Below are 67,236 nucleotides of genomic sequence, written 5' to 3' on the forward strand. Positions count from 1 at the left end.
CAGCGCTGCACAGCCGCCTCCTCTCAGCATGTAAAGGGTAGTTAGAAAGACTGAGGCTGCCTTGCACTCATGAGACCTGGCCCAAACCCCAGGAAGCCCCTGCCTCCACAGGAGTCACAGAGCACTTGCCAGCATGAGCCCTTCCAGTAGTGGGCGATATGACCCTCAGTGCGGAAGTCCACCCCTATGCCAGTCTCAGCCTGACCAGAGGTCACCCCAACATCCTTAGCTGCCTGGTTCTCTCTTCTGCAGCTCTCTATTTTTGCTTACAGAAAGGAAAATGCATCTTTAGTGAGATACATGAAGATTTCCTTGATAATCTAAAACCCCCACATTCTTCTCTCCACTATGGGCTTCAGTGACTTCCTCATCTCGTCCTTTCCCCACCTCTACTACCCTCAACTTACAGTCATGAACTTTTGCTCAGATGGTCTCTGCTACTGGCAGCCTTTCTTCTCTGAGGCGATAGCCCTACAAGGTCCTAAAATATTTGCCCTCCACCTGTCTCTTCACCATCATCTTGCACAAGTCCCGCTGGCTCTCTCTGCTCCAGCTGCACTCATCTACATTTGGTTAGTTCCTCGTATGTGCCGTGTTCTTTCCACCCTAGGGGTCTGTTTTATAGGCTATTTCTTCTGCAGTGAACATACGCCCCTCCCTCTTATTTCTAGATCTCTACTTCATTCCTTACATGAAAATATATTTCAGGTATACTTATTCTTAATTGTGAAAAGTAAAACTTAAATTTTACTAAAAGAACTTAAGAAAAATATTTTTAGGCATTCATTTGAGGAAGGATTTTGTTTTTTTTCATGAGGAAAATTAGCCCTGAGCTAACATCTACTGCCAATCCTCCTCTTTTTGCTGAGGAAGATTGGTCCTGGGCTAACATCTGTGCCCATCTTCCTCTACTTTATATGTGGGACGCCTGCCACAGCATGGCTTGATGAGCGGTGCCTAGGACCACACCTGGGATCTGAAACTACGAACCCCAGGCCAATGAAGCGGAGCGCTCAAGCCTAACCACTATGCCACCGGGCCAGCCCCTGAGGAAGGATTTTTTTTTTTTAGTGGAGACTCTAACACAAACCACAAAGAAAAAAACATTTAAAATTTCAGTTGCATTAAATTAAACTCTTGTACATCAAAACACACCAAAAAAAATGAAAAGGTAAGTCCTGGACTGGGAAAACAGTCTGATGAATGCAGACTAATGATAAAGAATCAGCGTGACAGAGACCATTTGTGCTCACCAAATCCCCATGGCTCCTCTGAGATTCCCAGACTCACTTACAGTTGGAGGGCTGGGAACCCATGACCAGGGCCTGACAATGGGATGTGGGTGAAAATTATGTAAGCCAGTTCCACGTCTTGGCTTTAAAAATACCCTGTGAGGGCTGGCCCCGTGGCTTAGTGGTTAGGTGCGTGCGCTCTGCTACTGGCGGCCCGGTTTCGGATCTGGACGCGCACCGTCGCACCACTTCTCTAGCCATGCTGAGGCCGCATCCCACATATGGCAACTAGAAGGTTGTGCAACTATGACATACAACTATCTACTGGGGCTTTGGGGGAAAAAAAGGAGGAGGATTGGCAATAGATGTTAGCTCAGAGCCAGTCTTTCTCAGCAAAAAGAGGAGGATTAGCATGGATGTTAGCTCAGGGCTGATCTTCCTCACACACACACACAAAAAAAACTTAAAAAAAAAATACCCTGTGACATGGTGTTGGGGGCCCTTGTTATCCTCCCACGTTTGGAGATGTTCTAGAAGGACTCCTGGGATATGGCATATAGTTGTAGTCATGGTTAAGATTTATTAGTGACACAGTAAATATTCATGGCAGATCATAAGGGAAAAAGACACAGTTGGAGTCTGGAGGAATCCACATACAGGTTTCCTTATGCTCTTTTCCCCCTAGGAGGGTCACACGGAGCTAACACTTCCCCTAGCAACAGAAATGCAGCAGCACGGGTGCAATGTTTCTGCCATGGGAGCCATTAGGGTCTTGGTGCCTATGTTTTTATTAGGAGCTGATCACACAGACACACACTGCCCACCACCTATTAAAAATCTAGGCTCCTGGAAGGAAAGTCAGGTTCAGCATAAACCATGTGGTTTGCACTTTTGATAGTGAACTATTAGTAACTGGTGAACTCCCAGACAGAAATATTTTACTCTATGTGATAGTAAGCAAAATTGGCCAGGCCCTCTCTCTTGAAAAAAGTTAATGAGGAGGACTCTCAAGGGGAAATAAATTAGATCATGTACACACAACATAATTATTTTAAAGGCTTAGAGGACAAGTAACAGAACTCTTGTGCCTAAAACGCTATGTCACAGGGAATTTAAATTTGCTAAGAGAATGGATGAGACATTATAGTGGTTTGAAGTTATTCTTCCTTCTTACCATTAGGATAGGAGCAAAGGAAGAATATTTACTGTAGAAAGTTCTTATATGGTTCTTACTACGTATTGGGCATTCCACTAAAAGCTGAAAACATTCAATTAGTACCCCATTTTATACACAAGGAAATTGAAGAAGACAAAATTTATGTAATTTTCCAAAAGTCATATACCTAATAAATGGTGGAAAGGGGATTTAAATACAAGAAATTTGGGACCAGATTCTTTTTAACCATTTACAAACCATTGCAAACAAAGTTAAAAATACTAGCTCACTAAACTGGAGGAAGAAAGAGATTTCCTTAGGAGAAGAGCTAAAGTCTTAAAAGACTTAGTATTCTCATGAGAAAGGAAATGGAGGGCCTCAAGGCCAGGAAAGACAGATTTAAAGGGAAGAGGAAATACATTTGGGTTCAATTGATCTCAACAAAGTTACTACAAGAGAGATGTATTCTTAGTTGTTACTAAGGAAGAGAAGATAAATGGGCCCAAAGAAGCCTCATAGAGAAAAAAAATGCAGGATCTCAGAGGGCACATTGGAAGGACACCCCAGAGGAAGATGGAATGGCTCTCAAAGTCACAGCTGTGTGAAAGGTCTCATACAATCTGGACAGTTTTGACAGGGATGCCTGGAAAGATCAGGTGAACATATTCAAATATTACATGTGCTGCAGCTATAGCCCGTGCCTTAAAGGAGCATGACTATTAAATATATAAATATATTTTAAATACATCGATAAAGTTATGATTCTTAGGAAGGCTTAGGAAAAATGGAGCTATTAAAGTAGAAGCAGGAGAAACAATGAGAATATCTTGTAGATGAGATTGCTCAGAAGACGAAATTGAAGATATGCAGTATTTGTTTTAAAAGTGCTTGTTTCAGAAGACCCAGATGTTGTTAATTTCACATCTCTCACTAGGGAAGATCACAGAGAGGAAATATGGAAGCATATATTAGATTAGTGACTTGGGCCAGGATGCAAACATAAGAATGAATAAGGTATTCAAGTCTAGTGATTATTGCTAGCACTACTTGTGATTGAGGATGAATGGGATGAATTGTAAAAGCATTATAAACATCTGGAATTTCAACTTAATCTTTCTCAAAGGGTTAGGTAATAGAAGAGGGAAATGAAATGATTAAATTTTTTATCATTCTTGTAGAAATAAAAAGCTGTAATGGAAATAAATACTATTCAAAGCCTGGAATATCCTCGATTTGACAAAAGAGAGTGAAATGGTGAAAAAACAATGATGACAGATTGGACTCTCCTAGGAACTTACTAGTAATTTTATAAGGGAAGTGGTACATACTCAAATTTGGGGCATCGCTGGGTGTCGGCATTTTACTATATTATTGGTAGTTCATTATGATGTCATTTAATTATGTCATTGATCCTCTATTTTGTCATAATGGGAAATATGATGGACAGATTAGGGAGAAAAAGGAGAATGGAAAGCTTATTCTAAGTTTTTCAGCCAGCGTGGCCTTGGAGTTATTTAATGACTATACTATTTAATGTTCTCTGAGGTCCAAATTAACCGCCCAGCTGTGGTACCAGGAGTGCATCCAAAGGAGCAGTAATTGACACTGAGGGAGAGCCTCAAGGTGAGAGCAGCACTGTGCTAACAGACAGCTTCTCTCTTGCTGATCACAGGTACAATAGCTGAGCTCACAGTGTTAAAAGAACACAAATCCTGAGAATCTTAGGAAAAACATTTATTGCCACTCTCCTTTGTGGGAGCTTCTCTGGAGCAACGTTCCTGCCCAGTCTCCCTTCCCCTCAGTCTTCTCTGTGGTCGGAGAACTGAGCTATCTGATTCGTGATTTTTGAAAGGCGCAGTTGGGCATGCTCAGATCAGACTCTCCCACTTCTATCTTTCTATTTGTCGGCCTGTGGAGAAGATGCTGTCTGTTCTCCTGCCTCAGAATTATAGTAAAATTAGTGAGAAGACTCTATTCTGTAGGGAAGTCTGGCTGCTAGGGAAAAGGGTAGTCAGGGGGATTGCACATTCAATTCAGGGAATGCCAGCTAGCCCACGTAGCTGCAGCTTTTAGTTCCGCCATTAGCAGCACTGAAGCTGCCATTTGGATTTCAGTTTGTCTAACTTCAATATCTCTCTCTCAAGTGTTTTCAATCTTGGAAAGAGGGGTTGTTATTTTTGAACCCCTAAAACATCAACAACTATAATCCTCCCATTGACCCTGTACAGATGTAATGCAGCACATTTCACTTTGGGTCTTAACACAGAACTCATTTCTAGTGACCTGCCCCATTGGCGACCAGGGGACACTGTGGTTCCACCACCGCTCAGTGCCTCAGGGAGTAGCTGAGAGAGCTACCGGGCAGTGGGGCTTAGTGAGAAGATCTGGCTTGGTAGCTGAATCATGAACCTGATTTGCAGACACTGAGCAAGTGTTGGAGAAAGAAGGGTAGCGCACAAAGACTTCTATTCTTGGGCAAATGGGTTAAGACTAATAGTGAGCATGGGATTTTGGGGAAGCCTGGGATGGTTGCCATGCAAAGGGGCCACTAATACACACAATAATGGAACCGCACAGTCCCAATTAAAGTAGTTTTTGTGTGTGCTGTGGGAAAAACATACAAGTGGAAAGGCAAAGAGCACACATGATTCCCATTCCCCTCCATCATCCAACCCAAGTCTCAGTAACCCACAGAGATGTGTGTTTGGTCGGTCATAGGTAGACTGAAAGATCATGGCAATATTCTAATAGAATGGGACCCTGACCCATAATGTTCTACGTATTCAGTGGGACAGGAGGGCAGGGCAGGGTCCATCTCTGTGCCTACGTAATAATGGAAGCCCCTTCCTGGTGGAAGGTAGAAAAGAATATCTTGTTGTTCTCTAAGTTAATGCAGATCATTGTGTCAGTTCTCTGCTAAGTTACCGAAAAGATTTAGGAAATGAGCCTCCAAGGCCATCTGTCTAGGCTCTGTGGGCACCTTGAAGTCTGCACAGAAGCGGGGAGAGGGAGCTGGTTGGGTTGAACTGTGTGTCCTGATATTTGGCTTCTCAGTTTCTTCACCTGCTCACCTCCAGTCATCATTTCCTCTAACCCATCTCAGATACTCGCTTCCACTCTCATATTCTAGACCTGTAATTATAAATAATTTGACCAACTCCAAAATCACTCTCTCAAACATCCTATTCTCTCCCACAAACTTCTCTCTTTCTGTTTCTGGTACTACCTGCCCCAATCCTGCAACCCCATTAGGAACCCTAACATTTTATACTTTACTTTTCACCTTCTATCATAATAATTCTTTTCCTACTTGGGAAAAAAAAGTGTCTACTCTCTGCGTCTTTGAGTGGTACAGAGAACCTAAAAGGTTCCTTACTCTTATCAAGCAGTATTATAACCACAGAGAACGTCTTGAGGTCTATAAGGCCATCTGAGTTGGAAGGAAGTTGGATGCTTTTCTTTTATTAAAAGAATTTGTTATTTTTTAATTGAGTTTGTTGGTTTCATCCATGAATCATGATTAACCTTTAGATGACTACAAAAGCACTAACAAAAGTATAAACCTAGGATGTATGATCTGATTTCATTTATGTTTATTATGGTTCACTTCACAGGCATAGAGAAGTAAAAAAAAGCCAGACAGGTATATTTGTTTATCCATTCATGGGGATGACCAAGATAAACTGTCAAAGGGGAAACAATTTGCAGGATAATGCCTAGTGTATAAGATTGTTTAAGAAAAACTAAATGAATAGAAGTCCCTATTTAAGTTCATATACACTTTTATATGTTTATGTAAGGAAGGAGAAAGTAGTAAAATTTATCGTTGGTTATTTGTGAAGAAGGAGGGGATAGAGGCAGGGCAGAAAGAAGAGGATTACTCTCATCTTAGTCTGTTTTCCTTTTTAAATTTGAAACACCCCCACCTCCAAAATTTAAAGAAAAAGCACAATATATAGGTAATCTACAAAAATAAAAAGAAATTCACCAATTAGAAGAAAAAAAGAGAGCTTGTAGGCAGACTGTTATGGGAAAACTAAAGCCATAATGACCTATAAGGCTATAGGCCTTTCAGGGAAAGCTGAGGTTTTAATGTCCATGTGAGAGAGATGACCAAGAGCTATAATTACATCTCCTGTGTTAATCCTGGAACCTCAAAATGTTCACAGACTTCATAGACTAAAAGTATTACAACCCAGAGACTCAGAATGCAGTTAGGAAACTATAGGTTTGGTCAGGCCTTTGGGTGATAGATAAGAGGGAAAAGTGAGCAGAGAGAAATTGAAATTCCAGGCTGTGTCTCGTACGTGTGTGGAATGAAATTATACACCCCTCGTGTGGAATGGAAGCCATGTGCTTAGAAACTGACAAAAAGGTTTATAACCATTGAAATCCTTGGATACCCCAACATTAAGAAATTCAGAATGGCTCTGGAGTGGATGTCTGCTTCCAACCAAGATAGATTAACAGGAATATGCAACATCAGTTGTTGAGCCATTAAAAATCAAGCAAGAAATGATGGTGACCCCTGAGAGATGGGATACAACCAGGCTGAGCACTATGACTATCCTACCTCACCACCTGGAGGGAGTTTCCAGGGTGTGGCCCAGCAGGGCAACCCCAGCAGAGCCTGGTGAGCTCACTGAGTTCAGAGTCAGAGTTGGGAATACAAGGAGGTGAAAGCAGCTAGGTTCACAGGGCAGAGAACTGGAGAGGAGATTGCCACACACAGAGAGTTCTGGAGCTCTGCACAGGGTTTCCCGTGACTCTGCAGTTGAGTTCTAATCCGCACACATGTGAGGAAACTACCTGAAGTTGGAGAAAGATCCACTCAAAAAGATTAGAGGAAACAATGCCCAGAGCTCACAAAGGGCTGGGAGTAATGCTGTTTCTTCCAGGCAGAACGGAAAACAATAATTCTTGGAGCAATCAGTAGAGTTTTCAGACACTTTTAGTGTCAATATTAAAGCAAAACCGGCCCTAAGCTAAATGTTCTGAGCCCATCTGGCACAGCTTAAAAGCAACACCCCCAAAGACCAAACTGGTTCTAAGTAATTTAATTGAATCCCAGAGCAAAGCTCAAGAATATTTATAGGATACAAGAATATCCCTTTGGAGATACTAGTATGAAGTCATGTTTATTTTAATACATAGATAAATAGATACAGACATAAATACATGTATGTGTGTATCACGAGTTGGGATACATGCATATATTTCCCAGCTCTGTCCACTGAGAGGACCTAGGAGCAGTGACACCTCAGTAGTAACTAGCACACCAGGTCTTAGTTTCCAAATATATTGTCCAATTAAAGGAACGATAGCTAATTTTAGGACTCTGGCAGGGAAAATACAAAGTAAGCATGGAGCAAGAAGTGCTTAAAAAAAAGTAAAAAAAATTAAAAGGACACAGCAACCAATGTGAAAGAGCTCTCATTTGGGATAATTTGAACAACAAAATAAATAATGATAATACTGGTTAATAATTCAAAGAATAAAGAAAATCAATAGGTTCATGCTGATAATTAAATGGTTAAATAGATAAAGAAGATAGAAGGACCAAGTCTCTCTTACTGAAAAATTCCAAATAATATATGCAGAAGGAATGGAGGGAAATAGAAAAATCACCATCAGAACACCACTGTACTATTTGCTGCAGGCAAAACCCACTGAAGTGAGTGAAGAAATGGAATATTTTCATAGCCATCAAGTATCATCCCAAAATATGAATTCATGTCATGTTTTATCTTATGTCTACGCATTCTTTGATATCCCTCCCTTCAGGAAGTGGAACTTAATTCTCCTCCACTTGAGTATAGGCTGGACTTAGAGGCTTGCCTCTAATGAGTGCAGTAGAGAAATGAAAACAGTAACCAAGTGATTAAGGTTAATTAACACTAAGGGGAGAATCTGTTTCTTGCCTCTTCCGGCCTCTGGTAGCTGCCAGGACTCCTAGGCTTACGGCTGCATCACTTCAATGTCTGCCTCCAAGGTCACACTCCTTTTTCCACTTCTGTCTGTGTCAGTTTCCCTCTGCCTCCCTCTTATAAGGGTACATGTAATTGCATTAGGGCCCACCTGGATAATCTGGAATAATCTCCCCATCTCAAGGTCCTTAATAACATCTGTAAAGCGCATTTTTTCAAATAGTGCACCATTCACAGTTTCCAGGGGTGGGGACATGGATATCTCTGTGTGAGGCATGGGGGTCGTTATTCAGCCTACCACACCATGCAAAATATTTTGCTGATCAGTTTAGAAATTTTCATAGGTATCACTTTCCTGTAACACTGATGAATCAACTTTAGTCCTTTGTATGTAAATCTGTAACTGGCATTCTTTTCAGTGTTAAGCTTCCATGTCTGTCCCCTCACAGAAACTAGCTATGGTGGAGTCTGTGTGACCCCAGTGTGCTTGGGGGCTCTGTGCAAAGAAGACTGAAGAGGGAGCCTCTGCCTCACAGAAGCATGAGAGAAGCTCTGGTGGTGGACTTCTGCACTACGGGCTTCTGCTCAGCCTACCTTGCCCCACCTGCTCTTTAGGAAGCAGTGGAGTGGAAGAAGGAGAAGGAGAAGGAGAAGGGGAAAGGGGAGGGGAAGGAGAAGGAGAAGAAGAGGAAGAGGAAGAGGAAGAAGAAGGAGAAGGGGAAGGAGAAGGAGAAGAAGAGGAAGAGGAAGAAGAAGGAGAAGGGGAAGAAGAAGGAGCAGCGGCTGAGTCTCAGTCTATCAGAGTGCTTCAAGCCTGGGGAACAGGCACAACTAACAGCAGCACCACAAATTGGCTTAGTAGGGACCTGGTGACCTAAAGCTGGAGAATCTCTGTCCCACGAGCTGTAAAGAGAGTACAGAGTTCCTCTCTACCCTTCACGCAACTTTCCAAACTATTACCATCATGCATAACCAGGAGAGGTTGGTCAAAACTAAGAATTTAACATTGGTGCTTCTAAACACAAGCTATCCTCAGAGTTCCCTAGTTTTTCTACTGAGGTCCCTTTTCTGTTCCAGGATCTATTCTAGGGTACCACATAGCATTTAGATGTCACGTCTTCTTAGTCTCCTGCAATCCATGACGGTTCTTCAGTCTTCCCTTGTTTTTAATGATTTTGACACTTTTGAAGATTACTGATCAAGTATTTAGTATAAGATTCTTCAAATTGGGTTTATCTGATGCTTTCTAATGATTAGAATGGGGTTATCAATTTTTGGAAAGAATACCACAGAGGTGCAATAGCATCATAACAGCAAAACATTGCAATATTCCATCATGACAGGGAGCACATGAGGTTAACATGGCGTTATTAATCAGAGAAATATACTTTCCTTAGTGTGATTTATACTGGTAGTTTACATTTCCATGATTTTGTGTAGAAACTCCTTATCTACTATCAGAAACTCCCTAAGACACACGAGCTGCTGTTATAAAAGGTTTTAATGAGTTATGGATAAGCAAAATTCATAAAAAGTATTCAGTTACAAAACATCGCCATCTGGACTTGAGATAATTTCATCTGGTTTATATCCATGGAGATTCACTCAGGGTGGAATTTTCCTCTCTGAGGGCATCTTCTAAGAGGTGCTGGTCACTGACCAGAGCTCATTGGCACAACGAGAGCCGGTCAATGTCAAATGCAGCCAGATCAGGGATCCCTTCTCAGAGGTACTTGATGGGGCTGTTGCCTTTGGATTCGAAAGTCAAGAAATAGATTACATTAGAATATCTATATTCGCTCTATATAGTGCACTATTTGAAATTGAATAACAATTAAGTCAAATGTAAACATTTAAAGAAATTTGGATTGGAAGTAAACTAAGTCAGAAGAAGCAAATGGAAGATGCTGGTTCTGGAACTGAGTCCTTCTCAGATTCTATTTTTCCAAGTCCTTCTGCTTATTTTGTTATCATACATTAATCCAGACTGGCCTCTCCTTCCTGGCATCCTAAGTGTAGAGGGTTAGAAATTTTTATTTCCTACTTGGTCATCAAAGAAAAACTTAGTGAAATATAGTCATTTATCTACACATACATTTATTCATAGATGGGAAAATGGGCATTATATTATTATCAATGAACAGAGGCAAAAATAGTATTTCTAAAAGAGAGATGATAGAAGAGAAAGAAACAAACTCTCCAGCAGTCTGGGAACAGTGAGCATTATTTTCTTTATTTTGGAGTAAGCTCATCAGGGGGCGCCTTGCAGAGCCCTGTCTGAATGGTCTGCCTTGCAAGCTGTCTTGGGTCATCAAACAAAAAAAACTTCAATTAGTTGTGAATAATCTAATAATCTCGGGAGTCCGTATGCAGGAAGAAAGACAGGCTGTCTCTGTGTAACCTCTGCAGGGTTCCCACCTCACCTGGGCCAGGTTTGCACCATTTCCTTCATCATTAGAATCTGCTCAAAGGCAAAATATTTCCTTTATGACGACCTTTTTTTCTTTCTTACACTGCAAAATCCCAAATCAGCTAGGGTTGGGGTTGTGTGTGTGTTTTGTCCCTCTGGTAAATAAAAGAAAACAAAACAAAACAAAAACAGTGCAACAGGCACTGGTGCAATAGTTCCTGATTTAAACACATCTCAGGACTTGTGCATCATGGCAGAGACAAAATCTTGGTTACCACAGAGTAGGCCACACGGGGGCGCTGTGGAACTGCCGAGCTGCAAAAGTTTCTGGGGCAAAGCTACGGCTCTGGGAAGAGGAGGGTTAAGAAACAGCCTTGCTGGTGCTTTGATCCCTGAGAAGGCTTGCTAGTAGAGGCACTAATTTGCAGCTGTGCTGTCCCAGCCTGGAGCCATGAACTCCAGCTATGCAGTGGTGAGGGAGTCTCTCTGAGCTTGCAAAGGAAAGTGAAGTGTGTGGGGCTGGGAGGAGGCAGCCTGCATGCCCCGGGCAGGGACAGGTAGAGGGACACATGCCCCAAAGGAAAGCAAAGGAACTGTGGGGATGGGCATGCTGGCTAAATCCAGCCTAGCCTAGACCAGCCCAGTTCAGCCCCAGGCATCATGGGAGAAGCTTTGCAGCACAACGTAGGGTTACTGGATCAGCTAAGCCAAGGACCTGGCAAGGGAAGGCGGGCTCATGGGAACAAGCAGAGACAATGACATCAGAGCCGTGACATCACTGCCTAATCTCCAATCAGAGAAGGGACGCCGAGAACTTCATCTCTTAGGGGACCAGAACTCTGAGCACGGAGACTCCTGCCCAGTTCTGCTCCACCTGCCATGGGATCCCGGCTCCTGTGCTGTGCAGCCCTTTGTCTCCTGGGAGCCGGTGAGTCTGAACACAGTTGAAACCTCTGCTATGAGATTGCAATGCCTGAAATACGTGCCTGCCGGTGATGGCTGCAGCACGAGGCTTCCCTTGTGCTCTGCCACTAGCTTCTTTCTGTCTCCTCCCCAACAGGACCTATGGATTCTGGAGTCATTCAAATACCAAGACAACTGACTAAAGCAAGAGGACAGCAAGCGACACTGAGTTGTTCCCCTAGCTCTGAGCACGACACTGTATCTTGGTACAAACAGGCCCTGGGCCAGGGCCCCCAGTTCCTCGTTCAGTATTACAATGAGGAGGAGAGACAGAAAGGAGACATCTCAGGTCGATTCTTAGGGCGACAGTTCCCTGACCGAAGCTCTGAGTTGAACGTGAGCGTCTTGGAGCTGACAGACTCGGCCCTGTATCTCTGTGCCAGCAGCTTGGCACAGCCCTGTGTGATCAGCAGCCTTCAGCACAAAAACATTCTTGCCCCAGCTCAGGAAGTGACAGCGAGGGTGGCGGCTGCCAGTCAGACAGGCTCAGGCCCTCATGTATCAGACAGGCCTTTCCCAGACACTCTTCCTGCTGCTTCTGTATGCGATGTGTTTTATGCTCACAGAAATCATGAAAAATAAGTACTATTTTACCTGGTTACATTTGTGAGGGGAAGTAACTTTCCTGGGTCTCACATTTCATAACTGGCTGAGCAAAGAATCAAACTCAAGTCTGTTTCTCAACTCCTGTGGTCCCCCACCCCTAGAACTGTCCCTTCATCTGGCTTCCCTTTTCTAGGTGTTGATTAGCAGGACTGGGAAGGTCATGCATCATATGTGATTATCGTGACCTCTTTCCTGATAGCTTCAAGGAACATGTGACTTCAAGGCAAAGAATATCTATTGTTCCTTCATTGTGACAAAAAAGAAGGGCACACTTTTCTGCATTGTAGCTGCAACACGGACCTCGGTCGTGTGTTATCTTTCGTGGAGGCTGTGTGAGTAGGGAGGTTTCCAGATCTGCCTTCCCCGCTGCAGAGTAAAGGGATTGGGATATTTGCAAGGAAAAGTACATCTTCCGGTAAGTGATACAATTTCCATGAGGGAAAAGAACACAAATAATCGTTATTTCTTCCTTAGTTTCTTTTATTCAACAAAAATTTTTTGTCCTTACATTTTACAAGGTATTGTGTCACATAAAAAAGAAAATAAAAATGTGTTTCTAGCCTTTGAGAGTTTTAAGGTCTGCATTATTAAATGTATAATATTTACCTTAAACATTTGACTGTTTCTGTGGAAACGACCTGTCACATGAGTACAGGTCAATTACAGAAGTGCAAGCGCTGAGAACATTAATGCACAAACAGAGTTCAGTTCTGCTCCAGATAGAAGACTCACAAGAAAATCATGCTATCATTTATTGATGATTTACTATGTGCCAAATAACAGTCCTTCATTTTAAAAATTTATATTTGATTGGAGAAAAACCTAAGGGGCAAATGCATTTACTGTTCTCATTTTACAGATGAGGGAATGTGCCGTTGAGTGAAATAACTTGACCAAATCAAATAGCTATCAGGATGCAGAAGTGGGACTCAAACCCTGTCTGTCTCACTCTTCAGTCCCATGTTTGTAACTCGATGCGAGAATGCATTTTCATAAAGAGAGACGCCTACCTTCAAACCAGGCTGCTGTCCCCTATGTCCCTTTCAGACCTGCTGGGTCTAATGAAATCACTGCCAGGGATCAGTTTCCCCAGGAGAGAGTGGTGTAGAGAAAGAGCCCTGACAGGATGCCGTGTACACCTGGCTCTGATGCCAATTCCAACACTCGCTGCCAGCCAGGACCTGAGGCCAGTTTCTTGACCTGTGAGGCTAGATTTTTTCAGATGATTGGGTAAGGCCCGCCTACATGATGGAAGGTTATATACTTTAATCTACTGATTAAAATGTTAATCTAATGTTAAAATCTACCTATTTAAATGTTAATCTCATCCAAAAATGTCCTCTCAAGAACAACTAGAATGATGTTTAACCAAATATCTGTGCACCCTGTGGCCCGTTCAAGATGACACGTTAAATTAGCCATCATGCCATCTTTCAGGGTTGTACAAAAGTTTAATAAGTATAAAACACCCAGCACATAATAGGAATCTGTATAGATTCCTTTTGCTTATCTCTGACAGCCTCTTCCACCTTTTCTTATGTGCAAAGGTATATATGGGCAAATTTTGCATGAAAACCCTATAGTCAAGACTTCAGATGTCACAGAATTGGAAATATTTATGCCTGATGATTCATTACATGAAATTAACTAGAGCAGGTAACATACACCTCTCCTCAGGCCTTTTTAAATCCATTTTATTGACTTATGAATTATATACAATAAACATTACACACTTTAAATGAACAGATCAATTATTTTTGAGCAATATATATTCATATACTCATGTAACACCACTCCATGAAGATATAGAACATTTCCATCACCAAGAAAGTTCTCTCATGCCTCTTTGCAACGGCTGTCTCCATTGCTGACAACCAATGATATGATTTCTATAGCTGTAGATTAGTTTTGCTCAGGCATCTTTTTAATGGAAACTTAAAACTTCTACTCGTTCAAATACTTCCTCTTTAGTAGACAGCTAACCATTTAAGAGAGTTAGGTGCTTCTGGAAAGTGTTATGGTTAAAGAAGTCTTGGGAACCATGCCAGATATCTGATCCACATTAGGGCAATTCTATCCGGAGATAGACGGTGTGATAAAATGACCATCCAAAGGTCTTTCTAGCTGTTTGAAGCTGCTTTTATAAAATTTACTTACTCATTTTTATTCATTTCTTTTCTCATGCACCCATACATTCAAATTATTTTATAACGATATTTTGACAAATATTCGTCATCTCCAAGGAAATCATTTTGAGTTCCTGTCAGACACCCACATACAGCTAAGCTTCATGATCAAACAGTGTGTGCTGGGGCTGAGCAGACCACGGGCAATGGTGACTTCATTGAGAGATCATTCCACCTTGGGAGAAGGGTTTCCTTTGCCTTGACCACAAATGTCCATCCCACAAAGCACAAGCCTTGAGCTCAAAAATCCTCCGTTCTGCTCTGGCCTTGCCTGAGCACCAGTGTCCTGTCCTGTGTGTCCTTCTGTCTCCTGGACCAGACAAGTCCCATACACAACCGTGGAACCCACTCATGGGCTTGCCAGGCCCAACTTCAGGCTTGTTGCTGTGGTTACAACATCAGGCTCCTCCTTTGGTTCTGACTTTAGTTTCTGTGTCCTTCTCTCCAAGGCCTCCAAGATGCTGAGTCACCCACACTCCAGACATCTGGTTCTGCTGAAGGGAGACCAGCACACTGGGAGGTGACCACAGGTCCAGAACCATGTACTCAGGACCAGCTACATAATTTGCAGGGCCATTGGTTCAAATACTATTAAGAATATGAAGATCATGACAGCAGAGCATTGAACCAAGTACAGGGTCCTTCTAAGTGTGGGACTGTGTGTGACAAGATACAGTTTTTGAGCTCCGTGATATTTATTACTTAATTAATGGCAGCCATTCTTCACAAGGAGATGACCCCCAGAGAATGGATGTCTCAAATAAAGAACTGAGCATTGTTCGCTTACCCTGAAGTCTGCCACGTCTCCCCAAGTCCCTCACACATCTGTATTCCTTGGTGCCAGTAGGTCATCCACAGCGCTGAGCAGCGATCATCTTGTCACAGGGAAAGGTCAGTCACAGGTGTGAGGTTGTTCTGCTTGCTGCTGTCTCACCCCAAACCCAGGAACAAGTGTGCTGGGGAATATGAAGGGGCTGTAGCTGCATTTGGCAGGTCTCCCACGTGTCAGTGAATTGATAAGAAACAGAGCAGAACTTCTCCTCAAATGTTGGTGAGCCTGCCCCTGAGGTCTGGCAACTAGATACCAGGAGAATCACTGCAGGTGGAAGGACCTTAACAGGATGGCGGTCAATAAGCAAAGTAGAAACGGATACTTGAAGGAGCATTTGGGACTCATGAGTCAGAAAAGACATCAAAAAGCCACAAGGATTTTCAGTAAAATTCAATACTACAGACATACTTAGATGCATAAAACAAATGTGTTAGTGAAAAATTGTGTCACAGGAAAAATATACATAAAGTTACGAACTTTTTTGCAAAATGTTAACAACAACCTCTAACACTTGTGTCAATCCAGACAAATGCGTTCTTCCCATTCTAAGCTGTTCACTTGTCCCTTTTGCTTTGACCCTCTGGGGGAAGGGGCGTGGCCCCTTGTGACAGGTTGGCCCTGGGGCCCAGGCAGGGAGAGTGACATCTCAGAATGACTCCCAGGAGAGCCCCGTTCCCCTACCATCAGCACATAGACACAGAAGACCCCTCCATCCGTCCTGCTCCTGCCATGAGCAGTGGCATCCTCTGCTCAGTGGCCTTCTGTCTCCTGCAGGCAGGTGAGTCCTGGGCAGGGATTTTTTATGAGAGAAAATTTCCAGGTCTCAGTGCTGAGCCTTTCCCTGTGTCTGCAGCATCAGCTTCATCTCCTTCTCCACAGGTCCAGTGAATGCTGGCGTCACTCAAACCCCTAAATTCCAGGTCCTGGGAAAAGGACAGAACACGACACTGAGATGTGCCCAGGATATGAGCCATGACTCTATGTACTGGTATCGACTAGACCTGGGACATGGGCTGAGGCTGATCCATTACTCAGCTCGTGCTGGTTCCAATGCAAAGGGAGATGTTCTTGAGGGGTACGGTGTCTCTAGACCAAATACAGAGAACTTCCTCCTCATGCTGAAGTCCACTACCCCCTCCCAGACATCTCTGTACTTCTGTGCCAGCAGTTACTCCACAGCGCTGCACAGCTGACTCCTCTCTGCACAAAAAGGCAGGGCGAGGCCAGGCACCCCGGGACTCAGCCGAGCGCTTAGTCGACTCTTAGCCCCGGAGTCGGCCCGTGAGTGCAGTAGAACCCAGAGTGTGCTGAGGTCCGTCTCCAGGGCAGTCTCAGCCAGGCCTGGCCCTGACCTCAGGCGCCCGGGGAGACATTTCTCCACCGTTTCTCTCAGCCTTTCCTCTGCAGCTGTGTCATTTGTTGGGAAGGTGTTTCCGCAGCTCGGATTTTCTAGTCATGTGCCTAAGTCTGATGCCTCCAGGTTGGAAAGTCATTGGTAAGTAGATACATCTAGACCCCCTTGTCTCCCTGGGCCCCTCATTGCTGTCTCTCTCTAAGGTCCTCCCCCAGCCCTGGCCCTCACGTGGTCTCTGCTCCTGCCCACCATTCCCCTTGGGGGAAGTCATGCCAAAGGCCCTGCTGGGTCTTTCCTCTCCCCATCTCCCCGGCTCCAGCTTACACAGCTTGCCCTGCCCTCTCTCCTCCAGCTACCCTGTCAGTCCCTCCTCTCTGTCATATCCCTTCCCATCTCAGAGACTTCAAAGGCTATTTCCTTTGCACTGGACATGGACCCTTCCTCTCTGTAGTGGCCTACTCCTACTCGAGCTCCCATTCAAGGTCCCACCGTGTGGTCAGACACTTCTGGGTACACCTGTTTCCCATGTGAATTGTGGCCAGAGTTTGGATGTCTCTGTGCCGGATTTTCCAGGTCTCAACTACAAACTGGTCTTTCACGACTGTGGATACATCTCCCTCCTACTCAGAAGCCAGGCTCTGTCTCCTACTTCTCTCTCCCTCGTGAGCTTCTGTGATGCTGGTGTTGCTCCAACACAAGGAAAGTTGGTCAGCGTGAGGAGACCAATGGAGACAGTGGATGTAATCTCATCTCTAGAACCATCCCTGGATCCGGCTCTGTTACACCCAAAGGCAGGCACTGTGGTCTCCCTTTGGGCTCCACAGTCTGAGAAATGTTCTTCATTGACTTAGAGCTGATCAACTCAGAGATCTGATGACAAAACAAAGTTAAGTCCTCAGAGCTGAGGGAATAGCCGTGCGTTTCTGCAATGGCAGCAAGAATACAGTGCTGTAGAGATGCCCGCTCCCCATGTAGAGGCCTGGCCCGAAAACAGGAAAGAGCAGAGAGGGCTAGAGCCCCAAACACGTCTGAGATGATTGAAAGACAATTTCTCAGGACAACCCTTCCCTCTACGGACTACAATCAGTCCTAGTAAGATACATCTGACCAGTCTTTGTACCCAATCAGCTTAGTACCCAGGATATCAGATGTCTCAGCATCTTGTAACTACAGGGAAATAATTCAACCTCCTTCCCGCACCACAGTGACCGACCTCTGGAAACTTGGTCTTTTCAGCAAAGAGCTCTGTCTTCTCCAGGTGAGGTCTAGCCTGGCAGGCTTAATTCATTGTTAATGTAACTTCTTAATGTACTAAAATGAGAACATACGACTTTAAAGCAAAGTATATTACTTTTACTTTGAAAAAGTCAGCACTAAGTAGAAACTGAGTACTTTTGTTCCCTAATGATCATAAATTGACTGATGGTAGAACAAATCTTTGATGCAAGGACTTGAGGTCCCAGTGGTTTTGGCATTTCAGTCCCAGTTACACAGGGTATATAAGAGTCAGTGATTCCCCCTGTGTCAGAGATGCTATAATTTTATAAAAGAATGTTCACTTGTTGAACAAGCACAGGAGATTTTTTTTTGTGCAAAGTATTCTGTCAGTTGGTATGGGAATTTCCAATTTAAAATATGGCACGTTCTTTAACCTGACTGAGAATAAGCTCTATAAATACTATTCTGATATTAGCATATTTCATGAAATTATGGGTTGTGCAAAAAGGAAAGAAGAGGAGATGTCTGTAGATTTAGGGATTTATATCCCATTAACAAATAAATATAATATATAATCCCCTGGAAGAACAGGAAGCAAATGTCATGACTACATTTCCTTATGGGCTCTAATTTATGGAAAGATTATAATTAAAAGGAAACAGAACATCAGAGTTGTATTCTGGAGCTAGCACTGGGGCTGCTCTGAGAGCATTTTCTGAAACTAGGAACCTAAGGGCACAGGTTTATTCAGCAGCCCAGAGCACAGCAGACAGTTCTTAGGCTAATATATTTGGGAGTTGGATTTGAGATTTTTGCAAAAACTAGGGACTCTTGAAGTTCTGTACTCTTCATCCAGGCCTCTCAGGAACTCCACAGTTTAACTTTAGAAAAATATTCTCCCACTATTAAGAACATTAAAACAAAAGTGAGGGCTGGCCCCGTGGCTTAGCGGTTAAGTGTGCGCCCTCTGCTACTGGCAGCCCGGGTTCAGATCCCGGCCGCGCACCGACGCACCGCTTCTCTGGCCGTGCTGAGGCTGCGTCCCACATACAGCAACTAGAAGGATGTGCAACTATGACATACAACTATCTACTGGGGCTTTGGGGAAAAAGAGGAGGAGGATTGGCAATAGATGTTAGCTCAGAGCTGGTCTTCCTCAGCAAAAAGAGGGGGATTAGCATGGGTGTTAGCTCAGGGCTAATCTTCCTCACAAAAAAAAAAAAAAAAGTGAGCCAATGACATGATTTTATATACATAAAACGCTAAAGAATCCATCAAAAATCTTTTAGAAATAATAAATGAGTACAGTAATGTTGCAGTATACAAAATCAACATACATACAAAAATCAGCTGCATTCCTATACACTAACAATGAAGTAGCAGAAAGAGAAATTAAGAATACAATCTCATTTACAACTTCAACAAAAAGAATAAAATACCTAGGAATAAATTTAACCAAAGAGGTGAAAGATCTGTACACTGAAAACTATAAAACATTGTTGAACGAAATTGAAGAAGACACAAAGAAATGGAAAGATTTTCCGTGCTCTTGGATTGGAAGAATTAACATAGATAAAATGTCCATACTTCCTAAAGCAATCTATAGATTCAGTGCAATCCCTATCAATGTTCCAATGACATTTTTCGCAGAAATAGGACAAAGAATTCTGAAATTTATATGGAACAACAAAAGATCCCGAATAGCCAAAGGAATCCTGAGAACAAAGAACAAAGCTGGAGGTATCACACTCCCTGACTTCAAAATATACTATAAAGTTATAGTAACCAAAAGATCACAGTACTGACACAGAAACAGACACACAGATCAATGGAACCGAACTTAGATCCCAGAAATAAACCCACACATCTACAGACAGCTAATTTTTGACAAGGGAGCCAAGAACATACAATGGAGAAAAGAAAGTCTCTTCAACAAATGGTGTTGGTAAAACTGGACAACTACTTGCAAAAAAGTGAAAGTAGACCATTGTCTTGAACCATACACAAAATTAACTCAAAATGGATTAAAGACTTGAATGTAAGACCTGAAACAACAAAACTTGTAGAAGAAAACATAGGCAGTACGCACTTTGACATCAATCTTAGCAACATATTTTCGAGTACCATGTCTGACTGGACAAGGGGACAATAGAAAAAATAAACAAATTGGACTACAAAAAACTAAAAAGCTTCTGCACAGCAAAGGAAACCATCAACAAAATGAAAAGACAACCTAACAATTGGGAGAAGATATTTGCAAACCGTGCATCTGATAAGGAGTTAATCTCCAAAATATATAAAGAATTCATACATTTCAACAACAAAAAAACTAACAACTCAATTAAAAAATGGGAAAAATACCTGAACAGACATTTCTCCAAAGACGATATATAGATGGCCAACAGGCACATGAAAAGATATTCAACATCATTAACTATCAGGGAAATGCAAACCAAAACTACAAAGAGATATCACCTCACTCCTATCAGAATGGCTATAATTAACAACACAGGAAACAAGTGTTGGAGAGGATGCAGAGAGAAGGGAACTCTTATATACTGCTGGTGGGAGTGCAAACTGGTGCAGCCACTATGGAAAACATATGGAGATTCCTCAAAAAATTAAGAATAGAACTACCATACAATCCAACTATTCCACCGCTGGGTATTTATCCAAAACATGCACACGTAAAGATACATGCACCCCTGTGTTCGTTGCAGCATTATTCACAATAGTCAAGACTTGGAAGCAACCTAAGAGTTCCTCAAAGGACGAATGGATAAAGAAGATGTAGTATGTATACAGAATGGAATGCCACTCAGCCATAAGAAACAATGAAATCCAGCCATTTGTGGCAACATGGATGGATCTTGAGGGTATTATGTTAAGCGAAATAAGTCAGAGGGAGAAAGTCAAATACCGTGTGATCTAACTAATAGGTAGAAGATAAAAACAACAACAAACAATCACATAGAGACAGAGATTGGATTGGTGGTTACTGGAGGGGAAGGCGGAAGGGATGGGGGTGAAAGGGATGATTAGGCACATGTGTGTGGCGATGGATTGTCATTAGTCTTTGGATGGTGAACATGATGTAATGTATGCAGAAATAGAAGTATAATGATGTACACCTGAAACTTACATAATGTTATAAACCAATGTTACTGCAATAGAAAACCAAACAAACAAATAAAAAAGAAGGCAAATTTTCTTGCCTGTACAACATAAAATTATCTTACATAAAAAAAAAATAAAAATAAAACAAAACTGAGCAGAAGCAATAAACATTTGAAACCGACAGCCATCTGGCATTATAACATATGAATATTTGAAACGTTATATTCAAAAGAATAAAAGAGAGATTTGAAATATAAGCAAGGAAAAAAAGATTGTCAAGGAACATCAGGCAACACAAAAACAACACCAAATAGGATATCTAGAAATGATTAATAATCACTGAAAAAAATAATGGATAAATTAAACAGCAGAAGAGATGCTCCTAAAGAGATTAATAATCACATAAAAGACAAATCTGAAGAAATTACCTGGAATGTTGCATGGAAAATTAAATGTGAAACTTGAAAGAGAAGTTAAAGGATGGGGAAGAAAAATAATACATAATATTTTATTAAATCATACATAATATTTTATTAGAACTTCCTCTTCTTTCTTACATATAGTTGAAGTTTCAGAAAGAGAAAATAGGGAGACTGATAGAACTGATGTTGTATGAGAGGTTAGCTGAGAATTTTCCAGAGGTGATTAAAGACATAAATCCTCAGATTAAAGACAAGGATCCTAATGACTCTCTAGTAAGGTAAATAGATACATCATAGTGAAATTGTAGAGCATGAATGAAAAAGAGAAGATTTTGAAAGCAGTCAAAAGAAAAGATAGATATCTCCCAAAGGAATAATTAGACAGAGTAACAGTGAAAGTCAAGAAAGGAGGTTAAAAATAACAATTATTGGTGTCCAGCCCCATAGCATACTGGTAAAGTTCGGCACATTCCACTTGGGCAGCCCAGGTTCACGGGTTCGGATCCTGGGCATGGAACTACATCTCTCCTCAGTTGTGCTGTGGTGGCGACCCACATATGAAGTAGAGGAAGATTGGCACAGATGTTGGCTCAGGGCTAATCTTCATTGAGCAAAAACCAAGGAAGACTGGCAATAGTTGTTAGCTCAGAGCTAATCTTCCTCAGCAAAAATAATAAATAAATAACAATTATTACTCTGGTCCTCACCCACGAGGTTGATGAAAAATTATTTTCAGGAGAGGAAAATAAATAAATTGACAAAACTATACTTAAGAGAGATGGAAAATGATCCCAGAAGAAAGGTATGGAACATATATGTGATGGAGTCAATTTAATCTGATAGTCATGTACTGAAATCTACACAGACTGACGGCTATGATGAGTGTCTAATACGGGCACTAATGTTAAAATATCTTTGGCATACAAGGAGAGGCAAGTTAATTGAACTGAAAATGGTAATATTTTCTTATTTGGTTTGAGAAGAGTGGAGATATTTAACAGACTTTCCACTGTGTATACTTTTAAAAAATAAGAGTAACCATTAAAAAGGCAGAAATAGAGTATATAACTTCAATACAGAGGTAGAAGAAGGAATATTAAAGAAACAGAATTAATTCAAAGAAGATAGAGAAGGATTTCGAAAAGAGAGAACAAAGAAAAAAGAGAGAAAGCAGGATAGATAAAAAGCACAAAAAATGCTGTTAGAAATAAATATAAAAATATCATTAATTAAACTCAATATTAATGGGCCTTCCCTGTTAAAATCTCAACAGTTTGAAATTGTAAGATTGAGGGTAAAACATCAGGTTATAACTGGGTATTTCTCCAAAGAACATGAAATCAACAATTCAAAGAGATTTATGTACCCCTATGTTCATTGCAGCATTATTCACAACAGCCAAGACATGGAAGCAACCCAAGTGCCCATCAGGGCATGAATGGATAAAGAAAATGTGGTACATATATATACACAACGCAATATTACTTAGCCATAAAAAAGACAAATTCAAGCCATTTGCGACAACATAAGTGGACCTTGAGTGTATTATGCTATGTCAAATAGACAGAGAAAGACAAACTCCATATAATTTCACTCACATGTGGAAGATAAACAAACACATAGATAAGGAGAAAAGATTAATGGTTATAAGGGGGGGGAAGGGGGGGCAAAAGGAGAAAAGAGACACATATGTACGGTGATGGATAAAAACGGACTATTGGTAATGAACACAATGTTGTCTACACAGAAACTGAAATATATAATGTACACCTGAAATTTACATGATGTTATATTCCAATATAACCTTAATAAAATAGTAATAATAATTTAAAAAATAAAGTTGTATACTATTAAAAAGAGAAACACCTAAATGATAAGGACACAGAGTTGTCAAAAAACCCCAACCAGAAGAAATCTGGTGTAGCCATTTAAGTATAAAAGATACTCATGGCAAAAAACATCGTTATTGCTTTCCTCAGACTGGTAGATGTTAACACAGTTCGGTTATTTTAATGGTGACAAAATGGGCAAGTTGCACTACATGCAAGCAGATTAAAATTCTAATAAACATGTATGTGTAAGAAATATGGCTTCAGATACAAAAATAACAATATTAAAATGAGAAATTGACAAACGTGCTATTGTGGTGGAAGATTTTAAGAAGAGTTCCTTCATAAGTAATAGATCAACGGATAACAAGTTAGTAAAGATACATAACACTGGAACAATACATTTAATGAGACCGATGATAGGAAAATATATAAAATCCTGCACACCCAAATTAGAAAAAAAGTTCACAACTTCACATTGAACATTTATTTAAAGTGACTACTGATTAGGCCAGGAAGGAGATCTCAATCAATTTTAAAGTGCTGGTATCATAAAGATGACCTTCTCTGACACTAGTACACTAAAGACTAAAGGAAAAAACAAAAGATAACTTTTTAAAAACCTTGTATTTATAAATGTAAAAACATAATTCCAAATAAATCCTCAGTTTTACTATAAATCTTAGTAGGATTTTTAAAAAGTTTAGAAATAAGAGATGCTGACAATACTACATATCAATAAATAAGGGCGGCAACTAAAGCAGTACTTTGAGAGAAATTTATAGATGTTAAGCACTAATAAGTTCAGAAAAATAATAATCTAAACATTAAGCTTAGAACCTAGGAAAAAGCACAAAATAACCTCCCCCCAAAAGTAAAAGAAATAAAATCATAGATATAAAGCAGGAAAAGAGATGAAACAAAAAGCAAAATGTTTTAACGAGACTCAATTATGACAAACATAGTTTTGGAAACTAATAAAGTGTACACGCACTAAGCATGACTTATAAAGAAAAAAAGGTGGTAAATAAATTATATTAGGAATTAAGAAGAAGAAATAACTAAAAATAGATCAGAGCTCAAACTGTAAAACGTGACAATGGAAATTGTTGTTAAATTAGAAAGAAATGAGATATATGAAACAGTAACATAACTGAATCAATAGTTGATGTCCATCCATCTCCCAAAACACTGAGCACAGACAGTTTTACAGTTAAATTTTACCAAACAGTAAAATAGTAGATAATTTTAATTTTATATGAACTATTATAGAGCATAGAAAATGAAAGAAAGCTTTCCAATACATTTTATGAGGCTGTTATAAACTGCCCTTGAGCGGTACTACCATCTCCTGGGAAAACAGCCCTATGCAGGGAGATAGAGAGCCCCCAGTGCTGACCTGGCCCTGCTGTGGGTTCCACGAATGTACACAGCTGTCTATGGTATCTGGGAAGCAAGCAATTCCAGGAACTCGGGAAGATGTTTTATCCCTAAATCCAGTTTGCTTAGACTGTAATCATTTCCCAAGTAGACTTATAGGACTGTCTCCAGCTTCTGTCTCCTTCACACGTAGGCTCCGTGGATGGAGTCACCCATGCTCTGGGACAGAATGAGATGGGCAACAACACCTGGAAGATAATAGTTAACTCATAAGCAGACACTTCTGACAATGTTCACACAAGTCAGCCAAACATCTTACTCTATACATCTGGATGGTTTCCCCGGTTATGGGGGACTCAGCAGTGTTTCTTGGGCAAGCAGCAAAGGCACAGAGGTATAGAATGTCCTCCTCCCTGACCCCATAGTCTTGTTCCCAACCACACAGTCTCTGATCCAGCTCCCATTCTCCATGGGAAGGAAAGGATATTTGTAACTGCAGCTGACCTATTAATAAAAGCGGCAGACATTAATGGCTGTAGAACAATTAGATGCTCTGATAGCAGTGAAAGGGAGTGTTAAATTATGTATAACAACTTCGTAGGTTTCCAGAAGGACAGTTAAATTTATTATTGTATATTACACATCAGTGTTTTAAAGGTCAATGAAGTCGAGTCTTCTTCTGTGAATAAGCTGCAAGGAACCTATTTTCTAACGCGTGGTGACCTAGAATGACATGAGGCTTTGCTCTGTGCTGTGGAGACATAGCACTGCATGGAGATCAATGAACACAGAGAGGGCAGTTGGTATTTGACCTGCAGAAGGAATAGGAGCTTCCAACTCGGACATTTTCCCAGGGCATCATTTCACCTCCTGTATCTCTGAATAGGTCAGTGTATTCTGGGGCAAAGTCACATCAAGCCCGCAACGCCCATGATTGCCTAGGAAATGGATAATGCTGAGCATGTGTGTCTAGGAGGATGGTAGGGAGGGTGACAGAAACAGGGATGCTCACAGGAGATTCTGACTTGCAGAGAAGACAATGAATGCACCTTTGGTATCTTATATTGGAGGTGCTGTTGACACATCCTAGTGAAAATGTGCAGCAGACAGAGGAGTGATGGGTGGATGAGAAGATAAACTTAGAGATATAACGTGAATCCACCACATCTGGACAGCACTGGAGTAGAAAATGATGAACCGTTCATTGATTTTGTTTAAAAAGGAGTTTATAAATATTTAAATTAGTCACTCAATTATGTTATAATATAAATCATGTGTCCCAGAGGTGGTGGGGTTGATAGAGGCAGTGATGCCAGTATGGGAACTGCCTTGTGGGGACAAGGGACATCCCTCCTCCTGACCTGGTCAACCTCCCATTCCTGTCCTGACCCTGCCATGGGCTCCAGGCTCCTCTGCTGTGTGATCCTCTGTCTGCTGGGAGCAGGTGAGTCCTCAGAAAACCAAGCAGTTTGTGTGTGTGTGTGTGTGTGTGTGTGTGTGTGTGATGATTACAATTGTTTTCCTCCTTACTGTTCCCAACTTCTGTCTCCACAGGTCACACAGATACTAGAGTTTCCCAGTCTCCCAGGTCACAGAGAGGGGCCAGGCTGTAAGTCTTAGGTGTGATCCTATTTCTGGTTGTGCTCCCCTTTTTTGGTACCAACAGACGCTGAGGCAGGGCCTGGAGTTTTTGATTCGCTTCCTGAACAAGAATGCACCAGACACATCAGGGATGAGTAAAGAGTGATTCTCTGCTGACAGGCCTAAGAGATCCTCCTTTACTCTGAAGATCCAGCCTGCAGAGCAGGAGGAATCGCCTATATATCTCCGTGCTAGCAGCTCAGCCACAGCGTGGCACAGTCACTCACTTCCTGTTCACAAACTTCGTACTTCTCTCTCTTTGAAGCTCTTAGAGACCCTAAACAGGCCATTTTGCTCTTCATTCCCCAATGAAAAAAGTAGACTTGGACAATAGCTGTCCTTTGGGTAGAAAGAAACCATAGCTAAACTCCCAAAATACTGTGGCTGTGAATGATGGTGGATGGAAATAATTATGGCTCATTGGGTTCTAGGAATCCCAGAGCAAGCTCAGCTCTCGAAGGCAATGACTGAATGTCCTGGACACAAACCATCTTCTGCAGGACTTTAAGGTCACTGCCCACATACATGGCTCTGGCTCTGTGCAGTGACAGAATCTCCTCTGCCTTTGGTGTCAGCATCTGGAAAGTTTACTGTCTGTAGGTTTTGTTTCTAGAATGGGAGGATGATTTCACTTTTAAAACATGCCAGCACACAATACTTTTCTCACTAATACCCAAACTTCAGGTAATTATCCAAATAAAAGAAGGAGTTTAAATCTTGCACAGCCAGGAATATGACCAATGTCCAAAATCCACATCCTCATATCTTACAGCCTGTTTCCCCTTTGTTCTAGTTCTTCTCCAGGCTTCTGCCTCATCCCACTGGTCCTGTGACTCTCCACCTTTCTGTGGATGAAGTTATCTCTACGCTAAAAGTATTGCATTTTTCTTCCCTCCTTTACTTTCCTGCTCCGATTGACCCCTGGCACTTCCCAGGCATCCCAGCCTCAGCCTCTGTTCTTCTGTAGAGGCTGCACCTTCTCCAGTTCAGCAGTACCTGTCAGAAAAGATGGTGTGAAGAAGCCATTTCTGTATTCCATTCTATCCTTTGGGAAATCCTTGATGAATGATGAAAAAATCCTGTTTTCGAATTCTCCTGTGAAGAATATAAAACAGCCAGAACCAACATTACCCCGTGTGCAGCAAGTGTCTTCATATCAGTTTCATCCCAGTCTCTCTGGATGGTGTGCCCCTGATTTTTCAAGAGCATTTGCATAAAACACTAAAGTAAATAATTGATGTGAAATCAACTCTTTAAGCATGGTTACTTCTTTATAGGCTCAAATATGATCACTATTACATGTAGCCCTGTGTCTGTTTTGTTTTTTACTATTTCTTTCTTTCATTCTATCCTTCCTTCCTCCCTCATTCCTTCCCTACTTCCTCCCTCCCTCCCTCCCCTCCTTTCTTTGAAAAGCTTCCCATGTGAGCTGTGTGGCGCAATGAGGTAGGTACTTGGGACACTGGATGCATAAGACCCACTATCTCAGTAAACATCTAGGAGAGCCCCTGGTTAGGATCACACAACTTTAAAATGGACAGAGACTTGGAAATTACTTATTTCAGCACATTGTTTACTGATGAGGGACTGGGAAGCTATATAAATCACAATACTTAGCTGTGTTAATACTGATTATTTTCCTAACTTCCATATAACATGTATTTTATATTTATGGTCTAGGGTAATCTGTGAATTTATTTTTGCTCCTTTCAGAATATAAGCATCATGAGAGTGAGAATATTGTCTTACTCATGCTTTGTACTAGTAGCCCTTCGATGACTGTAAACAATAAAGCATGCTGGGAGTGAAACTGAGGATGAAGGAATTAAAATTTCCCTGGATTAGGGTGAAATTGTGCCATGCACCCATAAGGCTAACATGGGACAGAAAATAACCCAAGTTTCTGAGCATGCCCTGCAGAACAGCAAGAGGACCACTGACAAGAGAGGAACTTGGTGATAGCCCTCTCCTGACTAAGCATCTTGAGGAACATTGAGAAGCTAAAATGACTGACTGTAAACTTGAGACGTCACTAAAAACCCACCGCATGCAGACATAGAACAGACAGTCACACTTGGGCAGAGGACTCTTAGAACTTCAGCTGCCAAGGCCATGTGCTCCCCCTCCCCTACCTAAAATCCCAAATAAAAACCCTTGCTTGTAGCTCTTCAGGGAGATTGGGATTATAGCATTAGCTGCCCGTCTCCTTGCTCAGCGCTTTGCAATGAAATTCCTACTTTTTTCCACTATACGGGTGTCAGAGATTGGCTTGTTACACCACATCTGAGCGAACTCATTTCAGGTTCCATATCCGAAGTTCCAGGAAGGCCAGTGGTTGATTCTTTTTTGTCACTACTGCATCCCTAGTGCTTGTTCTGGGTTCAGTAAAAGACAAATGAATACCTGCGTCTTTGAATGGGTTTCACCAGTAGCGGACAGTTAGTGTTGTCACACAATGTGTGCTTGTGCACGTGTGTGTGTGTGTGTGCGTGTGTGTGTGTGTGTGTGTATGTGAGTCAAATGCCTACCTGGCAGCTGTGGCTCCCTGATCTTACTACCGGTCCTGGCTGACTTGGGTTTCCTAAGGGCTGAGGCCAGGCCCACGGGGGCACTGAGATCTGAGAAGTGCCCTGTTCTGACCACTAGGTGGAGCTGTGGCCCTACCAAAACCCTGAGGCTGGTGCAGGAGGGGAAGGACTCCTGGAGGGAATAAAGAGGACCCTGCTTCTCAACAGGGGAGATTCAGCAAGGTCTGGAGACACTTTCGGTTGTCACAGCTGGGGGTGGGAGGTGCTACTGGCATGTAGTGAGTGGATAGAGACCAGGGATGCTGCTAAACATCCTACAGCACACACAACAAAGAATAATCCAGCACAACATGTCAATGGTCCCCAGGTTGAGAAACCCTGGCCTAGGAATTGAGTTGTAAACTTGGTACCAAAAGGGAAGGTGACCTGTAGACAATTCAATGGTAAAATCCTTGGCTTAGACTTTCCCCAACTGCCTTGCTATGATTCACCCCAGAACATCTTTGCTATCACAAGTGACTTCTTATTCCCTAGGAGCCACCTATCCCCACAGGGCTCTGCCTCTGGGACAGAGGAGAACATCACAGGGAGCAGGACTGCAGTTTATCCCCTCAGGGACTCATCATGCTCCTAGCTAACATCAGTTCATGCAATTTAAGTGGTCCGCAGCTGGTTCTCTGAGGAGACCTCACAGCAATCGCTTGCCCACAACTGATCTAGTCAGGGGGCCACTGAGCATAGACCACATTCAAGGGAGACAGGATGTGAGTGGGATCGCCCTGCATTATCCTGAAGGAGAAGCAGCAGATGCAGAGAAGGAAACCAGCCTGACTCTGAGGGAGGAGCCCCAGGAAGCAAGGAGGAGGTGTCCAGATTCTGGGGCAGGGAAAGGGGAGGGAGGCAGCTGCTGGCACAAGAATGACGCTCAGAGAAACATCATTGAGGCAACATCTCCAACCCACTCAAACTCTCCCTAGAAATTCCAAACAGGGCTTTGAAAGAAGTAAATTCAGGCCATGAAAAAGGAGGAGAAAGAGTTAGATTAGAGGAGAGCCTGCCAATGGGGAAATCCTTCTAGGCTGTGACATCACAGGCCAAGGACCTGTCAGGGCCCTGAAGCACTGCAGCCTGGTCTTCTTACCACCCAAGACCAGAATCCTGGGCTAGGGCTTGGCCTGACCAGCACTGATTCCACATGGGGTCCAGGCTCCTCTACTGTGTGGCCCTCTGCCTCCTGGGAGCAGGTGAGTCCTGGGCCCTGGTGCACAATCCTACTTTGAGTCTTTAAGCCTGTTCATTACGCCACCAGAAACAGGCTACCTCCTGGGACTTGTCTGAATTCTGTTTCTTTCCTTCTCAGGACCCTTGGACACAGCAGTTTCCCAGACTCCAAAATAGCTCATCACACAGGTGGGAAATAAGAAGTCTGTAAAATGTGAACAGAAGCTGAGCCATGATGCTATGTGCTGGTACAGGCAGGACTCCAAGCAATCGCTGAAGGTCATGTTTACCTACAACAATAAGGAACTCATTCTAAACAAAACAGTTCCAAGTCGTTTCTCACTTGAACCTCCTGACAAAGCCATTTAAACCTTCATGTCGACTCCCTGGAGCCCGGCGACTCTGCTGTGTATTTCTGTGCCAAGAGCCAAGACACAGCCCTGCAGAGTCACTGCCTCTCTGTGCACAAACCCCCAGCCCCAGCCAGGAAGCTGTGGGGACAACATGTTCACCCAGCCCCAAGGCTGTTTACCCCTGTGAGACCCATGGCTGGAGTTTCAGTCTGTAATACAGCCTGTCAGTACACCCCCTGGGGCAGTTCTAAGTTTTATGCATGTGGAAGTCTTACAAAATTCTACTCATCGGCTAGTTCAGGGGTTCACAATAAATTCACTAAAGTACTCGGGGCTCCACAAACAATAAAGGGCCCTGTCCTGTGCACTGAAGTTCTTAACTGATGGAAGAAGCCATTCCTTGCCTTTCTCAGCTGTACATATCAGTACATAGTGTAGATATCATTATGACTGAAAACACACTATTCACTGAAGATATTTGATGAGCAAAATGCTAAAGGAAGATGTGGCAAAGATAAAAGTTTCTAGGACCAAAGGGAAATTAGATTATCAATGAGTTCACTGTTTATAGAAAACTATTTGTAGAAGCATGAAAGTCCATGGCGACAGGTAAACTAGAAAAAAAGGGTAGGGTGAAGCATCAGTGGAGGGAGCATGTGCACTGCAGACTCCCTGCCTTCAAGAAGGATGACCAGGATGATTCTTACCAATTCTGACTGAGGGTCATCTTTGAAGCCTCCTGGAGAACAGGCAGTAGCCAGATGATGGAGGATATTATGACACATGGAAGGGACTTTGGACACAAATCTCTAGGTAGTAGCTAGCCATTGGTCCTACCTTAGGTGAGATAACATCATCAAATTCATATTTTTTTACAATAACACCGGCAGCAATAGGGATCAGAAGGGAGATAGATTTTGGGTGGAATCACAACTAGGAGACTACTGAAGTATTCTCCATGAAGGGTTATAAAAGGGTCTGTGTGGGGCACTGTGGATGGTGTAGAACAGAGGCTCTGGATTCTGTCGTGTTCTTCTAAAGAGTGTGAGGTTGATTCTGGCAGGTTTGAATGTGAGATTTGCTGGGATCTGTTTCAGTTGCGCCCTCCCTTTTAGGGGACCCTAGCACGTTGTCATTATTATAGGGCATAGCCTTTCGGGGTGTCAGTGGGAATCACAGCACCATCTCCAGTGTCCCTCATTCTAACCATTCTAACTCTGACTGCCAGTGTCTTCCAGCCGAATGTCTGCTGAAATCTCCGCTCATCTCTCCAGCCCTCCAGACCCTGTTCTCTGCTCACCTTCTGGAATTCCACCCTGTGCATATGCATTAGAAGTTGGCCAAGAAAAATGGGAGATTTCCTTACATGTATTCTTGGGGCTCTTTTTCAGTTCTCTGTACCCCAAACCCCAGCTGTCTTGGAATCGTGTATGTATTTTCTCTTTATCTTCAAGCACCATTTGCTATTACTATTTTATATACACAATGTTTGTATGAATCTACTTACATGTTTACCATCCATCTTTTCACTATTCCTTCTTGCAATTCAGACTGCCCTTAGATTATTTTCCTTCTTCAGGCACAATTCGTAGTTCAGATAACTTAAACTCAACTTTCACCTACCCCTTGCTTCCAGAAATGCTTATGTTCACTATTCTCAAGGTGAGCGAGCCTTTCACTTTCACTCCTTGTTTGAGGTTTCAGTTTAAATTCCTTTTTTAAATTAATCTTTGGAATTTTGCCTTACTTGTTGGGAGTCAAACAATGCAATAAAATTTTATTTATTTATATTTTCTGTTTTCTTGTAGAAAGGCCAGTCAGGTCATCTTCTTGCATCAGTGGATGTCCATCATAGTAATTTTAATAGTAACAATGCTACCCTTTTAACTAGGGTTAATTTTAGATTCTTATGTAAGAATGGGATATCTCCAACTGTAGTAGATTGGAGGCCCATCGCGTATGAAACTGGTTCAAGGGGATAATATCTGACCTCTTTGCTTAAATTCTAACCCATACACCATTACACTTTTTTGTTTTATGGACCCTATTGAAAATCTGATAAAATTTACTACATTAGAAACCTGCTAATATTTTCCTCCTGATACAGTGCATCCCTGGGTTAAAAAAATTTTAATTATCAACTCTTGACCTAAAGCATGTGTAACTACACTCACTATCCCCAACACAGATTTACATAGGTTCTTGTTATTCCAGTTTGGTACTAAATATCTGAATCAATAATAATACATAAATGGTAAATATCAATTGGCAATTATAGATCATTTCATTTTTGTGTTTACCTATATCTTCAAATCTTCTAAAATGAAAGATAAATAGTGGCATAACAGTATGTTTTGAGAGAACAGATGCAATTCCAATAACTAAATGGACAAACATGTATAAACAGGTAGTTTACATAGTGAAGTAGAAATTACTCATGGTTGGTCATCCTATCTGGTCCCAAATTGGAAAGCCCTCTGTAGAAGTGAGCGGCCTGGTTTGGTTTCTAACAATTTAGAAATAGACAGGGCTTTGGAGATCATTTCATGTCAGTTCCCCTGCCGTAACAGTTGAGGAAATAGTGTCACCTATATGACATCATTTAAACACTGAAATACTGAATACATTTCTTAAACTTCATATAGGACACATTTTATTCTCTAGTGTGGTCTGTGACTAGGTTAATTGCCCCACCCCAAGAGAATTTTGGGTGAAAACATTGACATTTTATGGTTGCTCTGAGCTGTGGCTCACCGAGTATTTGTTGAACAAATCAAGCTGGCTTATAAGCTCCACAGGGGCTGTGATAGTCTGTTTTGCTCATGACTAAGAATCCAGACATACCAATCCCTGTTGAGCAAAAGTTGAATGTCCTAGGTGTGTGGACAAGTGGTTTGTGGCCAACTTTGTGTGTTGTTTCAGTTGCTTCTTTCCTCTTCACAAGTCCCTAGAGCTTCATGCCCATCACAGCTGCGCCAGGTCTGTGGACTGAGGGATAGGTCTGGAGTGCTGACCCTGGGCTGGTAAGCGGCCTGCAATCTGGGAGATGTGCTGCTTTGACCACAAGGAGGAGCTGTGGCTCTACTGAAATCTCTGAGCCGTGGGTGAGGGGTGACAGTTTGGAGTGAGTGATGGATGCGGGGAGGAAGGAAGTGAGGGCACTGGGGCTTCATCTTTATATCAGTTGGGAGCATCAGTTGTAGACATCTCGAAGATACTAAACTAAAATTACATTTTCAAATTGAATTCCCTTTGTCTTGCGTCAGATAATTTGTGTTAGTTCAAAAACAAGAAAACAGGCTCGAAATGGAGTCATTTATGTTAAGCCCCACATCATCAGACCAAGACTAGATTACACTTTTGGCTCTCCTAGAAATGGAAACTTAAACCAGTCAATCAGGGATCAGCTGATCAGCACTAGTGAGGTAACCTGCCTGACAGACCACTTTGTCCCCTAAAGGAAAGTGACATTGCTAAATCAACCCACGTTTTGCTAGTGCAACTTCCTTCTTCCTGCTCCCTTCTGCCTATGGAAGTCTTTCGTTTTGTACAGCTCCTCTGAGCTCCTTTCTATCTGCTAGATTGGATGCTTCCCCATTTATAATACCTTGAATAAAGCCAATAAAGTCTTTAAAATTTGCTCAGTTGAATTTTGTTTTTTAACATGTTGTCATCTTTCAGCAACCTGTTGGCTATAAGCCCAGCCAAGCCCTGTACCCTCACTACAGGGGCAGAGGATGGCTTATCTCTTGTATGTTCCCCTCAGCCCCTTTCCCAGTGTCTGGCTCCTGGCTGGCATCAGATCACAGTGATGATTTTTTTTTCTCTTTCTTAAGGAAGATTCACCCTGAGCTAACATCTGTTGCCAATCTTCCTCTTTTTGCTTGAGGAAGATTTGCCCTAAGATAACATCTGTGCTAATCTTCCTCTATTTTATATGGGTTGGCGCCACAGCATGGCCGCTGGCAAGTGGTGTAGGTCTGAGCCCGGGAACCAAACCCTGGGCCACTGAAGCAGAGCATGCCAAACTTAACCACTAGGCCATGGGGCCAGCCTGAGTCATGCATTTTTAATGCTAGGCACTGGTCCAGAGTTGGCCTATGACCATCCAGTCTTCCTCCCTCCAGGTGGCAGGTCAGAGGAGCTCCACTGAGCTTAAGACCCTGAGAGAAAAAGTGTGTTGAGGGATGTTGTCCTGTGTGACTGAGCAGAGGAGGAAGGAGATCCTTTGAAGGGGAAATGGTCTGTCGCTGAGAAGGGGTCTTGGAAGGGAGGAGGATAGAGGGAGAATCTATATAATGAGGAGGGCAGCTAATAGCAAAAGAGCAGCTGTCAGAGGAATATCCCAGCCCAGTCATTCAAGTCCACCTTCTATCAGAATCTGTATAAGGTGTGAAAAGGGGAGGAAGAAATAGTCCCTGGGGCTGAGGAAACTGTCAGGACAGTGATGTCACAGGCAAAACCACCAACCAAGTCCAAGGAGACCAGAGCCCCGCCTCCTGTCTAGGGCATCCTTGTTACACAGGCCACCACAGCCCTGACTCCACCATGGGCTGCAGGCTGCTCTGCTGTGTGGCCCTCTGTCTCTTGGGAGCAGGTGAGTCATGAGTTCAAATGGGCTGCCCTTGGACTTCAAGCCATTTTCTTGTGGCTGTAGTAAGAGTCTTCCTTCTGGCCTTTGTCTGACTTTTGTCCCTTTCCCCCAGCAGTCCCCAAGGACACTCGAATTACTCAGACACCAAAACACCTGGTCATAGGAATGAGAAATAAGAAGTCTTTGAAATGTGAACAACATCTGGGACATAATTCTATGTATTGGTATAAACAGAGTGCACAGAAGCCCCTGGAACTCATGTTTGCCTACAACTTGAAGGAACTCGCTAAGAACGAGAGTGTTCCAAGTTGCTTCTTTCCTAAATGTCCAGACAGCTCCCTTTTATACCTTCGCATGGATGCCCTGGAGCCAGAAGACTCCGCCATGTAGTTCTGTGCCAGCAGCAAAGACACAGCGCCACAGAGTCACCTTCTTCCTGTGCACAAACCTCCTGGGTCCAGTCAGCAAGCTGTGGGGACAACCAACGCTCAGTTCAACGTTTGTGGAGGGTCCTAGACAGAAATTTCAGACCCTAATACCGCTGTCAATTCACTGGATATGGTAATGCTAATTTCCATGCACAAACATCAACAACCCATGGCCTGACTTTGTCTTGAACAAGGCTGTGCCCGCAGCTGAAAGTAGGACAGACATGTTCAAGTTTTAGTTGTTCCAAATGCCTTCCCATTGGCTTGTGCCCCTAGGAAATCTTACACCCTGACCACAGCAGTCCTACAATCCTCCTTCCAGTAGGTACCTTTCTCTGACTTTTCCTTCCGTCCAAGTTAGACCCTGGACCTCAGCCCTGATCCCAGCTCCATTATGCTCAGACCTTTTTCAAAGCACCTCCTTCCCTCATCGAGTGCTCTATCCGTTCCTCCCACTGAGGACAACAGTCCCCTCACCTGGTTTGGATCACTGTTCTCTGGTTCACTCTCTGCTGCTCATTCAGGGTCCCGGCTCCTCATTGGCTTCTCTTCCACTCGAGCTCTCACACTGTCAGGCTTCATTCTTTTTCCTTCTGTCTCTTTAATCCTAATTCCTCAGGGCTTCGCATTGTGCTTATAATTAAATGCCCTTGGATTGTTGCTCACAACAGGTAGTAAGAAGTGACAGTCTCCTGACATTTCAGAGCAGGACTTTGTATTTGGGACAATCTTTGCTGAACCCCATATCTTCTCTCATTGCTCCTTGTAGTGGCCTTCAGTCCCGCCAACACCAGCAGACCCCAAGGTCTGAGCAGAGCCCTCATCCTGGGGTGGGTGTGCACTGACACAAAGACCTCTCTCCTGTAGAGGGCGCTCAAGGGACAGTGAGGACTCCTTATGAATTTCAAACCACAGTACAGCTGTCAATTCAACTCACCTTGCAACTCTCTATTCTATAAACATCTTTAGATGTGGGTTTTATTTTACCCAGTTGTGACTCTGCCCTGTCAACTGGTTAAAAGATAAACATATCTGGTTCTAGTGTTTTTTTCCCTAATGTCTCTTTATCATGAAAAAAACAAGCCTGCTGTAAAGTGGATAATTTGCTTTAGGTTTCACAGGATCCTCTAAACAAACACTTGTGCCCCTACAAGTCACACCCCACAGTAGAGCAGAGGACAAGAAGAACGCAGCCCTGTGAGGAGGTGTGTTGCCTGTGACTCTGCAGGTCCCACAGTTTCTGAGCCTCTCTTCTCAGTAACCAAGGAGCCCCTTCTGTCATAGCTGTTACCACCCAGGGTCAAGCAGCACTGAACTTTGAGGAATCAGAGAAGGAACTTCCAGGCAAGGATCCCAGGGCTGGAGCCAGCTGCAAAGGCCAGTAGGAAACCCAGACTTTAGGAAACGGGTTTGAGAAATATGTGTCTCTCTATTTTCACCAATTCTATTATTCCTTAATCCAGCTTTTCTGTTCTTTGATTTCTCTTTTTTTCACTCAAGCCTAGACCCCGAGCCTCAGCCCTGATCAAAGCTCCAAATCTACAGACACTTGCTCTGAACCCCACAGGCCGCCAAGGGGGCCCTGCTCCCAATGGTTCAGAGCCAGTGTACACAGCGTTGGGTACTTACTTTCTTGTTCACTCTCCTTCCCTTGCACTGTAATGTCCTTTTAGGATTCAGGCCTCAGCTCCTCACTGGATTTCCTCTCCACACTGAATTTGCAGGGTAATTTTTTTTTTCCATTGGTCTGTTTATTCCCAATGTTTAAATCATCAGGCTCAAACTATGAATCACAGAGTTGACGCCCCTGGATTGTGGCTCTGAATTAGCTGTTAGAGAGCGGAGTGTGTCCTGGCTGTCTATCCGGGTCTTCACACCTGGCTTAGCTGTCCTGAAGCCCGTATTCTCCAAAGGTCCTTCTGTGGCTGCAGTATATCACTCAGGGCCCTGGGGCCTGCATGATCCAGGACACACGGGGGGCAGAACCTTGGGGCATCACGTGTCTACGTGGGCACTAATGCTCCACACTCTCTTCCATGAGGGTACTCCTGTGGGTGCTGCCTGAGACTTTGAGTCATGGGGTCTCCTCCCTTGGACTGCTAAAGACCAGATGTACCACTGGGATTGGCCTCAGTCCCACCTGACCCTGCCGTGGACAGCAGGTTCTTCTGCTGGTGATCTTTGGTCTCCTGGGAGTGGGGGAGTCCTGGAGTGCTTGGGGAATTCCCATCTCATTCCCTTTGCCTAAGGCCAGTTCTAAACGTTGCCCCATTCTCTTCTGGCCTCTGTCTCCTCCCACAGGACACAGGGAACCTGGAGTCAGCCAGAATCCTAGCTACCACATCACAGAGATGGGACAGAGTATAGCTCTGAGGTGTGAGAGCTACTCACTTGTGCTTCTCTTGGTATGGACAGACCCTGGAAAAGGGAGTGGAGTTTCTGATTTCCATCTATAACAAGCTTCCTTCAGAGAAAGGTGGCTTTTTGAAGCATCAATTCTCAGCTGAGATGCCTGATGGATTTTACTTCACTCTGAAGATCCAGCCTGCACAGCTGGGAGACTCAGCCGTGTACCTCTGTGCCAGCAGCTTAGCCACAGCCTCGCAAAGGCACTTGTTGCTCTTGAACAAACTCAACAGCTTCCCTCCTCCCCCCAGGCTCTCAGCAGCCCTTTCCTGCCTGAGAGGGGTGAGGGGTCTGTGGTTGGGGCTGCAGCTGCTTCCTGGTAACAGAGGTCAAAAGTTAACTTTAATTTGAAGAATAGGAAATGTTGCACAGGGATATCTGGGGCTGTGGTGTTAGGGAAATGTTCTCAGGAACCACAGAATGTGGCTATGGACCCCAAGGATGGGACAAATGTGGCCAATGAATGATCAGGGTAGCCAGTAGAGGGCGTCTGTATCCCCTTCTGGTCTCTGTTTTTATTTCCTAGTTAGCAAAACATGCCTTCTATCTTCAAGTGGAGACTGCCTTACTGGAGAGGAGAGGAGGGCCTTACACGAGGATACTCAGGATCTTCAACTGGGAAATTTCCAGAAGGTGAAGAATCTCAATTTCAAAGCCTAAGTACTGGTGAGAAAGCAATGTTCTGGAACAATAGATGCCAGGGTCAGAAGCACCACAAGATTCTGCCACCCAGGACAAAGAGATTCTTTGGAACGATGGTTGCCTGTGTGAGTGTGAGCTCTTGCTTTTGGGGTGCCGCTGTAGGACCAGTAGGGATTCATGCCAACAAGAGGGTCACCACAGCAGGATAGACTGGGCTAGAACAGATGCCCATAGAGATCCACGTGGCAACAAGGAGTGAACTGTTCAATCTCAGCACAATGTGTGGAAACAGGACTGACTTCTCAGAAGCTAAGACCTGAAGGCTCTTGAACAAGTGGCTGGGAAGTTGATGTAGGGAATGCTTCACAAGGAAGATACAGGATTTCCTACTACAGTAGTCCCCCCTAATCTGTGGTTTTGCTTTCCACAGTTTCAGTTACCCACCATCAACCACGATCCAACAATATTAAATGGAAAATTCCAGAAATAAACAATTTGTAAATTTTAAATTGCCACCTTTTTGAGTAGTGTGTTGAAATGTTGGGCCATCCCCTTCTGTCCAGCCTACCTAGGACACGAATCATCCTTTTGTCCAGAATGTCCATCCTGGATACGCTACCTGCCGCCCCCACGCCCCCCAATGCCCCCCACCGCCCCCCACCACCACGGCCCCGCATTAGTCACTTGATAGCGGTCTTGGTTATTAGATTGTGGTGGTATGAGTTCAACATGGGATTTGGTACTATCTCTTGTTTCAGGCATCGACTGGGGTTCTTGGAAACTATGCCCCATGGCTAAGGGGAAACTACCATTATAAGGCAGGTAGACCTCAAGTATTCAATTAGAAAAATAAATTATTATTGGTGTTCTAGGCTAGTTCAATATGTCAGATTGCTTGTATACCTATTTACTCATTCATTCACTTATTCATTCATTCATTCTTTAGACAGAAGGTAACTTACCCCAGGACATGGAAAACATGGTTAGTGCACCACAGGGACCTCATGGGTCTCAGAAGAAGAATGAATCACAGTGTCATATATGATGCAGGGATCAACCTATCTGAATTAAAGAACTCTCCTTCATGCTCTGAAATCACCAACTTCCCTAGAATGGATGTGCTGGGACTACTAAGACAGAAACATCGTGGAGAGAACACACAAAATTAGGAGGAGATGTATATTCTCGTATTTTTAGAGAGACCATATGATTTATCATCCAAAGTGGAACACTTTGGGAAGTGAAGGCAGTGCTGTTAACAATTACACTTGGACAGTAGACATAAAGCAGGACATGAGTTTACCCCACCCGTGTCCCATCCCTGGGATTCATCTCAGGGTCCTGAGCAGGAAGAGGCTTCTGTCTTGGGGAAAACAACTGTGGGGGATGAGAGAAATGGCTGCCAAGAGCTGTGGCAAGAGGGGCCCATGGAGTTTTTCTGGGGGATTTCCCTAACAGGGTGGCCCTGAGTGAAAGAGCACCGTCCCTTCTCCCTGGAAGAACCACTAAAGGCTGAGCACACAGGTGGAGCCCTGCACTAGTGGTTACAAATGCACAGAACAGGGTACTGGGGACAGTACATGGTGGTAAGTGCCCCCCTCTCTTCCCAAATCCTACCCCTGGAAGCAGCAGAAGAGACCAGTTTTCCAGTCACCTGGAAAGAGGGGCACATCCCTGAGGCAACAGGCAGATGGTCACATCCATGAGTGGATCCCTGTGGGGTTCAGGTAACTCAGGAGCAATAAACAACCCTGGGGCTCCTTAGGATCTTATAGGGAATCAAGCCCTGGGGCAAGGCTGGACTTCCTGGTAACCCTGGGATTTTAGGGCTCAGATTTGGTACATTTTGGATATGAATATGTGAGGTTCTTTTGTAACTACAGTGTAGGGAGCTCTGTGACTATCTGATAACATGTATATTTCATAAGTAATTTTAGAAAGAACCTTGCTTGGAAGGTTGCCTGTTGATTCTGGCTAGTGGGATGCATCTTTTATTACAGGCAGTGAAATGCATAATATTAAATTTTAATTATATGTATTTTGTCAAATGGAAACACACAAGCAACACCACCTTAAACAAGATCTAGAACGTGTGTCATCACCTCTTGTGTGTTATATCCCCTTCAGGTCAATACTCGCCCCCATAGGTAACCACTGTTCCGACATCTATCATCATAGATTAGACTTGCTTGTTCTTGAATTTCATATAAATGGAATCATACACCCCTTTTTGACCAGCTTCTTCCACTTAACATAACGCTTTTGTTGTTCATCCTTGTTGTTATGTGTATTAGTAATTCTTTCTTTTTTACACTGTATTTTTGATTGTATGACCCTACCACAATTTGCATATCCATTTACATGTTGGTGGACACTTAGGTTGTTTCTACATATTGGCTATTATGACTAAAGCTACAGCAAGAGCATTCTGGTACAAGATTTTGTGTGAACATACATTTTGATTTCTCTTGGGTAAATACTCAGGAGTGGGATTGGTGGGTTTTATGGTAAGTACTAGTTTCACTTTAGAAAAAGTGGCCACATTGTTTTCCTAAGTGGTGATGCCATTAGCCTTCTTATCAGGAATGTGAGTTCCAGTTGCTTCAGTTGTTTGTCCTGGAAAAAAGTAGAAAAAGGGGAAGGGAAGTCAATATGTCAGTTCAAAGGAATCGGGAATGTGTTACACTCAGCTGGGAAGCACCACACAGGAAACAGGGAGGCCTCCAGAATAGATGAGGATAAGAGGTACAGGAAGTCAATGGAAACCTTCCTGCCCCAGCTGACAATCTAAACACTTCCAATTTATTAAGAGGAGGCATTGTGCTTCCACTGAGACGTAAGAAGCTTGGAGGAGGAGAGAGGAAGAGCTGTGGGTTATAGGGAGAGAAAGTTAAAAAGGCTTTGTCGTTACATCAGGCTGATTGATCACTGACCTTTGAGCCACTGCAAGAATATTATGTAGCTCTCAATAGGGATTGGGAAGCCCTTCTAAACTGGAAAGAAAAGTAGACAGTGAGGGAGTTTGAAGGAGCATACTGGATACCCATGGGCAGGTGTATGCAGAGAAGTAAGAGCTTCAAAGGAAGATTAGAGAAAGTAGGGTGTGAGCCTACTCCCCAAACACAGTTCCAGTGAGCATGACCCTATCTTACAAAAAAGAAAGAAAACAAGAACGACGGATTGTGAGACAAATAAGGGGGGATTCTGGGCTTGGAGAACCTGCTGGAGTATTGACATCCCAGGGAGACCTGGCTGTTGGCTGTGAAGAGGCTCAGAGTGCCAACTCTTACCTAAGAACACCAGAGCACTGGGGTGGGGAACACCCCCCCACTCCGTGACCTGCCGTGGGTACCAGGCTTCTCTGTTTTGTGGCTTTTGTCTCTTGGGAGCAGGTGAGTCCAGGAAACAGAAGAGAAACTCCTGATAAGGGAGTTTTATCATTTCCAGATCCTCTGCATTTCCTTCATTTGGACAACTGTTTGCTTCCTTGTCTCTCTTAGTTTACATGTCCTTCTCTAACAAAAACCACAGATGCTCAAGTCAAACAGATACCAAGATCCTTATCGTAGAGATGAAAAGAAGCTACTCTTTCAACGTTCTTAGAAAATGAACCATTTTGCTACGTACTGGTATCAACAAGACCCAGGACTTGACTAAGTTTGATCCCTTAGTCAAATTGTTCTAACCTTATGGTCAAAGGAGATGTGCTTGTGCTTGAAGGGCACATGTTTCAGAAAGATATAGAGAATTTCCCCCTTGAGTCTGGAGTCAACCAGCACCAACCAGACCTCTCTGTACTTCTGTATCAGTTTGTGATTCCAGAGGACTGCATAGTCACAGTCACTCAGCTCAGAAAGAACAGGATGGCCCTTTCCTCATGAGGCCCCTGCGCTAACCAGAAGGAAGCACAGAAGACCTTCCCAGCACCCCCATGCCCTGCGATGAAAACATTTAGATTGAGGGTGAGGAACCCAGAGCATTGAGGACCTCAGTCTGAGTTGAAATCCACTGAGAATGGCTGGAACATGACTCTACCAATTTGACTGGACTGACCCCATTTTCTACCTGCTACCTCCTTTCTGTTGATATTCCAATAGCATCTCTGAGGAGCCCCCTAATTTTACTCCCTGCAAAAAAGCAAGATGATAATGATGATTTATATGTAAAATCGGCTATAGGGTCTACTGGGTCTCTTCCCACAGACCTCGATTTCTGCTTCTCTCCCTTTTCCTTTCCCTGTCACATCCTTCTTACTAAGATATATCTTCCTCATATTAAATCTCTGCTCCACATCCTTTTTATATGGATTTTCCTAATTTAAAAAATTAGATTTTTTTTGTTCCTGGAAATAGTAAAGTTATTATATATGTGAGTGATGGCTAGCCTCCAATATGGCTAACGATCCTTGCCCCTTGGTATTCACGTCCTTGTGGAGTACCTTCTCACGATGAATCAGGACTGCATTTTTGTGATCCATAGAACATAGCAGAAGCGACAGCGTGTAACTTCTGAGGTTAGATCATAACAGACATTGCAGCTTCCACCCTGATCTCTTAGATCACTTGCTCTGAGAGCAGGCAGTTGCTGTATCATGAGAATACTCAATGAAGCACAAATTTGTACAAACTTTGACGTGACCCTCTCCAACTCCAAAAGTCAAATTAGATCTTTAAGCATTCCCTAGACATAGTGAAAGCAAGGAGAGTGACTAGGAAGAGAAGGGATGCCTAAAGAAGAGAGAAGATTCATTTTAGGGAGTGATGAGACTTTGGGGGAGAATTTTAGGAAGAGAGATGGAAGTAGTTGGGGGAGATAAAAGGGTTTTAGTGAATTGTTTTTATATATTGTGCCATATAACTCCTCCTTCCAGATCAAAAATGAATTTTTCATTAAAAAAGTGCATTTGTTCTCAAAGTTTTATAGTCAGATTTCTATTTCTTTTGGATACCTCATTACGCTATGATGAGTTTTAAAGCAAAGAGACAAATTTTTATTTATTTACATATATAAACTACATCATGACTAGTATACTTCCTGGCAATGTGGCCAAAAAATAAATGATCAATAATATTATTATTTGCATGAGGTAGAAACAGCAATTTCTGTGTGAGGATCATAAAGTCTCATGCACCGTACTTCGTTAGGCTAGAATCCTGGCCTCTAATGTTCCACCCAGTCCTACCACAGGCACCAGACTGCTATGCTCAGACACACTTGCTACCCGGTGGCAGGTGAGTTCTGGGCAGAAGATCACAGAAACCAGAAATCTTTCTCTTTCGTCTATACCATCTGGCTTCTCTGGGCCCTGTCTCCAGCTTCTAGGTCTTCTCTCAGACTCCATAGTTGCTAGTATCACCCAGATCCTAAGATACCTGGTCACAAAACCAGAAATGATGCCATTAGCGCATGACCTGGATCTGAGATCCAGGTAAGTATGCTGCATCCCTGGGAGCTGTGGGAGGAACAAAAACTGCTTCTCTATTTTATAGTTGTCCACAGCTAAAAGTGCCCCTCTAGTAGATTCTATGGAAGTTGGACTTAATCCCTTACCCTGAGTTGAGGGGTTTACCCTTCTACATTTGTGCAGCAACAGAGGTGCACAGCTATGGTCACCCTTCGTCTAGTCACAAACTTCTGTTTAATGCTGGCTCCGACTCCTAGAAGTCTCATTGCAGGTCTCATCAGTGTTCCCACTTAACCTCCACATGGGGTTAGGTCAGTAGTTTCTGGAAATCAACACACTAATCTCCTTCTTCCTTTAAAAACCTATTTTCTGCCCAGCTCCAATGATATTTTGCTTCTGGTTCTGCTCTTATATCTCTGGCTTGTCTCTTTCTAGCATCCTTTGTTGACTCCTTTACTTCTAGATGCACTTAAATGTGAGTTTCCTTTGGGGATTCCTATTCAATTCATTTCATCTTTATATTTCTACTGTTTTGTTTGAACGGCATTTTACCCTCCTCAGGCTTAATTCATATAGAGTGACTTTCATTGGTCCATTTCCCATTCAGATTTCTCTCTGAGCTCTAGAATTTAATGTCAGTTTTCCAGCTGAATGTCTTCATCTGGGTAAGCCATGGACACACACAAACTCAGCATGTGCAAAATGGAATTAATCATATTCCCCACCACACTATCCCCACTGCATCCCACTTAGAAGATTTCCATCACTAGTCCTGTATAAACTGTTCACTCATTTGATAAATATTTTAATCATCTGTTGGATAACAAGCAATCTAAGACATTTGGGAATCATGAATTAGGTCCTCAAAGAGTCAAGTTAAGGAGACCAATAAGTAAATCTTCCGAGTGTATGTTAAAACTCTTGATTGGTACCCTTGTGTCAAGGAAGTAAAACAAATAAACCCCTTGTTTTTCAAGTACTGCAAGCTCCCATTGGGCTTATAACACAGACATCAGTGCTCCAATAATTGAAAGATATAATAGCCTTCATTTCTCAATGCCAAGTCAGATCCCATAAATAAAACTGTTTGAGAAACTTGATATTTTTCACTTTTCCTTTCTCAAGTGCTCTTTCCTGGGGCCAGCCCAGTGGCGTAATGGTTAAGTTTGCACGCTCCGCTTTGGTGGCCTGCATTTTGCAGGTTTGGATCATGGGCACAGACCTACGCACCACTTATCAAGCCATGCTGTGGCCAGCTTCCCACCTATAAAATGGAGAAAGATGGGCACGGATATTAGCTCGGGGCCAATCTTCCTCAGGAAAAAGAGGAGGATTGGCAACAGATGTTAGCTCAGGGCTAATCTTCCTCACCAAAAAAAGAAAAAAAAAAGAAGAAGAAGAAGATTCAAGTGCTCTTTCCTCACCATCCATGAGAGCATGATGTCCACTGACTAGCAGCAAATTCATGTAGACTTACAGTCTATGTGTTCCTTTTAAACAAGTTCCTTGTCAAATTTCAGTTGGATCTCTTTACTTTCTGTGGAACCACTCTCCAGGTGAGCTGTGAGGTTGTCAGGGGTTAGAGATGTGTCTTATGCTCACTTCATAGAAACTTGTCTCCAAGACGTAATCCAACTCACCTCATCCTTCCTTACAGGCTCTAGTGATGCCAAGACTAAAATTTTGTTTTTCTAACGTCAAGTCAATTGTGGGGAAAGAGTGTCTAATCTCCAAGTACAGTGATTCCTCAATGAGTGGATTTTATACGTGAAAACTACTTGCCAAAATTTTGGAGACCAAGGTTTTGGCTGGTTTGAGATTTGAAAAGTAATATGTTTAAAACAAACAACAACAACAGTAAAAATAAAAGAGAGCTTCAGTATATATTCTCATTAATTTCAAAATTTCAAGAACGTCATACCCATTAGCATGGACAATATGCAAGAAAGAAACAGAAAATAACAAGCGTGGGCAAGGTTGTGTAGATATTGAAATGCTTTTGCATTGCTGATGGAAACATAAAATAGTGCAGCCACTGTGGAAAACACCTCAAAAAATTAAACATAGAATTACCAGATGATCCAGAAATTCCACTTCTGGGTATATGCCCAAAAGAAGTGAAAGCAGGAATTTAAACAGATATTAGCACACCAATGTTCATAGCAGCATTATTTGCAGTAGCCAAAAGGTGGAAACAACCCATCCCATCAACAGATAAATGAATAAAGAAAATGTGATATATACACATTTGTATATAACGGCATATTATTCAACCTTAAAAAAGAAGAAAAATTCTGACACATGCTACAATTTGGATGAACCCTGAAGGCATTATGGTAAGTGACATAAGCCAGACTCTAAAGGACAAATATTGTATGATTCCGCTTATATGAAGTATCTAGAGTGGTCAAATTCAAACAGACAGAAAATAGACAGGCGGTCTCTAGGGGCAGGGGTGGGGAGGGAATGGGGAATTAGTGTTTAAGGGATATAGAGTTTCAGTTTGGGAAGATGAAAAAGTTCTGGAGAGCGATAGTGGTGATGGTAGCACAACGATGTGAATGTAGTTAATGCCACTAAACTGTAGACTTAAAAATGGTAAGTTTTATGTTATATATATTTTATCACAAAAATCAAATTAAATACAGCTTAAATTAAAATTTAGAAAAGATAATCTTCAAATAAAGATGAGTTCCACTCAAGAAAGAAGAATTGATTAACTATAATTTTGAATGCAGAAAAATTAAATTTAGATGTCTTAATAGCTTGTACCCCATTTCTTAGGAAGGAAGGTATTATTGACGGGAATATTTTAAACCAAAGGCTGGATGTGGAAGATAAACCCCAAGGGCATTGTTCTACAGAATACAGGTAGAAGAATTTGAGATTCTGGGAAGTCTTGGGAGAGGGTGGGAGGGAAATGGTGAAAATCTGTATTCTGCATCATATATTCCTTTGTGGCACTTCCCAAATCTTCATCAGACTCTACTACACTCACCAATACTTGATGTGCATGATTTTGTGAGGAAATCCAGAAGTCTCTTAGCTGGTGATGTGATAGGGGCCAGGTAATGCGACAGGGTCAGAGAAGACTGGAGAATACAAACATCCACAAGAATGGCTTTGGATTTCCATAGCTTTGGGAACTTATAAGCTCGAGGAAATTTCACCCAGTTTTTAAGGAAGACAGAGCTTCACATATCTTATCTGGATTCTAAGTTAATAGCTGAAAACTTGTTTTTATGAAAACTGAAAAAAAAAATCCCGATGATAAGAGTAATTATTTTAGGAAAATAATCATCTATATTAGTTCCTATTGGACAAAAACTCTTAATGTTTACATGAAGGATGGGCTTCTCTTAGAGAATCAGATAACATGAACATTCATCCCCACAGTAAAACACTTGGAAATATTGATGTAAGATATGCTAGGTATGCTACTGAGAAGATCTCCAATAAATTGACCCTATATGTTCCTATGGGTTACATAGCTCCTACATTCTTGTGTTTATTGAGTATTTTCACATAGTATATTTATCATGCTGTGTTAAATTCTTCGTTCATCTGGTTCAATAATCCACTCTCTGGGGACATATATTGTCCAGTTGGCTATCTTTCTTTTGGAGTCCCTTAGGGCTGTCAGTTACCCTGCTATTGATTTCTGCAATAAAAATGCAGATAAATTGTCTCAAAACAAAGAAGTCAGGCAAGAGGAGAGCTGAAACAATTTCCACCATCTGGTTTTCTCACTGCAGTCTTGGGCTCACCTCTCATCTTACTCATTTCAGCCAAAATAGCTTCAATATTTCCAGAAGATTCTCATGGTTTTTGGTTAGTGTCTAGTATTCACATTTGTTTCTTGCCCTATCAAGTTCCCTGGGGAGGAGCCAGGAGATGATGCCAGTGTACAATTTTAGAAGGATCCAGAGCCAATGTTCTCATATCTCACACAACTTTATAATATCAGCTGGGCTACTCTTGTCTGAAATATAATGACTATTTACCACGGGGTCTCAGACATCTCTGAAGCAATCTTAGATATTGTGTTTGCTTTTTTATAGTTAAGGAATGATCGACAATCCAGAAAACTTATCTAATTGAATTCAAAAAATGCCAGGTATTTCTTTTAAAGCCGAAAAATATACTTTGTTTAGTGTGATTTATACTTATAGTTTACATTTCCATGATTTTGTGTAGAAACTTCTTATCTACCCTCGGAAACTCCATTAGACGCATCAGCTGCTGTTATAAAAAGTTTTAATGAGTTATGTCTACACAAAATACATAGAAAGTATTCAGCTACAGAACATTGCCATGAGGACTTGAGATAATTCCCTCTGCTATATATCCATGGAGATTCACTCAGGGTGGAATTTTCCTCTTTGGGTGGCATCGTCTAAGAGGTCTTGGTCACTGACCAGAGCTCATTGGTACAACAACGAGTGACCGTCAATGTCAGATGCAGCCAGATCAAGGATCCCTTCTCAGTGGTACTTGATGGGTTGTTGCCTTTGGACTTTGAAAGTCAAGAAATAGATCACATTAGAATATCTATATTCACTCTATATAGTGCACTATTTAAATTTAATAACAATTAAGTCAAATGTAAACATTTAACGAAATTTGGATGGGAAGTAAACTAAGTCAGAAGAAGCAAATGGAAGATACTGGTTCTGGAACTGAGTCCTTCTCAGAGTCTATTTTCCCAAGTCCTTCTGCTTATTTTGTTATCCTACATTAATCCAGACTGGCTTCTCCTTCCTAACATCCTAAGTGTAGAGGCTTAGAATATTTTATTTTCCACTTGAATGTCAAAGAAAAACTTAGAGAAATATACTCATTTATCGACACACATGTTTATTCACATATGGCGCAAGGACACTGCATTATTATCAATGAACAGAGGCAAAAAGAGGATTTCTAAACGATAGAGGACAGAAGATAAAGAAACAAACTCTCCCGCAGTCTGAGAACAGTGAATATTATTTTCTCTATTTTGGGGTACGCTGATTAGGGGGTGCCTTGCACAGAGGCCTGTCTGAATGGTCTGCCTTGAGCAAGCTGTCTGGAGTCATCAAAGAAAAAACAACTTGAGTTGATTATAATCATCCAATAATCTTGGGAGATCATCTGGAGGAAGAAAGACGGACCATCTCTGTGTAACCTCTGCAGGGTTCCTTCAGCGTCCCCTCCTCACCTGGGCCAGGTTTGCACCATCTCCTTCATCGGAATCTTCTCAAAGGCAAAATATTTCCTCCATTGCCGTGGTTTTTTCTCTTACATGCAAAATCCCGAATCAGCTAGGGCTGGGGTTCTCTGTGTGTGTGTGTGCTGTCCCTCTAGGAAACAAAACAAAGCAAAACAAAACACAAACACAGTACAACTGGCAAATGGAGAAACAGTTCATGATTTAAACACGTCTCAGGACTCTTGCATCATGGCAAAGACAAAATGTCAGTTACTGAGCCATAGGCCACACGGGGGCGCTGTGGAACTGCCAAGCAGCAAAAGTTTCTGGGGCAGAGCCGGCCGTCTGGGACCTGGAGGGTTAAGGAACAGCCTTCTTTGGTGCTTTTACCCCCTAGAAGGGTTACTAGTAGAGACACTAATTTGCAGCTGTGCTGTCCCAGCCTGGAGCCGTGAACTCCAGTTATGCCGTGGTGAGGGAGTCTCCTGAGCTTGCAAGGGGAAGTGAAGGGTGTGGCACTGGAAGAAGGCAGACTGCAGGCAGTGACAGGTAGAGGAACACTTGCCTCAGAGGAACAGCAAAGGAGCTGTGGGGATACGGATGCTGCCTAAACCCAGCCTAGTCTAGACCAGCCCAGTCCAGGCCCATGTGTCAGGGAAGAGGCTTTGAAGGACAAAGCAGGGTTCCTGGATCAGCTGAGCCAAGGACACGGCAAGGGAGGCCAGGATCATGAGAACCAGCAGAGACAATGACGTCAGAGCCATGACATCACTGCCTAATATCCAATCAGAGAAGGGATGCCCAGGACTTCATCTCTTAGGGGACCAGAACTCTAAGCAGGGAGACACCTGCCCAGTTCTGGTCCACCTGCCATGGGCTCCAGGCTCCTGTACTGTGTGGCCCTTTGTCTCCTGGGAGCAGTACTAAGCCTGACAGAGCCTGAATCCAAGGCACCAACGTACTCCCTCCCGTGTTCCTTCTCCAGCCCCTGACCTCTTCCCTCACAGGCACAGTGGATTCCGGAGTCACCCAAACACCAAGACACCTGATTAAAGCAAGAGGACAGCAAGTGACAATGAGATGTTCCCCTGTCTCTGGACACTACAGTGTATCTTGGTACCAACAGGCCCTGAGCCAGGGCCCCCAGTTCCTCATTCAGTATTACAAGGGGAAAGAGAACGCAAAAGGAGTCATCCCAGATCGATTCTCAGGGCAACAGTTCAGTTACTATAGCTCTGAGCTGAACGTGAGCTCCTTGGACCTGATGGACTCTGCCCTGTATCTCGGTGCCAGCAGCGTGGCACAGCCCTGCAGAGTCACCAACGTTCTGTGCACAAAAATCCCTGCCCCAGCATGGAGCAACCTCAGAGCTGACAGATCTGTGAGAACCTTGGGTCTGCAGAGGGAAAGAGAAATGACTTAGGGCCCTGGAAAGTGCGGCCTCGGGCTCTTCTGCCACTCAGGGACTCACTCCCCTCCTCCCGAAGTCTTCAATACCCAGACAACATAAAGCAAGGCCTTAGAGCACTGGCGTCACCCAGCGGCCGCTCCCAGGTGAGGACATCACCATGCAAATGCAGTGATGATGGTGAGAACCCTGGAGTTGATGCTCACTCCTTCCTTCTTGACTCCTCACCCCAATCCTCCCTCCTTGGGCACAGTCAAGTGCCTCCCAAACACAGACGAGGGCACGCCGTCCCTGACTGTAACAGGCAGAGGCTCTCCAGTTTCCCCCAGATCAATTCTGCTTCCCTGGAACAGCTCTGACACTTCACCACCCAGGTTCAGTCACCTTCAGAGCATGGCTTCTTGGCTGTCTCGGGATGCGTCTGCTTTGTGACCACACAGCTCTTCGCCACATTTCCTACAACACCAATGCCCTTTAAATCCTCTACACCTGCTCTTGCTGTTCCCATGGTCTAGAAGGCCTTTCCCTTCACCTGAAACATGGCCAGATACTATTCTTCTTTCAAGGACTGGCTCAGATGTGCCTTCCTCTTTGCGTCTCACCCTGACATACCACAGGGCTGTACTATTGATTAGTCTGCTCGGGTGGCATAAAAAAATACGGCAGACTGCATGGCTTAAAGAATAGATATTTATTTTCTCACAGTTTTGGAGGCTAGATGTCCAAGATCAAGGTGCTAGTGTTGGTTTCGGTTAAAACTCTATTCCTGATTTGCAGACAGCTGCCTTCTGGCTGTGCCCTACATGGTCTCTCCTCTGTGTTTGCTCTTTGGTACTGCTTCCTTTTCTTATAAAGACACCAGTCTTATAGGATTAGAGTCCCACTCTTATTATGTCGTTTGATCTGAACTACCTCACCAAAGGCCCTATCTTCACAAACAGTTATAGTAGGGGGCTGCGACTTCAACATAGGAATTTTTTGGGGAGACACAATGCCATCCATAACTATATTGCTCCCTTTCTTTTACTTTCATAGGAAAACTCAGGTGCATAATTGATACTCTTTCACACTTGTGAAATGAATAAATTAAGGCCCACTGATATAGAGCCATGGAGCATCATTATTTACTAAATGTTTTCCCTTCATAATAATCTCCTCTTACCTGAAATATAGTAGGTAGTCGTGGATAGTCTTGGCTTTCCAAACAACTTCTGCAATTTTCTGAGCAATTGTGTTTTCATATCCAGGACTGATGACCAGTCCTGTAAAGGACCGTAATTGTATCTAAAGCTGAAATATGCTGATGTTATTTTGGAACAGAGAAAATTATGTTACAGTAATATTCATTCAGTCAAATGATCCTGTAAAGAATTTTCCATCACCAGCCACCATCACATCTTTAGAGACATGTGTTTCCATCATCAAGGCTGCTTCTCAGACATGGACTTGAAAAACTCATAAAAAATAATTACTGTGATCAGTAATAAAACCTTGACATCTTGGTAATTAAAGGATAATTGTGTGTATGTGAGGTGTATGCGTGCATGTGTGTTTTCTTGCGAAGATACACGAAATGGAAATAGTTTCTCGCTAGGGGGAATTTATCAGCAGTTGATGGGTCACTGAGCAGAACTCATAGGTCCTTCTAGGGAGTGATAGTAAATGTAAGTACCGACTGGGTTGACCTAAACTATGGCTAGAGGATTGTTTAAGATTTTATGAATTCAAATATAAATATGTAAAATATATACAAGCTCATCATAAAATGCACTGTCTAAATTTTGATAATAATTAATTTAAATACAAAATCTGGAAATATATGGATCTGACTAATCAGGAGGAGCTATGGAATATAGTGTTTCCAGCCTGGATCTGCTTGAGATCATCAGACTGTTTATTTTTATGATCTGTATTATTTAAGGTTGTCTATTCCACTTAGCAGACTAATTGCAATGGTGCAGCAATTATTTCCTTCTTCATTGAAATGTTGGATCAGACAATCTGTTGCCTCCACAGGCTAAGTGTAGATTTGAGATCACCCCTAAATCAACCAGGCTGGGAGAACAGTAGTATGGGTGTGAGCGGGTAGGGTGGGAGGTCTGCAGAGATGGGGGCTGGGGGGAATTTCTGTTCTTGTTTCAGACAGGTGTGAATCCATGAGACTGTGGACCTTCAGCCACTTGGTGGCGCTGTGGACTCACAGTACGTACTGCAAGGCCCCCTGGGATGGTGAAAGTGGCCCAGGAGAGGACAGTTAAGGGAATTCTGGTACATACCTGCCTCAAGGAGGGGGTTTGAGTTTACTGAGTTCACTGATCCGGGGACACATGGAGTTAACAGGCTCTCACTGCCCAGGGAAGTGGAGACCTGCCTTGAACCTCAGTGGGTACTAAGGAGGCCGTCTCCTGAGCCTGCACAGGAAGTGGAGGGTGAAGGGGTGGGGGCAGCAAGGGCTGGGCAATCTGCGTCAGGTAGGGGCAGGCAGAGGGACATGAGGTATGTTGTAGGTTATGGGGATGACGCTCAAGTCACACCCACCATTTGTTGAGGGGCTGTGCAGGACAGGAATGGTGCCTAGAGTGGAAGATCCTGGGTTCTGCCACAGCGGGCTGGGGGCATCTGTGAGAGAGTAACAACAGAACAGTGATGTCAGAGCAGTGATATCATAGGCAAATTCTCCTATCAGGGAAACGGGAGGTCAGAACCACTCACCCCAGGAGACCCCGCCCCTGAGCCAGGAGATGTCTTGGGTTCTTGATTCTGCCATGGGCTCCAGGCTCCTCTCCTGTGTGGCTCTTTGTCTCCTGGGAGCAGGTGAGTCCTAAACACGGTGTGAAAGCCTCTCCTTTGCCTTTGCCGTGCCTGAAATACGAGCCTGCCAGTGATGGCTGCAGCAGGAGGCTTCCCCTGTGCTCTGCCCCCAGCTGCTTTCTGTCTCCTCCACAACAGGCCCAGTAGATTCTGGAGTCTCGCAAACCCCAAGATACCTGAAGAAAGCAAAAGGACCTCAGGTGACACTGAGATGTTCCCCTATCTCTGCACATGTCTCTGTGTTCTTGTAGCAACAGGCCCTGGGCCAGGGCCCCCAGTTCCTCGTTCAGCATTATAATGGGGAAGAGAGAGAAAAGGAGCCATCCCAGATGGATTCTCAGGGCAGCAGTTCTATGACGGAAGCTCTGAGCTGAACGTGAGCGTCTTGGAGCTGACAGACTCGGCCCTGTATCTCTGTTCCAGCAGCTCGGCACAGCTCTGCATGATCAGCAGCCTCCAGCACAAAAACATTCCTGCCCCAGCTCAGGAAGTGACAGCGAGGGTGGCGGCTGCCAGCCAGACAGGCTCAGGCCCTCATGTATCAGACAGGCCTTTCCCAGATGCTCTACCTGCTGCTTCTACATATGATGTGCTTTAAGCTCACAGAAATCATGCAAAAGAAGTATTATTTTACCTGTTTACATATGTAAGGGGAAGTAACTTTCCCCGGTCTCACATTTCATAACGGGCAGAGCAAAGAATCAAACTCAAATCTGTTCCCCAACACCTCTGGTCTCCCATCCCCAGAACTGTCCCCTCATCTGGCTTCCCTTTTCTAGGTCCAGATCAGCAGGACCGGGAGTCAAATGTGATTATCATGACCTCTTTCCTGACGCTTCAAGGAACATCTGACTTCAAGGCAAAGAATATCCATTGATCATTATGACAAAGCAGAAAGACACAATTTTCTGCATTGTAGCTGTTGCATGGCCCTTGGTCGTGTGTTATCTTTCACGGAGGCTATGTGAGTAGCGAGGTTTCCAGATCTGCCCTCCCAGCTGCACAGCAAAAGGAATGGGATATTTGCAAAGAAAAGTGCATCTTCCTGTACATGATACAATTACCACGAGGGAAAGGAACACAGATAATCATTATTTCTTCCTTAGTTTCTTTTACTCAACAAACATTTTTGGTCCTTTACTTTGTACAAGGTATTGTATCACATAAAATCGAAAACGAAAATATGTTTCTTTCCTTTGAGAGTTTTAAGGTCCGCATTATTAGATATATAATGTTTACCTTAAACATTTGACAGTTTCTATGGAAACCACCTGTCACATTAGTGCAGGTCAATTACAGAAGTGCAAGCACTGAGAACATTAAGGCACAGACACAGTTCAGTTCTGCTCCAGGTAGAAGACTCAGAAACAATCATGCTATCATTTATTGACAATTTACTATATGCCAAATAAAAGCCCTTCATTTCTAAAATTTCAATTAATTAACAGAAAAAAGCCTAAGAGCCAAATGCAATTACTGTTTTTATTTTACAGATGAGGGAATTTTCTCTTTAGTGAAATACTTGACCAAATCAAATAGCTATCAGGATGCAGAAGTGAGACTCAAACCCTGGTCTGTCTCACTCTTCAATCCCATGTTTGTAACTCGATGTTAGAATGCATTTTCATAAAGAGAGACACCTATCTTCAAACCAGGCTGCTGTCTCCTATGTCCCTTTCAGACATGCTGGCTCTAATGAAATCACTGCCAGGGATCAGTTTAGCCAGGAGAGAGTGGTGTAGAGAAAGAGCCCTGACCAGGTGCCGTGTACGCCTGGCTCTGATGCCAATTCCAACACTCGCTGCCAGCCAGGACCTGAGGCCGGTTTCTTGACATGTGAGGCTGTTTTTTCACGTATAAAATGAGACTAATAATATCTCTCTGTGTTAGGGTTTTTGAGAGAAACACAACAGCATATACATATATGTGTATATATATACACACGCGTGTGTGTGTATTCTATTTATTATAAGGAATTAGCTCACACGATTGTGGAGGCTGGTAAGTCCAAAATCTGCAAGCTGGGCTGGTGGTGCTGGAGAGCAGGGATAGCCCACATTTAAGTTTGAAGGCTGTTAGGCAGGAAGAGCTGGTGTTGCAGCTGAAGGCCATCAGCTGAACTAGTCTCTCTTACCTGGGGGAGGATCAGTCTTCTTGTTCTATTCATGTCTTCAGCTGATTGGGTGAGGTTCACTTACATTAAGGAAGGCAATATTACTGATTAACTTTACTGATTCAAATGTTAATCTAATATTAAAATCTTCCTATTTAAATATTAATCTTATCCAAAAACACCCTCTCAAGAACACCCAGAATGATGTTTAACCAAATATCTCTGCACCCTGGGGCCTAGTCAAGATGACACATTAAATTAGCCATCATACCATCTTCCAGAGTTGTATAAAAATTTAACAAGCATAAAGTACCTGACAATAACAGGAATCTGTATATCTCGATTCCTTTTGCTCATCTCTGACAGCCTCTTCCACCAATTCTTATGTGCAAAAGTAGATTTGGATGCATTTTGCACAAAACCCCTGTAGTTGAAAACTTCAGATGTCACAGAAATGGAAATATTTATATTCGATGATTCATTACATGAAATTAACTGGAGCATGTAACATACATCCCTCCTCAGGCATTTTTAAATCACTTTTATTGACATATGAATTATATATAATAAACGTTACACACTTTAAATGAACAGATCAATACTTTTTGAGCAATATATATGTATATACCAATGTAACACCCATCCCATGAAGATATAGAACATTTCCATCATCCAGAAATTTCCCTCAGGCATCTTTGCAATGGCTCTCTCCATCGCGACAACCAATGATATGATTTCTATTGTTACAGATTAATTTTGCTCAGGCATCTTTTTAATGGAAATTTAAAATCTCTGCCCATTAAAACAATTTCTCTGTAGTACACATCTAATTACTTAAGAGAGTTAGGTGCTCCTGGAAAGAGTTAAGGAAACTCTTGAAACCATGGGAGATACCTGATCCACGGTAGGGACAATTCTATCTGGAGATAGACAGTTTGATAAAATGACTATCAAAGGGTCTTTCTAGCCGTTTGAAGCTAATTTATAAAATTTGTTTACTCATTTTTATTCATTTCATTTCTCATGCACCCAATCATTCAAATTATGTATAATGCTATTTTGACAAAAATTTATTGTCTCCAAGGAAATTATTCTGAGTTCCCATCAGACACACACATAGCTAGGCCTCAAGTTCACACACTGTGTGCTGGGGCTGAGCAGACCACGGGCAGTAGTGACTTTATGGAGAGCTGATTCCACATTAGGAGAAGAGTTTCCTTTGCTTTGACCCAAAGTGTCCATCCCACAAAACATGAGTCTTGAACTGCAAAACCCTCCTTTCTGCTCTGGCCTTTCCTGAGCACCAGTGTCCTGTGCTGTGTGTCCTTCTGTCTCCTAGACCAGAGAAGTCCCAGGCACAGACATGGAACCCGCTCACGGGCTAGCCAGGCCCCGGCTTCAAGGATTGTTGTTGTGGTTACAACATCAGGCTCCTCCTTTAGGTTCTGACTTTAGTTTCTGTGTCCTTCTCTCCAAGACCCCAGAGACACTGAGTCACACAGACCCCAGACACGTGGTTCTGCTGAAGGGAAACCAGCAGGTCAGGAGGAGACCACAAGTCCAAAACCATGTACTCAGGACCAGCTACATAATTTGCAGGACCATTGGTTCAAATAGTATTAAGAATTTGAAGATCATGACAGCAGAGCATCGAACCAAGTACAGAGTCCTTCTAGGTGTGGGACTGTGTGTGATGAGATATGGTTTTTGGACTCCATGATAGTTATTACTTAATTAATGGCAGCCATTCTTCACAAGAAGATACTCCCCAGGGAATGATTTTCTTCAGTAAAAAAGAGAGCATTGTTAACTTACTCTGGAGTCTGCCACCTCTCCCCAAGTCCCTCACACATCTGTATTCCTTTGTGCCAGTAGGTCATCTGCAACGCTGAGCAGCCATCATCTTGTCACAGAGAAACATCAGTCACAGGTGTGAGGTTGTTCTGCTTGCTGTTGTCTCACCCCAAACCCGGGAACGAGTGCTCTGGGGAATATGAAGGGGCTCTAGCTGCATTTGGCAGATGTCTCATCTGTCAGTGAATTGATAAGAAACAGAGCAAAACGGCTCCTCAAATGTTGATGAGCCTGCCCCTGAGGTCTGGCAACCAGATACCAGGAGAATCATTGCGGGTGGAAGGACTTTAGGACGGCGGTCAATAAGCAAAGTAGAAACAGATACTTGAAGGAGTATTTGGGAGTTAGGAATCAGAAATGGCATCAGAAAGCCATAGTATATTCCCTAAGATTCAGAACTACAGAAATACGTCACTACATAAAACCAGTGTATTAAGGAAAAATTATATCACAAGACTAAATACACACAAAGTTATAAACTGTTTTCCAAAAACGTTAAGAATGACTTCTAAGACTTATGTCAATCCAGACAAATGCGTTCTTCTCATTCTAAGCTGTTCACTTGTACATTTATTTTTGCTTTGACCCTCTGGAGGAAGGGCTGTGGCCCCTTGTGACAGGTTGGCCCTGGGGCCCAGGCAGGGAGAGTGACATCTCAGAATGACTCCTGGGAGAGCCCCAGTCCCCTTCCATTACACAAAGACCCAGAAGACCCCCCTGTCTGCCCTGCTCCTGCCATGAGCATTGGGCTCTTGTGCTCAGTGGCCTTCTGTCTCCTGCAGGCAGGTGAGTCCTGGGCAGGGATTTTTTCACGAGTGAAAATTTCCAGGTCTCAGTGCTGAGCCTTTCTGTTGTGTCTCCAGTGTGAGCTTCATCTCCTTCTCCACAGTCCAGTGAATGCTGGTGTCACTCAAATCCCAAAATTCCAGGTGCTGGGGACAGGAGAGAACACGACACTGAGATGTGCCCAGGATATGAGCCACGACTCTATGTACTATTATCGACAAGACCTGGGACATGGACTGAGGCTGATCCATTATTCAAGGGGTGCTGGTTTTGCTGCAAAGGGAGATGCTCCCGAGGGGTACAGTGTCTCTAGACCAACCAAACAGAACTTCCTCCTCACGCTGGAGTCCGCTACCCCCTCCCAGACATCTGTGTACTTCTGTGCCAGCAGTTACTCCACAGCGTTGCACAGCTGACTTGTCTTTGCACAAAAAGGCAGGGGGAGGCCCTACACCTTGAGACCCAGCCGATCCATTTGCAGACTCCTAGCCCCAGGAGTCTTGGAGACCCGAGTGGCCTGTGTCCAGCATGAACGCCAGAGTGTGCTGAGGTCCGTCTCCAGGGCAGTCTCAGCCAGGCCTGGCCCTGATCGCAGGGCCTCTGGTGAACATGTCTCCACCATTGCGCTCTGTCTTTCCTCTGCAGCTGCCCAGTTAGCTGGGAAGGTGCTTCCCCAGCTCTGATTTTTCTAGTCATGGTCCTGAGTCTGACACTTCCAGGATAGAAAGCCATGGGTAGGTAGATACATCTAGACCCCCTTGTCTCCCTGGGCACCTAGTTGCTGTCTCTCTATAAGGTCCTCCCCCAGCCCTGGCCCTCATGTGGTCTCTGCTCCTGCCCGCCATTCCCATTGGGGGCAGTGGCTCCAAAGGCACTGCAGGGTCTTTCATATCCCCACCTCCTCGGCTCCAGCTTACACAGCTCACTCTGCCCTCTCTCCTCCAGCTACCCTGTCAGTCCCTCCTCTCTGTCATGTCCCTTCCCATCTCAGAGACTTTAAAGGCTATGTCCTATGCACTGGACATGGACCCTTCCTCTCTGTAGTGTCTAACTCCAACTCCTGCTCCCATGCAAGGTCCCATTGGGTGGCCAGACACTTCTGGGTACACCTGTTTCCCAGGTGAATTGTGGACACTGTTGGGATGTCTCTGTTCTGGATTTTCCAGGTCTCAACTGCAAACTTGTCTCTCATGACTGTGGATACACCTCCCTCTTAATCAGAAGCAGGGCTCTGTCTCCTGCTTCTATGTCCTTCGTGAGCTTCTGTGATGCTGGACTTGCATGGACACCAGGAGACCTGGTCAGCATGAGGAGACCAATGGAGACAGGGGATGCAATCTCCTTTCAACATACATCCCTGGATCTGGTTCTGTTATACTAAATGGCAAGTACTCTGGTCTCCCTTTTGGCTCCACAGTCTGAGAAATGTTCTTCAGGGATTCGTAGCTGATCAGTTCAGAGATCTCATGTCAAACCAAAGTTAAATCCTCAGAGCTGAGGGAATAGCCATGCGTTTCTGCAATGGCAGCAAGAATACTGTGCTATAGAGATGCCCGTTCCCCATGTAGAGGCCTGGCCCAAAAGAGGAAAGAGCAGAGAGGGCTAAAGAGCCCCAAACACGTCTGAGATGATTGAAAGACAATTTCACAGGAAAATCCTTCCATCTACTGACCACAATCAGTTCCTAGTAAGACATGTCTGACCACTCTTCACCCCCAGTCAACTGAGTACCCAGGATATCACGTATCAGCATCTTGTAACAACAGAGAAATAATTCAGATCCCAGTCTCCTTCCTGCACCACAGTGGCCAACCTCTGGAAACTTGGTCTCTTCAGCAAAGAGCTCTGTCTTCTCCTGGCCGGGTCTAGCCTGGCAGGCTTAATTCACCATTAATGTAACTTCTTAATCTACTGAAAGGAGAACATATGACTTTAAAGTAAAGTGTATTAATTTTACCTTGAAAAAGTTAGCACTAAGTAGAAACTGAGTACTTTTGATCCCTAATAGTCTTAAATTGACCCATGGTAAAACAAATCTTGGTGCTAGGGCTTGGGATCCTAGTGGTTTTCGCATTTTACCTCTCAGTTACCCAGGATATATGAGAGTCAATGATTTCCGTGTGTCTGAGATTCTTTGGGTATATAAAAGAATGTTCACTTGTTGAACAAGAAAAGGAAAATTTGTTTATGTAAGCTATTCTGTCAGTTGGTATGGGAATTTCCAATTTAAAATATGGCATGTTCTTTAACTTGACTGAGTATAAGGTCTATAAATATTATTCTGATATTAGCATATTTCTTGAAATTATGGGTTGGGCAAAAAGATAAGAAGAAGGGATGTCTGTAGATTTAGGAATTTATATCCTATAAATAAATAAATATAATATATAATTCCCTTGGAAGAACAGGAAGCAAATATCATGACTACATGATGTTATGGGATCTAATTTATGGAGAGAATGTAATTAAAAGGAAACAAACTCAGAGTTGTATTCCAGAGCTGACATTGGGGCTGCTCTGAGAGCATTTTCTGATACTAGGAACTTAAGGGCACAGGTTTATTCAGCAGCCCAGAGTACAGCAGACAGTTCTTGGGCTCATGCATTTGGGAGTTAGATTTGAGAGGCTTGCAAAAAGTAGGGACTCGTGAAGTTCTGCACTCTCCATTCATGCCTCTCAGGAATTCCACAGATTAACATTAGACAAATATTCTCCCACTATTGAGCACATTAAAACAAAAGTGTGCAGAAGTAATAAACATTTGAAATGGACAGCCATTTGGTATTATAACATATGAATGTTTGAAATGTTCGAAAGAATAAAAGAGATAATTGAAACATAAGCAATGAAAAAAAGATTGTTAAAAACATCAGGCAACAAAAAAATCACCAAATAGGATATCTAGAAATAATTAATATAATCACTGAAAAAAAAATGGATAAATTAAACAGCAGAGTAGACGCTCCTAAAGAGATTGTTAACAACATAAAAGACAAATCTGAAGAAATTACCTGGAATGTAGCATGAAAAATTAAAAGTGAAATATGAAAGAGAAGTTAAAGAACAGGGAACAAAAATCATATGTAATATTTTACTTGATCATACATAATATTTTATGAGAACTTCCTCTTGTTTTCTTACATATAATTAAAGTTTCAGAAAAAGGAAATAGGGAGACTGATAGAAATAATGTTGTATGAGATGTTAACTGAGAATTTTCCAGAGGTGATTAAAGACATAAATCTTCATATTAAAGACATGAATCCTAATGAATCTCTTATAAGGTAAATAGACACATCATAGTGAAATCGTAGAACATGAACAAAAAAGAGAAGATTTCAAAAGCAATCAAAAGAAAAGATAGATATCTCCAAAAGGATTAATTAGACTGACAGCAACAGTGAAAGTCAAGAAAGGGGGCTAAAAATAACAATTATTGGGATCCAGCCCCGTGGCGTAGTAGTTAAGTTCAGTGTGTTCCCCTTCGGCAACCCGGGTTCACAGGTTTGGATCCCCCGCGTGGACCCACACCAGTGGGGTCAGCCATGCTGTGGCAGGGACCCACACATAAAGTAGAGGAAGATTGGCACAGATATTAGCTCAGGGCTAATCTTCCTCAAGCAAAATACAAGGAAGATTAGCAACAGATGTTAGCTCAGGGTTAATCTTCCTCAGCAAAAAAAAATAAATAAAGAACACATTCTCATTCATGAGATTGATGAAAAATTATTTTCAGGAGGGGAAAATAAAAATAATTCTCAAAATTATACTTAAGAGAGATGGGAAATGATCCTAGGAGAAATATATGGAACATATATGTGATGGAATCAATTTAATCTGACAGTCTTGTACTGAAATCTACACAGACTGACTACTAGGACTAGTGTCTAATATAGGCACTAATGTTAAAATATCTTTGGCACACAAGGTGAGGCAAGTTACTTGAATTGAAAATGGTAATATTTTCTTATTTGTTTTGAGAAGAGTGGAGATATTTAATAGACTTTCCATTGTGTATTCTTTTAAAAAATAAGAGTAACCATTAACAAGGCCGAAATAGAGTATATAACTCTAATATAGATTTAGAAAAGGGAATATTAAAGAAATAGAATTAATTCAAAGAAGGTAGAGAAGGAGAAAAGAGAAAAAAGAGAGAAAGCAGGATAGATATAAAGGACAAAACGTGCTGTAAGAAATAAATATAAAAATATCATTAATTAAACTCAATATTAATGGGCCTGGCTGTTAAAATCTTGGCAGTTTGAAATTGTAAGATTGAGATTAAAACATCAAGTTATAACTGGGTATTTCTCCAAAGAACATGAAATCAACAATTCAAAGAGATTTATGCACTGCTATGTTCATTGCAGCATTATTCACAACAGCCAAGACATGGAAGCAACCCAAGTGCCCATCAGGGGATGAATGGATAAAGTAGATGTGGTATATATATATGTATATATATAACTCAGCCGTAAAAAAGACAGTCATGCTATTTGTGACAACATGGGTGGACCTTGAAGGTATTATGCTAAGTGAAATAAGTCAGACAGAGAAAGGCAAACTTCATAGAATTTCATTCACATGTGTAACACACACATAGATAAGGAGAAAAGATTAATGGTTACCAGAGGCGAAGGGGGTGGGGAGAGGGCAAAAGGGGTAAAGGAGCACATATGTATGGTGATGGATAAAAACTAGAATATTGGTGGTGAACACAATGCAGTCTACACGGATACTGAAATATATAACGTACACCTGAAATTTACATGATGTTATAATCCAATATAACCTTAACAAAATAGTAATAATAATTTAAAAAATAAAGTTGTATACTATTAAAAAGAGAAACACCTAAATGATAAGGACACACAGTTGTCAAAAAACCCCAACCAGAAGAAATCTGGTGTAGCTATTTAAATATAAAAGATACTCATGGCAAAAAACATCATTATTGCTTTTCTAAGATTGGTAGATGTTAACATAGTTCAGTTACTTTAATGACTACAAAATAGGCAAGCTGCACTTCACGCAAGAAGATTAAAATTCTAATAAACATGTATGTGGAAGAAATGTTGCTTAAGATACAAAAATGACAATATTAAAATGAGAAATTGGCAAATGTGCCATACTGGTGGAAGATTTCAACAAGAGTTCATTCATAAGTAATAGATCAATAGATAACAAGTTAGTAAAGTTACATAACGTTTGAACAATACATTTAATGAGACCAATGAAAGGAAACAATATAAAATCCTGCACACCAAAATTAGAAAAAAAGTTCACAATGAACATTTATTTAAAATGACTATTGATTAGGCCAGGAAGGAGGTCCTAATCAGTTTTAAAGTACTGGTATCATAAAAATGACCTTCTCTGACAATAGTACATTAAAGTCTAAAGAAGAAACAAAAGTTAACTTTTTAAAAACCTTGTATTTATAAATATAAAAACATAATTCCAAATAAATCCTGAGTTTTACCATAAATCTTCACAGGAGATTTAAAAATGTTTAGAAATGAGAGCTACTGAGAATACTACATATCAATAAATGAGGGCTGCAACTAAAGCTATACTTTGAGGGAAATTTACAGATGTTAAGACTAATAAGATCAGAAAAAAATGATAATCTAAACATTAAGCTTATGACCTAGGAAAAGGAGAATAATCTCCCCCCAAAGATAAAGAAAATAAAATCATGATTATAAAGAAAAATAGATGAAACAAAGCACAAAGTGTTTTAATGAGACTCAATTATGAGAAACATAGTTTGGAAACTAATAAAATGTACACACTTCAAGCAGGACTGATAAAGAAAAAAAGGTGTTATACAAATTATATTAGGAATTAAAAAATAAAAGATAACTAAAAATAGATTAGAGTTCAAACTGCAAAAGAATACCATGGAAATTGTCATTAAATTAGAAAGAAATGAGACTATATGAAATAGTAACATAACTGAATCAAGTGTTGACGTCTACCCACCTCCCAAACACTAGACACAGACTCTTTTACAGTTCAATTTTACCAAATCGTCAAATAGTAGATAACTTCAATTTTATACAAAATTTTATAGAGAATAGAAAAAAAAAGAAAGCTTTCCAACACATTTTATGATGCTACTACGAACTACCCTTGAGCAGTACTACCATCTCCTAGGAACACAGCCCTAAGCAGGGAGATGGAGAGACCCCAGTGCTAACCTGACCCTACTGTGGGTTCCGGAAATTTATTCACAGCTCCTTTGCATCTTGGAAGAAAGCAATTACAGGAACTCCGGAAGATATTTTATTCCTGAATCCACTTTGCTTAGACCGTAATCATTTCCCAAGTAGACTTGTAGGACTGTCTCCAGCTTCCATCTCCTTCACCCGCAGGCTCTGTGGTTGGAGTCACCCAGGCTCTGGGACACCCAGTCACAGGAATGGGACGGGCAATAACACTTGGAAGAGAATAGTGAAATCATAAGCAGACACTTGTGACAATGTTCGCACAAGTCAGCCAAACATCTTATTCTTTATACTTGAATGGTCTCTCCAATTATGGGGGACTCAGCAGTGTTTCTTGGGCAAGCAGCAAAGACACAGAGCTACAGAATGTCCTCCTCCCTGACCCCGTAGCCTTTCTCCCAACCACTTAGTCTTCTCTGATCCTGCTCCCTCTCTCTCTCTAAAGGAAAGGATGTTTGTAACTGCAGCTGACCACTTAATAAAAGTGGCAGACATTAATGGCTGTAGAACAATTAGATGCTCTGATAGCAGTGAAAGAGAGAGTTAAATTACCAAAAACACAGCTTCGTAGGTTTCCAGAAGGATACTTAAATTTATTAGTTTATATTACACATCAGTGTTTTAAAGGTCAATAAAGTCGAGTCTTCTTCCATACATAAGCTGCAAGGAACCTATTTTCTAATGCATGGTGACCTAGAATGACATGAGGCTTTGCTCTGGGCTGTGGAGTCATAACACTACATCGAGATTAATAAACACAGAGAGGGCAGTTGGTCTTTGACCTGCAGAAGGAATAGGAGCTTCCCACTCAGATATTTTCCCAGGGCATCATTTCACCTCCTGTATCTCTGAATAGGTCAGTGCATTCTGGGGCAAAGTCACATCAAGCCCGCGATGCCCATGCTTGCCTAAGAAATGGATAATGCTGAGCCTGTATGCCTAGGAGAATGGAGGGGAGGGTGACAGAAATAGGGATTTCCATAGGAGATCCTGACTCGCAGAGAAGTCAATGAATGCACCTTTGGTATCTTATGTTGGAGGTGCTGTTGACACATCCTAGTGAAAATGCCCAGCAGACAGAGGAGTGATGGGTGGATGAGAAGATAAACTTAGAGATGCAGCGTGAGACAACCGCATCCAGACAGCACTGGAGCAGAAAGTGAAAACCCATTCATTGGTTTTGTTAAAAAAGGAGCTTATAAATATTTAAATTAGTCACTCAATTATGTTATAATATAAATCATGTGTCCCAGAGGTGATGGGGATTGATAGAGGTAGTGATGTCATTATGAGAAGTGTCTTGTGGGGACAAGGGGCGTCCCTCCTCCTCTGCTCACGCTCACATGGGCCCTGACCTGGTGAACCTCCCATTCCTGCCCTGACCCTGCTGTGGGCTCCAGGCTCCTCTGCTGTGTGACCCTTTGTCTCCTGGGGTCAGGTGGGTCATCGGAAAACCAATCAGTTTCTGTGTGTGTGTGTGTGTGTTTGTGTGTGTGTGTGTGATGATTATAATTGTTTCCCTCCTACTGTTCCCAACTTCTGTCTCCACAGGTCACACAGGTGCTGGAGTCTCCCAGTCCCCCAGGCACAGGGTCACAGAGAGGGGCCAGGCTGTAAGTCCTGGGTGTGATCCTATTTCTGATCATGCTCCCCTTTATTGGTACCGACAGACCCTGGATCAGGGCCTGGAGTTTTTGATTCACTTCTTCAACAAGAATGCAACAGACATGTCAGGGATGCCTAATGATTGGTTCTCTGCTGAGAGGCGTAAGGGTTCCTCCTCCACTCTGAAGATCCAGCCTACGGAGCAGGGGAACTCAGCCCTGTATCTCTGTGCCAGCTACTCAGCCATAGCATGGCATAGTCACCCACTCTCTGTTCACAAACATCATACTCCTTCTCCTTGAAGCTCCTAGAGACCCTAAAAGGGTCATTTTTTGCTCTTCATTCCCCAATGAAGAGAAGTAAACTTGGACAAAAGCTGTCCTTTAGGTAGAGAGAGACCATAGATAAACTCCAAAAATATTGTGGCTGTGAATATTAGTGAATGGAAATAATTACGGCTCATTGGGTTCTAGGAGTCCCAGAGCCAGCTCAACCCTCCAAGGCAAGGACTGAATGTCCTGGACACAAACAGTCTTCTGTAGGACTTTAAGGTCACTGCCTCCATACAAGGCTTAGTTCTGTGCAGTGACAGCAACTCCTCTGCCTTTGGTGTCAGCATTTGGAAAGTTTACCATTTGTAGGTTTTGTTTCTAGAATGGGAGGAAGATTTCACTTTTAAAACATACCAACACGCAAGCCTTCCCACTAATACCCAAACTTCGGGTAATTGTCCTAATAAAAGAAGGAGTTTAAATCTTGGACAGCCACAAATATGACCAATGTCCAAAATCCACATCCTCATACCTTACAGCCTGTTTCCCCTTTGTTCTAGTTCTTCTCCAGGCTTCTGCCTCATCCCACTGGTCCTGTGACTCTCCACCTTTCTGTGGATGAAGTTATCTCTACGCTAAAAGTATTGCATTTTTCTTCCCTCCTTTACTTTCCTGCTGTGATTGACCCCTGGTACTTCCCAGGCATCCCAGCCTCAGCCTCTGTTCTTCTGTAGAAGCTCCCCCTTCTCCATTTCAGCAGTACCTGTCAGAAAAGAAGGTGTGAAGAAGCCATTTCTTTGTTGCATTCTATCCTTTGACAAACTCTTGATAGACAATGAAAAAAATCCTGTTTTCCAACTCTCCTGTGAAAAATATAGAACAACCAGAACTAACGTTACCTCATGAGAGGCAAATGTCTTCATACCAGTTTCATCCCAGTCTCTCTGGATAATGTGCACCTGATTTTTCAAGAGAATTTGCATAAAACACTAAAGTCAATAATTGATACAAAATCTACTGTGTAAGGACGGTTACTTCTTTATAGGCTCAAATGTGATCTCTATATATGTAGCCCTGTGTCTGTTTTGTTTTTTTACTATTTCCTCCTTTCCTTCCATTG

The 67,236-nt window shown here is 42.6% G+C and overlaps 3 pseudogenes; all 3 read left to right on the forward strand.

Moving 5' to 3' along the window:
- Positions 1-26,021: 26,021 nt before the first annotated feature.
- Positions 26,022-31,500, forward strand: LOC147918293 (T cell receptor beta variable 3-1 pseudogene; annotated as a pseudogene).
- Positions 31,501-34,831: 3,331 nt separating this feature from the next.
- LOC101389118 (uncharacterized) lies at positions 34,832-38,616 on the forward strand (annotated as a pseudogene).
- Positions 38,617-52,936: 14,320 nt separating this feature from the next.
- Positions 52,937-58,120, forward strand: LOC101388582 (T cell receptor beta variable 9-like; annotated as a pseudogene).
- The last annotated feature ends 9,116 nt before the right edge of the window (positions 58,121-67,236 follow it).

This window comes from Ceratotherium simum, chromosome 1, assembly GCF_057802395.1.
Source record: "Ceratotherium simum simum isolate JZ-2026a chromosome 1, ASM5780239v1, whole genome shotgun sequence".
Taxonomy (NCBI): Eukaryota; Metazoa; Chordata; class Mammalia; order Perissodactyla; family Rhinocerotidae; genus Ceratotherium; species Ceratotherium simum.